The sequence below is a fragment of the Medicago sativa genome, chromosome 4 (genome assembly GCF_051527215.1).
Source record: "Medicago sativa cultivar Bolivia chromosome 4, Bolivia_mono, whole genome shotgun sequence".
NCBI classification, from domain to species: Eukaryota; Viridiplantae; Streptophyta; class Magnoliopsida; order Fabales; family Fabaceae; genus Medicago; species Medicago sativa.
The window spans coordinates 73,548,652-73,618,448 of record NC_140752.1 but is presented as its reverse complement, the minus strand read 5'-3'; the positions used below and the strand labels follow the sequence as shown (position 1 = coordinate 73,618,448).

Here is a 69,797-nt window from a genome sequence, read left to right as displayed (position 1 = left end):
ATATCTTGAGTCACCACCACTACCAGCAACCAACATTTTTGTCACAATGCGGGTTTGGTTCAATGGATCAAACGACACCATGATGTTCTATCAAAAACCAATTATATTAAAATTTCTTGAGTCAACAAGGAATGAAAAAGATAGCATCGTAAAAACCATCTATTGTTTAGTATCATTCTGATTCCTATCTGAAAATTGGAATGAATTAACTCCATGCTAAACAAAGTAACTGTTCTCCATACATTTCCACACCCATAAATGTGTTCAATAGATATAGATATTAAGAGGCATTTGATGGTATAACTGTTGTGAGTAAATCTACACATTCACAACATATGAAGTGTCATACATTGATGATTATGTGAATTAAATCTGGTTTTGTACATTTCATTTCCATTTCTACTAAATACTGAATTTGTATGTATTTTCCTTTCCTCACAGAGTATCATTATGTAAAGAAAGACTAATAAACGCATGGATCTAACGATAAGTCAATTGAAGTAAAAGTAAAATTTGGTTCTGTTAATTTTACTCCTTTGTTCCAATGGTCTCAAATATCAATATTACTTAAAAGGGCTAACCAATCAAATCTAATTATAATACAGAAAATAAATTGGGACAACATTCTTATATATTACATATAGGAGCAAAACATAGAGAACACAGAGAAAAACATAACTATCTTCATTGTAAATCTCAGTGCTTGTTACTTGTTAGGCTTGAAAGGGATTAGGATTAAGTTGGATAAGTGACTATCTTTACTTAAACTCAAAATTCAATATATGAAAATAAGAATAGACATAATAAGTTTTTCTTATTCATTAATCCAAACACAATAATCAAGTAACAAACTCTCGAAAACACCTGACACTTCTGATCGAAAGTGTGTCAGATTACATTCAATTACTTCATTTTCTCAAATTATTACTCATGTAATGTGTTAGTGTCGTGTCCGTGTACATACACAATCATCATCATAACTAGCAAGTATACATGTCCCACAAGCAATTCATCAATCAATCAATCAATCAATCCATAATAATTCCAACAAAACAGCACCAATTCAAACACACCCAGATGGAAAATTATAGAATGTTACAAAAAAAGTAAAAACCTTTGAAGGAGAAGATTGTTCAGGTGGCTGAATCATCCTTTCAAAATGAGGAACAAAATCTTTGTTCCACAAATAATCATCAGAAGCTAAAGGGTCAGGGTCTCCACCACCCCAATACTTACGAAGCTTGGTGGTTGTTGGAGGACCACCGTAGTCACCAGGAGCCATACCAGTAGACCATTTCATGGGTTTTTTATTGGGAAGAATAACCTTTGTTTGTCTTGGGTTTGGTGGTAATGATGATGATGATGAATCTTGTGACATTGGTGTTGCTGCACATGTTACACAATTGTAGTAGTTCATAATTCCCATTTTGTTTCTCACTATCTTATGTTCTGGTTCCTGTGTTGTGGCTATGTATTGAAGACACAGAACCAGTAATCTATAGATAGATATGATTCATATGAATGGTATATATATTGGTATTGTGTGAATAGAAAGTGTGTCTATTAAAAGGGGTGTTTGCAAAATATCTACTACCCACTTTCTAATGATAAGTGTATCTTTGGTTTCATGAGTGAGCCAAAATTTATTATTTGATTTTCATAAATTTGTTTGATCTCAAAATTATTTTGTTGTATGTAGAATTTATTCAAATCTGAAGTTCGAATTTAAGATTTTGATTATGGAATTTATTGTTTGGGGATTAAGAAAAGAGAGAAACTTTGGGCTTTGCCCTCTCTTGTACTAAAAAAAAAAAAAAAAAAAAGAGAGAAACTATCTATTGTCCCGTAATTGAGAGAAACAAAATTTACCATAACAATTGAAATACTAACATTTATTGTTAAAAAAAAAAAAGCAAACAACTAATTTTTGGACAAAAATTACCCTTGAAAATCCATTTCATTTTCAAATTTCAATCTAAAACTAAATCTATGCTTAGATTATACTAAATTTGAAAACTAACTATCTTTCAATTGAATTTGTTTTTGGCAAAAATACACTTTTGACCCCAACTTTTAAAATCTAGGGATTTTGGCCCTCTTGTTTTAAAAATCGCACTTCCCCCCCTCAACTTTAGCCCCTTTTACAAAAGCTCCCATTAATTTTAACATGGTCAATACTAATGTGTACATTTTTTAAACACATGTAAATGTACATGTTGAAATTAATTTAAAAAAGGAAAAAAAAATTCAAAAACTCATCTAAGGGAAAACGTGGGAGTTATAATGATGTTAACGTGGCCGCTCATGTAATCATTTTGTTGTAATTTTCTCTTGTTTCGATGTGAACGACGAAGGACTTCTTTTCTTTAAATGTCTCTTGTTCCTCAAGTTTCGTTTTACTCTCACCTTGTGCAATTTTTCTATCTCAATTCTTTCATTATACTTTAAATTGTGCTCTTTGGGCGAATTCACTTATCTGGGCGAAGCCCTCGAGTTTTTGCTCTTCGGCAGAGTTCGTTATTGGATGAAGCCTTCGTGTTTTTGCTCTTTTGGTGAGGGCGCATGTCCAATATTTATTTTGGACTTGTGAATATGAATTTTTGCGCAATACATATCATCAACCTTCAAAGCATGAGGTCCTTTTGGGATCGAAGTGCTTGGAGAAAATCTCCCTTATCTATGAGTGTAATGTCATTTAAGTCAGAGCTCTCAAAGGGGTTGACTTGGCCTTTAAGTTCAAAGCTCTTACAAGGGTTGATTTGTATTTAAGTTTAGAGCCCTTGTAAGGGTTGAATTACGTTTAAGTTCAAAGCCTACAAAGGGGTTTGCTTGCGTTTATATTTAGAGCCTCATAAAGGTTAGAAAATTGCCCTTCTCCCATAAAAAATTGCTCACTTCCAACTGAACTTCCGAAAATACTCTCCACGTGACTTAAGTCATGCAGGTGTTAAACCCAACGTGACTTAAGTCACGTTCGCTACATTGATACATCTCACTTGATTAACTCACGTAGGTTATAACCCAGCGTGAGTTAACTCATGTAGGTTATACTTCAGCTGATCGAAAGCGAGTTAATTCACGTGGGGGGTATTTTGGTTAGTTTGTATGGAGTGAGTGTTTTTTGTTGGGAGAAGAGCAATTTTCTAAAGGTTAACTTGATTTTTAAGTTCTGATCCCCCACATGAGTTAACTTGGCCTTCAAGTTCAAAGTCCACACAAAGGCTTACTTGTGTTTAAGTTCATTGCCCTCATAAGGGTTGATTTGGTCTTTAAGTTCAAAACCCGCATAGATAGAGGGTTACTTGTGTTTAAGTTCAAAGCCCTCGTAAGAATTGACTTGGTTTTTAAGTTTAGAACCTACATATTAATTGATTTAGTCTTTACAATATAGTATTTTTTGTTAAAATAAATCTTAATAAAACATATAATTTGTTTATTATTTTACAATAAGACTTTACAGTACAAAATATTTAAATAAAATTAGTTTATAATTATTTATATTACATTACAATACAAAAGATTTTGCAAAACAAATAATAGAATATTATTTCATGAACAAAACACAAAAAGAAAAGTATTTTCTTTTGAAGAACAGAAAAATACTTCTGTAAAACGAAACCCTAAAGATTTGGGTACAATATCTTATTTACTAAAGCTTAACCCCTGAAGCTAACCCTAACCCTAATATTTCCCCCCCATTTTCCCTCCACTTTTCTGAGCCATTGGATCTTGCACATTTAGGCGCCATTCAATTTTAGCCATTGATCATATTTCATACCCCTGAAGCCAACCCTAACCCTAATATCCCCCCCCCCCCCCCCCCCCCCCATTTTTCCCTCCACTTTTCTGAGCCATTGGATCTTGCACATTTAGGCGCCATTCAATTTTAGCCATTGATCATATTTCATATTTATCTCTTCTATTTTCCGAAACAACTATTTCATATTTATCTCTTTTGTTTTCCGAAACAACTATTTCATATTTATCTATAGCCCTATTTTTCCGAAACAACTATTTCATATTTATCTCTTCTGTTTTCCGAAACAACTATTTCATATATATCTCTACTTCAACTTATCCCCCCAAGCTGCTAACCCTAACCCTAATATTTCCCCCATTTTTCCCTCTACTTTTCTAAGCCATTGGATCTTGCACATTTAGGCGTCATTCAATTTTAGCCATTGATCATATTTCATATTTATCTCTTCTATTTTCCGAAACAACTATTTCATATTTATATCTTCTATTTTCCGAAACAACTATTTCATATTTATCTCTACTTCCGAAACAAATTGGCCCTATTATCTCTTCTGTTTTACGCAAAAACTCTTTCATATTAATTTGTGTCATGTGTTTCATCCTTATCAATGTGTCAATCTTTAGTTAACAGAATGTCCTATTTTTCCATGCTTATCAGTATGTCAATCTTTAGTAAACAAAATCACCTATTTTTTATGCAGAGAAGTCAACACAATGTGCATAACAAATTATGCTATTTCCTAAAAATAGCGAGTATTTCAATCATTCATGCTTATCAAGATGTCAATCCTTAGTAAACACACTATGTCAATATTAATTTCAGGCTGATTCATATTAATCCTTATCCTAAAATGTTGGCCATTTCCTAATTTTGTTCCACTATTTTGTGCTTAACGTGATAAGTAATACTCTTTATTGCTCAACCATCATATCCTACTCACACGTATTGCACCTTTTTCTATAAATACATCATAACCTATTAGCCAGACCTTCTCAATCTAAGCAAGCATTCTCTTTCTTGGAAAGGAAAAAACCGGCCAATGATGTCTGCCAAATACACTCCAATCTCAGTTGTTTCTGGAGGAAGAAAGAACCTCAAAATGTGTGTGCGAGTTGCTCACATTTGGTTGATTTGAGAGAAGAAGGTCCCCACTAGCATCATTTTCATGAACATGTTACTGGTCGATGAAAAGGTTTTTACATGTTTGCACTCTTAGCTTTAAAATTAAACTAATGTCATCGTTGTTTTTTAGTTATGTAATTTAACCAGCTGTTTACTGATGTTGTTGTCGTCAATAGGGTGGACGTATTCACGCCACAACTAGAAAAGATTTGGTGGCAAGGTTCAGGTCCATGGTTGAAGAAGGGGGTACATATCAGCTTGAAAATGCAATTGTAGGTTTTAATGAAGGTCCTTATAAGGTAACTTCACACAAACATAAGCTTAGTATGATGCACAATTCAACTTTTACCAAAGCACACTCGCCTGCTATCCCTATGAACGTTTTTGAGTTCAAGCCATTCAATGAAATTCTCTCTTCAACTGTCGAGGAAGTGTCTAGGGGTAAGACTTCAAAGACTTCAATTCTGAATGTGTGTTGTACATTATTACTACCTATAAGCATTCCTTTAGGAATTTCATACAAACGTTATTTGTTTTTGCTTTTGTATACGTAATTTCAGATGTTATTGGTCATGTAATTGAAAGAGGTGATATAAGGGAAACTGAAAAGGATGGAAGGAAAAGCAGGGTTATTGATCTCACTTTAGAGGATCTTGAGTAAGCTTTGTCTGTTTCTTTGTATCTGGTTCATGTAATATAATTTTAATATACCTTATGTTCCTGAATTGATATTTTGGTAATATTTTATTACAGAAACAACCACTTGCATTGCTCTCTTTGGGGTGATCATGCTGACAAAATTGTGACCTTTTTTGGCAACCATGACAACCACACACCTACTATATTGATATTGCAGTTCTGCAAGACACGCATGTATTTAGGTATGTCATGTGTTTAAGTTTGTGCTTTCTGCTGATATCAAGAATGAAATGTGAAATTATGTTCACTTGCTGTTGAATTTTTGAAAAATTAGGTGCTATGGGAGTTGCTAATGCCTTTAATGGGACTAATCTGATACTTAATGGCGATTTGTCTGAAGTCGCTGCGTACATGACAGGGTAACCATTTACATTTTTATATGTTATAGAATAAAGACAAGTTTTTTTGGTCGTAATTAAGTTGTCTGGAGGTCCTCCCATCTTTTATGGGTAGCTTATTTGGCATACAACCCAAAAGATATCCACTAACAATAGTTTTCTGATGGCATGTTAGAATTTGTAATAAGTAAGAAAGTTTGAGAAGATGTGCACACAGAAAAGGGCAACACAATATTAATAGTAACACTATCAAATATTATTGTCCAATTATTATTAATAGGTTACATGAGTCATATGTTATTGTCCCTTACCTTGCTACTTGAGTCTCGCTACTCTTCTATTGACATTGGTGCCCTTTTGTTAGAACGAAAAATGCATCAATACAGTTAACCCGAAGTGTCAGCCAGATTTCAACGAACAGCTCCGCGTCTTTATCAGATGACTTGCTCAACACCAACCAAATGACAATTGAAAGCATGATTGAGTCAACTGAGGTGGCTATCTTTTTAATGAAATTTTTAGATGTATTTTTGGATTCATCTTTGTTATTTTTGTTCAATATTTTTATGCAAAAGGCTACGAAATATTTACAGATCTGTCAAGGTTCGGTGCTTGCCACTATATGTGAGATCGAAACTGGGGTTGATTGGTACTTTCTGTCATGCACCCAGTGTGCTTCATTGGCCACCGTTGACAACGGAGTGCTCTGTTGTCGCAAGTGTAAAACTTGCAAGGGTGCAGTCCCAAGGCAAACAAATTTTATCCGAATATAATTTTTGTTTTTATCATGCGTGGAATTGTATTGATATAGTTGATTATTTGATAGGTTCAAGCTGCATGTCATCGTGATGGACGACACAGGGTTCACTACTTTTGTTCTTTTTGATCGCCAGGTGACCTAGTTTATTGGGCGTAATGTGCAAGACTTGATCAATGAACGTGATGAGGTAGTCGTGTATTATATAATTGTATAAATGTGTGGTCTATATATGAGGTATATCTACCGACGAAAATTTGTACTAACATTTTATTATTTTTGAGCAGGGAGCAGTAGGCAATGATTATCTTGCTGATTTTAATGTGCTGATTGACAAGCAAATTCTTTTCAAGGTTGAGGTTGGTGAAGGAAATGTCGTAAAGAAGTATCAGAATTATGCCGTAAAGAAGGCATCTGATGATGTTGGTGTCATTGAGCAATTTATGTTTAAGTATAATTTGAAGGTAGAACATAACTGATATTACGGTTTTATAATTGTTATAGAATAATGCACATAAAGGAAGAATCGTGTTGCTAATTGCTTCCCTTTATTGATGTATACGTGATAGAAACCCGACGATGGATCTGTTGTTGAGCTTAGTGTGGATGGTGCTGCGCCAAACAATTCAAATGTTCAGATGGTAATTATTACATTAATCTTTCATGAGTCTGTAAAGGTTTAATCCGTAACACAATTGATCAAATTGTTTGTCGCCAATGTATGCAGGATGTACCAGAGGTTGAGGACTCATGCAGCAATACATGTGTGATTGACACACCAACCACCAAAATAGGTGCTAAGAGGTCCTCTAATAGCATTGACTATGTGGTTGTTGATGACGATGAAGCTGGCCAGACGTCGGTCACAAAACCTACCAGAGTTGTTCTTGTCAAAATTGAGCACAAGGACGACAAAGATGTTTAGCTTGCTCGAATGCTGGAGCCGTTTGCTTTGTTATCGAATTCCTTCAATCTGCATAAATCAGACATTAAATAATCTGTGGTTTTTCCTTTTGTTTTTTACAGTTTGGTTTTTAAATTTCTTCAAGTTGCTGTGTCGGCTATATTTAATTAGCTAAGGAAACTTTTTCCAGTCCACCTAAATAAATTTATTCATTGGCATAAGTATTATTTCAAAAATTTATTATCATTGTCTTTTATTAGCGCTTCGACCTCTAAATGTATGGAATTTATTTTTAGATCTACCTCCGGAAGGTGTTAATATTTTTCTGAATGTTAGATAGTCATTCACCAAGTTGGTATGCTTGATGAAGAAAACTCAATAGTGATTTGACTTGAGTAACTAGATCCCGCACATTCACAGGTTAAATTAAAAGTACAGATTGACAAAACCAAGTTAGTATGCTTGCCTTTGCTTAGTATGTGTTTAAGCGAAGGAACATTTTATAATGTTTTAAACAAGTATGTAAAAAATCATTAAAAAATTTAAAATTTTAAGCATAATTAAACAAATTTTAATTTAATAGGGATTAAAACTACGTGCTGAAATTTTTTATAGGAACCAAGATCTATCAAAAAAATTTATGAGGACTAAAAACGAAATTTGATATATTTATAGGGACTAAAAACTTAATTAATTCTTCGTTTTATTATGTATCAAATTATTCCGGCCCGTGAGACCCGTGCGATGCACGGGTCGGCGTTCTAGTATTATATCAAATTAACCTCAAAGCAGTTCATGTGCTTGTTTAATGGGGATATATCTTAGAGTACATGATAACAAATTAACCTATTTATTAGCACAAAAGGTTTTGTTTTTCTCGCAAGTTACAAGTTATACCTAACCAGGCACTGGTATTGAGCAATTAATTAACGGTATTATAACCCATCAATACTTAACTAAATTAAAGAACAACAAAGAGATCGATGCAAACACAAATAATTGGAGGACAAATTACTGTACAAAATTAACCAAAGAATATAAAAGACTGAACTTTATTGCCAATAAACAATTCAAAATACATAAAACAGGACCAATGTTTACAATTTGTAAATGCAATATAATCGATCTACAGGCTTACGTATCATAATTTGAGCGAAAGAACAAAAGTCTTGATTAACAATCATGATTGTGATATGAATTATGCTTCTAAGATCCACTCTCCATCAAACCACTCATGATGAACTCTAATCCGATCACAAGGGTAGCAACTCGTCTCATAGATAGTGTCAAAATACACCTTATAGTACTGACCTTCTTCCATGATGATCTTCTCACTAGTGATTTGCCCTAACCACCAACCATCGTTGTCAAAAGCATCAACTTTTTGATTGAGTTGAAACTCACAAGGACTACGAACACGTGGCGGTAATGGACGAACCTCGTATGGATAAACGGTCTCTAAAAGAAGTCTAGACTTATCATCTTGCAAAAGGTTCTTGTAACGAACCAAATATTGTCCATTGAAGAGACATGAAACAATTGTAGCTTCAAAGTATGAACCTTCAAATCCTTCTTCTTTGCTGCATACTTCTACTTTGTGTCCGTAGTTGTAATTCCTTTTCTTCATTGTCGAACGCATGATTTCACAAATCAATAACCTACTCGAAGAAATAATGAGCAACTAAAGTTTTGTTGTAATGAATTAAGTAACACACTATGAGTTGTTATATAGTTGAAGGGACACGGTGTTTGTATTTGAGATTGACATGGACGGTTTAGGTTTTTATGGAAGGAAACTTGTCCAACTAGTTTTCATAAGATTTCGGAAGGTTACTTAGTAGTAGTTGTTAGCGTTACTAGACGGTTAAAAATTTTGTATAAAAAAGATTCGTTTGTTGCCAATGATTTCAAAGCTTGGGGTGTGTTTGTTTCAAGTTTTAATTGTAGATTCCTGTGAATAAAATCATAAAAAAGCATATGCATATGTTTGTTACAAGTTTATTAAATTTTATTCCCGGGTATGAAATGTTCCTGGTAATAAAAAAAATTTCCCAAAAAATATGGTGGAATAAAATTCTCATTGAGAATAGGATTCTATCTTTATATTCCAAGGAATGTTATTTCTAAGAATAAACTTGTTACACTCGAAACAAACACACCCTTGAGAATAGGATTTTTTCGCTGAACTTTGTGGATAGATTAGGATTGTTTTACTAAATTTTGTCGAGTTTGTGAACAAGTATGTTTTCTTAGTCAATTTTTTTTAAAACTGCAGTCAAATATGTGAGATTGTTTGTTTTCTTAGTCTGTTTTTTTTTTTAAAAACTACAGTCAAACATAATTAATAATTTGGTTTCTTTTTTTATAAGACTATTAATTTGATTTTTGAATAACATCATTTTTTTGTCATATAATTTAATTAATGGTAATCTTTTATAAGGTTGTCTATTTCATTATATAATTAATTTCATTTTTTAGTATATCTTATCATTTTTTTGGATAAGTTTAGTAAAACATTATAATATATTAATGCTATTATTAATATTCAATTTTTTTCCTTTAGTCTAAAGGGATTTGGCAAATTCTTTACAATTTTTTACATGATTATCAATCTTAATTAACTTACCTTATTTAAATATTTTAGAATAATTAAAACTTTGACTTTTCTTCTTCAATTTTTTATAACCTTATTCAAAATGAGCTCCATCATCCACCATTGTCCATCATCTACTATGGACTTAATAAAAAAACTATCAAAATGACAAAAATAATTTCATTTAATTTTTTGGCACATGTCATTTTATTTGTGTAAACAAAATCAAATTTTTTGTATAAAAAACACATAAACATTTGTATTCATTATAAAAAAAATGACTAGTTGTCAATTATTAACTTCATATTATTTTTTTTGGTATATCACTTTATTGTTTACACATTATTTTTTATCAAGAAAGATTGTATTATTTTATTTGATCATTAATATAAAAAAAGATGCATTTTTTCCCCAAGAAAAAAAAAAGACGGGATATACTAAATTGTAAACGAATAATTACATCAAATGAACGCCTTATTGGTGCTCAAAGAAGTTCAACGTACTTGTTTAATGGGGATAGATTACAGTAGATAATACTACCAATTAACCTCTTTATTAGCACAAAGGGTTTTATTTTCCTTGCAAGTTATCAACAAACACCCCAACCCAGTCAGCCCCTGGTATTGATCAATTAATTAACGGTATTATAACCCACCCATAGTAAACTAATTTAAAGAACAAGAAAAAGATCGATGCAAACACAATTAAATGAAGGAAAAAAAAATACTGTACAAAATTAACCAAAGAAATTAAAAGACTGAATTTTATTGCCAATAACCAATTCAAAATACATAAAACAAGACGAATGTTCACAATCATGAATTATGATATGAATTATGCATCCAAGATCCACTCTCCAGCAAACCACTCATGATGAACTCTGATCTGATCATAGGGGTAGCAATTAGTTTCTACGCTAGTGCTGAAATATACATTATAGTAATGACCCTCTTCATTGATGATCTTCTCAGTGATTTGCCCTACCCACCAACCATCATTATGGAAGGCATCCACTTTCTGATTGAGTTGAAACTCATGAGGATTACGAACACGTGGTGGTGTTGGACGAAGCTCGTATGGATAAACAGTCTCTACAAGAGGTCCAGACTTGTCATCAAGCAAAAGATTCTTGTATTGAACCATGTATTGTCCATTTTCGAGGCATGAAACAACTTTGGCTTTGTAGTACGAACCGAAAAACCCCTCTTCTCTACTGCATACTTCTACTTTATCTCCTATTTTGTAATCCACTCTCCTCATTGGTGGGCGCATGGTTGAACAATATCAAGAATCTACACGAAGAAAACTTGAGAGGGATGGAAGTTGTTTTTTGAGTTTGAAGTAACACACACCTTGTGTTGTTATATGGCTGAGGAGATGGGTTGTTTGTGTGACATTGTGATTTTTTGGACGGTCTAGATTTTTCAAAGGTAACTTTAGTGTGATTGGACGGTTGAGATTTTTTCTTCTAGAAAAGTTCATTGTTTTGCCTTTTTTGTTGATTTTTTTGGATTTTATAACCAAATATGTGAGATAATTCTGATTTTATTGTCAAATGTATTTAATAAATTTCTATCCAAAAAATATATTTAACAATTTAGTTTTTGAATAACAGCTGTTTTTTTTACGCACAGCTGTTTTTTTTATAAAATTAATTAAAGGTAATCTTTTATATATAGTTAAATTTTTAATAAATAAATAATTTTAATTTTAGTATATCCTATCCTATCATTTTTTTGATAATTTTAATATATCTATTCTATTTAGTATACTATACTATGTATATAGGAAAAAAAGGGAAGAAAATATAAACTTTTGACATGACTTTTCTTTTCCAATTTATTTTTTCGAAACAACCAATTTTACTCTTTATATAATTATTAATTTACCTGTAAAAAAAAACTATTTCTTTTGACAATTTTAATATATCTAATCTTTTGAATAAGTTTTGCTCTTTCTTAGGTCTAAAAGTTAGCCTTAACTTAATAAATCAATGGTTTATGCTTCCAAAGCGGTGTATAGGGAAACAGAAGTGAATCTAGAACAGCATGCGGGAATTAAAGTCACAATAGGCTGGATAAGTATTTGGAGTTGCACTATAAAAGAAGACTTTCTTTAGATTTATGATAATGTATCAACAAAGTTGGCAGCCTGGAAAAGAAGTTCTTAATAAATAAGGTAGAGTAACGATTGCTAATGCGGTTCTTACCTCCCTTCCACCTTACAATATGCATATTAAATGGTTTCTTCAGTATGCTTGTGAGACCTTAGATTGTTTAGTTATAAAAAATAAAAAAAAATTGGCAAGTTGGAAGAAGATTACTCCACCCAGGAAGATCGGTGACTTGGATATTCGCACGACACAGTTTCAAAAATGTGGCTTTACTGGGTAAGTTGGTTTGGAGCCTTTTACAAGATTATAATATACCATGGGTCGAAGTTTTGGCAAACAAGTATATGAACGAAGTTGCTCTCTTTCTTGATAAACCAGTTATGGGTTCTTCGACTTGGAAAGCCATTTTGAATGATATGAACTTCATAAACGACGATTTTATTTTCAAGATAGAAGATGGGGATAATAATGTATGGTTTAAACCATGGATTATTAAGAAACCTTTGTGTGATATGGTTTATGATATAGCCTTGGGTGATAATGTTCTCAACACTATAACCGATGAAAATAAGCCTAATACTTAACTAAAAAGACTATAAAAATAGTATCTTACAAAAAAATATCAATAACGCATTAGAATGCTTTATTAAATCATGATAACCTTTTAATGAATACCGATGTTTGCAAAAGTTGGGAAGTTTGATAGAGAAATTGAATACCTAGGTTGGTTACCATGAAAGACATGTTCTTCAGCTGGCTAAGCTAAAAAAGGTTGAATACTTGGCTAATTGGTATAAAGATCACAAGCAGCTTATGACAAAGATCACCAAAAGATGAATGGATGCCTTCAAATGGCTTACTCCAGAAGAAACAAAAATGGTTAAGAAACATGATCTTCCCCGTCCTCCGACTTATCTAGTGTACGAAAAATAGAAGTCAAGTCACCTCCTCCAACTAAAGCATATGCTTCTACTCAATTGCAAACATAAGAACAAGAACTTATTCGCCCTCCATCTTGCACTTCGATCATTGCGTCTGTTGCAGTCTTGCAGACATCACAACATCATCGTCTCCTCAACCTAAACATGCCATCACAATAGAAGAATTCGGAAAACTTCGGCATTTTCAGAATGTTTTCGAGAACTTCATGATCTCAATTAAAGGCAAGACAGAACAAACATGAAGAAAAAGCAACCAGAAAACAGCATTGACAACCTTATCATACTGCTCCCTGTATTGAGCAGCCAATACTTCGTGATTTTCACAAGACTTCCTTGATTCCCTAAACATCACATGCTATAGGAAGTTAATATTAACAATCGTCAAGTTAACATTTTAGGTTCAAAAGTAAACTACGGGCTGAGCCCTATGTTCTACTAGTCCTAGGCTATACACATATTAAGCTGGAAATATATCCAGTTAGTAAAAAAAATAGAAACAAATCACGGATTTAAAGTGATATATAGAAAAGTTACTTATGCTGCAGCTCTATTCCATCTGTCTTGCTCGTGGTGTGTCGGTGCTAATGTCCATCTTACCTCTTGCTTTCACTTTCAGTCGCCTGGTCGACATTAAATTTGTAGAAAGATAAATGAACCTTGTGGTAAAACAACATATCAAACCATGCACTTGTTTTGTTTTTCAAATAGAATTCGATATTAAATAGATAAAGAGAATTAAATACTGACGATCATAACTCATAAATTCCAAAAGATATATTAATTAATCAGGGAAAAATCAAAAGAAGATACACTTCTTTTACAATAGTTGGTGTCTCTATTTGCTACAGGAGCTGAGAGTTCTTTGCTCAAATCAACTTCCATAATATAGTTCATAATTCAAATGAGTTAATAGATAAAGAGAGAACAAAAGAATGAAAAAGAACAGCAAAAGCACTATTGAATACTTGAATTTGAATATTGTAGAGTGAGACCTGTCGTGGCTCGTGATTCTGTTTAAGCTTAGAAACCCAGAAGGCACTTCCTGTTCAACAAAAAATATTTATGTCATTCACCAAGATATCTTGAGTCACTATGTGGCTTTGGTTCTATGGATCAAACAACACCATGATGTTCTAGCAAAAAGCAATTCAAAATTAAAATTTCACAAGATAACAAGGAACGGAAAATATAGCATCTTAAAAACAAAATATTGTTGAGTCATCCTGATTCCTATGTGAAAATTGGTAAGAGGTATCTGCATGCTTTTACAGGATCACACCTATAAATGTCGTTAATAGAAATTAAGAAGCATTTGATGGCATTACTGTTGTGAGTAAATCTACACATTCAACAATATTATTAAGTACCACATCTTGATGAATAAGTGAATTTAATATGGTTTTTCCTTAAAAAAAAGTGAATTAAATATGGTTTTGTCAATTTAGTTTCCATTTTTATTAAAAACTAAATCATGAATTGTATACCCATTTTCCTTTCCTCATAAAATCTCATTATGTAAATAAATAAATAAAACACTAACAAACGCATGCCATGGACATAATGATAAGTAAACAGAAGTAAAACGTGGTATAGTTAATTATTTCATTCCTTTGCTCCAATGATCTCAAAACATATGAAAAAATACCAGTGTCAATGCACAAACCATATGTGTTGGAAGAAAACCCTTTCAAGGAATAGCAGCCTTGAATCTCGGATTCTCATTATGACCGATAGATTTAGAAATTTTGTTTACATCGAGCTTTATTCAATTAGTAGGGAAGTAGTTTTGTAGTATATAGACTAATTTTGGCATAGAATTGAATTACTACTTACCATGCATGAAAATATTATTTTGCTACTACATATGCTGGAATTAGCAGTGATTGGATTGTAAACATTCATGGTTAGAAGATGGTGTTTCAACAGCATTTGTTATTGTACAATAATCTTTACACTACTATATGGTTTATCGGTAATCTGAGTTTGATTATAATTTAGTTCATTATCTACCTTTCCATTGTTTTTGTTCTGGTTGATTGGCCACAATTCCTAGCGGGGAAAAGAAACTTCATTTCAACCCTATTCGTTTCTGGCCTATTTAATCCCTAAGCTTTACCTCCTGTTTGTGGAAAATTGTGTTAAGGAGCATTGTTTTGTGTATTTCTTCTTCTTTCATTGAATACTGATGCAACTTCAAATGGTGGCACTGCTATTTTGAAGTTTAATTCTTGCATAGTATTTTGAATTTGAATCCTTAGCAATTATGTTGCCACAAAATATGAACTATAAGGCAGAAGCTAATGTTGCTGTTCTGAGGTCCTGATAGTTTAGTTACTCAGTTTCTTCTATGGTTAAATTGGGAAAATACAGATTATTATTGAATTTACATGCCTGGTTAAATACTTCAGTCCAACATGGAGAACCTGTTAGTTCTAATTCTATTTTTAGCAAGGGATGATTCTTTTGGCAAAAATCCATGAGTAAGCATACAACAAACAGGACTATAAGGGAAAAGATTCAAAGTAAAACCCCTAAACATTTATTTACCTCAAATATTGAAAGTCATAGAGAATAGTATCATGATTCTCTAACTCACCAAACATGTATAATACTGATATAACATGAAGAATCATATTAACTCAATTTACATCTTCATAATCCACTTCTAACATTGATTAAATGGAACAACATGCATATACTATAACTGATAGAGCGAAAAAAGCAATAGAATAGTAGAGTCATTTGTTCAGCACGAAGCGAGCGAAGCAGAATCAACAATTGACGCAGAAGAGTGAAGAGATTGAATACTGCTTCTCTTACGCCTTGGCACCAATTTTGTAGCTTCTAGCTTACGCTTAAAAGTTTCAGGAATGAGACTACGGCTCTGTGAATGCAACTGATTCGCGACTCCATGATTCTGATCCACTGAAGCAGGAAACGATCTCCGATCCTCGCAGCAACCGAATTTCTGGATAGAAGTGACACAACACTCTTGCCAGTTCAGATCGACGAGATCGGCAACGGCTTCCTCCACAGTCAGCACCGCGAACGCGGAAATGCTCTCGGAAAGCGTGGATCGTGGAAGATCCACCAGATCGATCGCGTCCACAGCATCAGTCAACACTTTCTGCAAATTAGATTCAAAATCGGTTTCACAAATTTCATAAAACGAAATTATTCATCAACAATCTCTCGTTCTATGATAATTAGCAGATCAACAGCAACATTAAAATAAATCAATAAAAACTAGTTCAACTAACTATTACTACAACAGATCTTCTGAATTCAATTAAAAATCTACATGATAGAAAATAAGAAAGGAAAAACAGAGAGAAATTGTACGAACCTTAGGAGCATGATGAATTTTCTTGAAGCCGTGAATGCGAATGACCTGAGAAGAAGAAGAAAATGATGAGAAAATTGAAATTGAAGTTGAAAATTAGGTTTGGTGAATGAATAAGAAGGAATGGAATAGAATGGAACCTGATTGAGTTGATTCATGGTGAGATCAACGGTGTTGCGAGAGTGAAGAAGATGAATGTAATCTTCGAGGCAGAGCTTTTCGTTCTTTGCTGAACGCTTCTTCGAGGAGATTGCGTGTGGTACCATTGCCATTCCCGTTGAGAATTCTTCTGCCATTGAAATTTCAATTTCAAACTGAAAATGAAGGAGGGAAGGGCCAAGTTTTATACCCCTCCTCGCGCGCTTTTTCACGAGTTTGTTACTAATCTGTTACCGTTTCTTCTAGATCTTTCTTACACTTAGCGTAGTTTATAATATTTTTTGGTTGATATAAAGCATAGTTTTATCATTAAAATTCACAAAATTAAATAATCTAATTAAATGGAAATTTTCATCATGTTAATTAAGTCTATAAGATTTTTTTTTTTATCATATTGTACTAAATTACCACCGTCATTTATTGATTACTAATCTTTGTAGAAGAACCTATAAAATACACAAGGTGTTTCTTCCATTTATATTTGATTTTTTTTCCTGTGCAAAAGTCAAATATCAAATCCACAACCAGGCAATTGTGATTATGTGATTAATGAGCTTAAACAAGAATAAATTGTTTAGGGAAACTTGAGTTCGACTCTTAGATCGGACAATTTTTTTGTTGGACTCTACTTACATTTCGACCAACTTTCAGATTAACATGATCATTTTCACGAGGGTTAAAAAAAGAATCAAATCCATCACATTTCTTACCATTTAAATCAACTCATTGTTGGTTAAGTCTATAGATAATCTCTACTTTCAATCAAAATAAATAAATAAATTACGTTTTACACATGTTATCAACAAATCTAACTACAAATGCATTATACATACGTGTGTATCAAGTATCAACAGAAACAACTACTAGAAAAAACAAAATTAACGACGAAAGTTAGTGACGAAAAATAAAACCTCTCACTAACTTTTTGGTCGCAAAATTTAGTGGCAAAAATAGAGAAGGATTTCGCGTTTTCCCTCTCGAAATTTGTCTCCCTATTTTTATTTTTTAGTAGTGAGAGACATAGAAGAATCCTATTCATTCGTATGATTAACATTGGATTAATAGGACTCGAAGGAGTCGGTGTTGCTTATTGCCTCGCTATAGGGAGTAGTTGGTTTTTGGATTTTTTTTTGTGTTGACGGTTGGTTCATACACCAGATAGCGACCTTTGTTTATTTAGGATTAATAATTGAAGGTTGGATCATATGTGTAGCTTAAAATATTTGTAATGCTCGTTTGGGTTGTCCTGCACATTTGTGTGTTTTTATTGGGTTAGGTTTATTTCCTCCAGTTTTTTTTTGTATTTTTTCTACTTTTTTTAATAATATTTAAGAGCACTTGACACAAGATTAAAGTATGTATAGTTAAGAAATCATTTGTTCTCTTTCTTGATGTTATTATGCGTTGACCTTATAAAAAAAACATAGTAGAAAAATATAGAAAAAATAAAATAACATAATAATAAAGAAAAAGAAGGGTTAACAACAATATTTACTTTTCATTCCTTAATTGTATCAATAAATACACAAGCATAATCACAATTTACATAATTTAGCATAATTTACGGGGAATATATGTATCATGTTTGACATTTAAGCCGTAGGATAAGATGCCTGCATTGCAATGCCACAAAGTCCTTCTGCAGCATCTACACCCCTTTGCATCCTAATGTATCCTTCCTCGCCCCAGTCGGTTCCCCATGAGTTTTTAACCAACCAATATTTGGTTCCATCATTGTTAATGCCATATCCCACAGCAGTAACACCATGATCCAACTCAGTACCACATGAACCAGTGAAGACACCACTTTTGTAAAACTGAAAGTCGGATCCACTAGCATCAATGGCTACAGAAATTGGTTGATTAGCCACTGCTTTTTGCAGTGCGTTCTCATTGTTGGCAGGGACATCCTCATACCCAGTAATGGTAGCAGCAGGAGCTGAACCTTTATTAGCATTGCATGTTCCGTCCACACCTTGATAGGGGTATTCGGCCTCAGTACTGATTCCATGATTTTGATTGATGAATTTGAAAGCATCATCCATAAGACCACCCTCACAACCTTGGTCTACACCTTTTGTGTCACAATCAACAAGTTCTTGTTCGGATAAAGACACCAATTTTCCAGTACTTAACTTATGAATCCCTTCAGTTGCCGCAATAGCTGAAAACGCCCAACAACATCCTATGAAGGCATATTTAAAATAATTAGAGTCAGATGACAATTCAAACTTGACCATATATCTATAAGAAATTCAATGAATTAATTATTCGATAAACACTTACCACATTGACCTTGATTTTTCACGGGTGTCACCGCTCCTTTCTTCCTCCAATCCATTGTGGATGGAACACTCGCATTTTCATATTTAAAAGTAGTTGTCCTGGTGATTGAAGAGCACATGTGCCCCTTGAATCTATTTTTGGATGATATGAACTCCTCATTGGTGAGGTCTGCAAATTGATTAATGCCAAGTTTGTATGATTTGTTATTGTCAGCATTGTTGGAAGCTTCAATGTAATTCACATTTTCTTTGAATATCTTTAAACGATTCTTTCTTTCTTGAAGATCCTTATACACTTTGCCATGGTGAGCCATCCATTGCTCGTGTTTCTCATACATAGGGTCATCTTGTAGAGTGCGAGAGGTGATTTGAATTGCCCACAATCCCAAGCATAAAAGCAATGCCAATGAAATATGATATAATTGATTATTGGCAGCCATGTTAATTAGTGAAAGATGTGAGTAATTGGAACCAAAAACTACTTCAGGTTGGTTAATTATCGGTTAAAGGTGAGAAAGAAGAGTTGTGCTTTTACCCATATTTTTTTTTTTTTTTGTATTTATAGGCAAGTTAATGACGAATTGTGTTGTAGTTCGTATATTGATATTACATTAGTGCTTAAAACAATTTTCTATTCAACGTAACTGTGAGAATTTTCTGAATGAGACCCAATGTAAGATGAGTTGTGCTTTTACCCATATTTTTTTGGTATTTATAGGCAAGTTAATGATGAATTGTGTTGTAGTTCGTATATTGATATTACATTAGTGCTTAAAACAATTTTCTATTCAACGGCCAAATTCTTTGTCAAGTGAACGCATTTTTCTTACAAAGAAAGCATGTCACAATCAAAACACATTTTGGATCACGTTAACTAACGTGTGCGCTTTTTTAAGTTTATTGTGATACGTACCTTTTTATATTATGATATCATACTCTCGTCGAAATCATTTTCCTTGGGTAATATATAGATTACATTATTTTTTAACGCGAGAGAGAAAAGAAAAAAACTTTAGTTATAAGTTATTCCTCTTTGTGGACCAATGCCTTTTGTTGTCACCTAAAGTTCAACTTAGTCCAAGTTGAGAAGTTTTTGAGAAAAAATCTAAAGAATCACTTTTATTATTTTAATAGTATTTGTTTCATATATTGAAAGAAAAAAAAATCATTTTTAACATTAAAATGAAAAGTTAAACCTAGTAGTTTTTCCAAAATAAAAAATGCTTAAGTGTAAGAGCTTCATATTTAAAAAAAATGATTTTTATTATAGTACTTAAATAAAAAATTAGTTTCAACGTTTTTAAAGCAAAATCATTTTTTTCAAGTTAAAACAAACACGGCCTAAATCAAATGCTCCATGTCAAAGATCTGTGTGATTTTTTCAATGAAAAATGTCAATATGTTAAAATTAGTAAGATTGAAATCAATTTTCTCACCAATCTATTATTTAACTCTTGAGTAATTGAGTTTAATAAAAAGAGACTTGCTATCTAGACAAAAAAAAAAAAGAGACTTGCTATATTCTTCAAAAAAGAAAAGAAAAGAGACTTGCTATAGTGTGAATACAAAACACATGTCATATAGGCGGTAACTGTTTTTTTTAACCGGTTTAATTCCACTCTTCACTTGCCTGATGCTCATTTAAAGACAAAAGAAAGATCATGATGTATGCCTATTATATAACTGGTTTTAAAAATTAAAACAACTACCAAATGCTTAGTTCTTTTTTTTAACATTTCTAAAACTAGTTTACATTGACGGTGTCTAAATTGACACGCTTTTCTTGTAACTTTTATACTACAACCATCGAACATGCTTATAAATTCCATGTTCCGTGTGATTTGCAACCCAATAACACAACTTATTCGATCTTCTTCAGCAACGTTATTATCTAATGCAATATCCACAACTAAATCTAAACGATCAAAGATGAAATCAACAAAGTTACGTTGAGTTTAATCTCTAATGGGGACCATATGTATTAAGTTTTGATACAACTTAATTCGAAAAAAACTACTCCCTCCGTCCCATATTACTTGACCTATTTAGAATATTTGCACTATTCATGTATCATGCTTTGACTCTATTTTTCAACTAATATATAAAAACAAAATATAACATATAAGATGTTGTTAGATTCGTCTCGATTAATATTTTCAAAATATCAAATTTTCGTAATTTTTTCTACTAGATTATTAAAGAAATTTAAGTTTAAAATTGTGCATTGGCATACGTGACAGAGTCAACTAGGTCAACTAATATGGGAAGGAGGGAGTATCAAGTTGTAATCTAAAAGTAATTATATTTTTTTTTCTTGGAATACAAAAAGACCGAAGCTTAGAAAAGAGACTATAACAAAAATAAACGCAAAGTCGAAACTCCAACAATATTAGCAGTGTAAAACTTTTTATATGATCATCACAAATTGAGAACTTTCCTTCCGCGTCAATCCCCAAATTAGCAAGTCCATCATCACAAAAGTTTGCTTCGCGTACACAGGACTGATTTTAACTTTCCATTCTAGCTTCAACATTTGTCGGATTTTTTGAACCAGCTTGTACCCCAATGCATTATCAACTCCTCTATTCTTTATGCTCGCTATAACGGCTTCATAATTCACAACAACTCGATAAAATTAAATCCTCTATCTCTTGAAAGTCGTAATCCTTCCAAAATCCTCCACAATTCGGCCACAAATTGATTACATCTACCATTTTTTAGAGAACCATCCTAGCCATTCACCTTTCATTCTCCATATGATCCCTCCATAACCAGATACACTGTTACGTTTACTCGCATCATTTGTGTTCAACTTGACCTATCCCGTCGACGAAGGAATCAAACACACTAATATCTGCACTTTATTTATGCTCTACATCATGTCCTAGCAACTCACGATCTACATATAATCTAATGCTAATTTTAAAAATCCCATGGCAAGCTACATAAGGTCTTCAAAAATATTCTCATCATGACATTCTTTATTCGTCCACATCCATAATAGTGACAATACAAAACCGATAAATCATTCCACTTAATTTTACTATCAACTTCTATAGAAGGATCCTCGTTTCTCTCTCTAAAAACATAATATACACGTTCTCTAAAGCACCCACCACACCTTCCTCATCCCTAGACATGGCATAGGGGTGGCAACAAGTTTTACTTTCTCTGTCCCTATATCTGATGAGGTGTCGGTATCATGTATCGGTATCTGATTCCAACAAGGGTGAAAAATAAAAACTCGATCATGTATCCAATCGAATTCTTGGATCATATATTCACAATTTTTGTAAACTATTCCTATAAAAAGGGACGGATGAAGTGTATTATTTTTAAAATAAAAAAAAATATTGTAGATAAAAATGAACACTTTACTCTCACGAACTTGGATCACCGGTTGTAACTGCTTACACAATTTCACGCAGTGATCGATCTTGCCTATAGAAGTGTGATCCAAAGGTGTGGATTTATTTAGCTAGTATTCACACAATTTCATCTCAACCACTCATCTTTAATCGGATGGTCAATAACAGTTACCACATGAAACAGTAAATGTGCAGGATCCGTTTCCCTACTCTTACATCACAAGTCCACGTACGGTCATTAACCCATACGAGCATCAATTACTCGGACAGATGAATCCAAGTAACTTATTATGTTGCCTAGCAAACATGTGAGCCTATTAAACGTAAGTGAATAGACCACAAACAATTTCTCTTAGGACAATTTTACTTTCTTAGTTGATATGATTCGATACATTTGGCAAAATTATCACTTTTCTTTTGGCACATGTTTTCATTTGTTGCAACGTACAACCACAATTGTCTTCATTGTATCGAATTTTTAAAATAGTTTTGATTGTAAACTCTATTAATCAAAGGGTTAATATGTCTTTACTCCCCTGTAATATAGGTCATTTCCGATTTCCCCCTGTAATTTTTTTTATTTACCTCCCTGTAAAAAAAAATTGTTTTGATTTACCCTCTAATAGGCCAAACAAAAACGAAAATTTCTTTAAAAAAAATAAAATTGGTTTTTGTTTGGCCTACTAGGGGGTAAATCAAAACAAAAAAAAAAATTATAGGGGGGTAAATCAAAAAAAAAATTACAGGGAGAAAACCGGAAATGACCTATATTACAGGGGGTAAAGACCTATTAACCCTTAATCAAAATAGTCGATGTCAGAGATTATTATGAATAACAAAGTGCATAATCTAAGACTATTTTAAAATTTTGATATGTTGAATAACTATTATAACTACTAGTTAAATATGCAGAAACAAAGATGATTATTAGCCTTTTTTTTAATCAAAGTTCACCTTCGGTAAATCACCATCTATAAAGTAGTGGGTGACGCTCATTCTCACAAGTCCATTGTCCACATACAACCATCAACCAAAACCAAAAATCCAAAGAGTTATTCATCAATGGTGAATCCAATGAGTGATTCAGTTGAGTGTTTTATATATGTCAATGCACAAATTTAAATTTTAAAATATGTAACTATCTATTATCAAACATTATAAAAATTTAATATTTTAAAAATATTCATCTTGACAAATCGATATCTTATATTTTTTTTTTTTGAAATGGCAAATATTATTAACCAACAAGCCCCTGCAAGAAGCACTAAAAAGCTCAGGTGGAGAAAAAAATACAAACAATGGGAAATCGGTTACCACAAAAACCCCGGCTCAAACAAAAACCCCTTAAAAAACCACCCAAAACAAAGGACCTAACCAAGATAGTTGTGACGCAGGCATATACTAATGACGAAACACAAACATACCCGTGCGTCACCACCAAGACCACCTAACCCACCAAGGCACCACCACTAAACCACCTGCACGGTTGCAACACAGCCCAGAAAAGACACAAGCTGCTGCACAACACTGCAGAAGCCAAAAAAGGTCGTTGTCAATCCAAAGAAACAACCAGCAACAGCCGCAGACTGCAACAGCTGCAAAACAAAACCAGACAACCATAACAGCAGGCCAAACAGCAGCGCCAGAAGCCCAAAACAGACACCAAAGAACTACCTCCTCATGGCTTCCCTAGCTAGGCACAATTGTGGGTTCCAACACCACTCATAAAAGAGGCATGACGACGTGCTCATTCGACTCAACATCCATCTCCAAGACAACACCTTGATCTTCTCAACAATCTCATCAACCTCCAAAATGGTATCTTTGAAAATCCTCTCTTTCCGGACTTTCCACAACACCCAAATCGTTGTTTGCCAAATCAACCGAAGACCTTGTATAACATTTTTATTTCTTACCCCCCCCCCCCCCCCCCCCACACCAACCTTCAAAGTGAACAAAAAGATTTGGAAGAGTAATGAAAACACGGTCTAGCCACCACATCAAAATTAACCAAAGCTTACTAGCCAAATCTAAATGGAGGAAAAGGTGAGTAGTTGTTTCCTCAACCCTTCCACACAAAGGACACATATGCAAAATCTCCGGACCAATAGCATGTCTCAAAACAAGATTGGAGATAGTTGGAATGCGGTTTAATAGAGTCCTCCAAGCGAAAGCCACCACTTTAGAAGGAGCCGGTCTCTTCCACAAATTAGCGAACACCCCTTTTTCCTCCTCCCTCCACACATCCTCATATAAAACTAAACCCTCCAATTTTGCATATGCCGATTTCACCGAGAAGGCACCCGAGTCTTCCAACTTCCACCTCCACTCATCTTCATTAGAGGACAACCTCGAAACTTCCAAATCCTCCCTAAGACTTAAAAGCACCTCCTCTTCCCGTATGAAGAGATGTCTTCTCCATGTAAGGGCCCAATCAATACCTTGGTCCGAAGCCACCCCTACTTCTCCCACTTTGGCCTCCTTTTGGGTTGAAATCGAGAAAAGTCTAGGATATCTTTTGTAACAGCCCGATTTTTCGCTAGATTTATTTTATTATTTATTTATGTGTGTTATATGTGCTCTTATGTGATTATTTGCCTCTGTGTGTATTTTTGGTCGGGAATTGTAGAATTCGGTGTTAGAAGGGTATTTTAGTCATTTTTTACTTAAGGGTATTTTGGTCATTTTGAGAGTAGGGGTAATTTAGTAATTTTGTTGAGGATTATTTTTAGTGCATAGTGAGAGTGGTTATTTTACTAAGTCACTAGAGGGAGTGTAGTAATTATTTTATTACCGGTAGGTGACCGTTAGTATTACATTTTACCGTTAAGTGGGTAGTAACATTTTGGGTTAGAATAGAAATGGGTTAGGCCCATTAAGGCATTGTGAGTTGAGCCCAATTAGATAGAACCTATATAAACTCTAGTTGGTAGAGAGAATAGGGTTTTTACCAACATTTTTTCACAATTGAGAAGAGATAGAGATAGAGAGAAGATAAGGGTTTGAAGAGAAAGATCTAGAGGGAGCTAGAGATTCAAGCTTTGGGAGCTAAAGTGAAGCCTTAGAGTTGATTTTGAAGAATTAAGGTAAGGGGGTTAGTCTTTAATCATAATCTAGTAGTTTAATTTCTACCCTAATTCTTTGCATAATTGTGGTTAAGTGGTTAATTTGATTTTAGATGTAAAAATTCGTGCTTAATTATGATGTTATGATTATGTACATGAATTGAATGATAATTGTGTTGTTGTTCTATGATGTTTGAGTGTTCTATAATGTATATGACATGTAAACATCTTTGGGATTAAGTTTTGGGGTTTGGAATGATCAAAATTGGGATTTTGGGTGAAAATGGGATGGAACCCGTAACATTTTTGCTGCAGAACCATGAAGGTTCGCTTAAGCGAACGCGTAAGCGAACCAACATGTGGGTTCTGACTTGAGTTCGCTCAAGCGAACAAGAGCTTCGCTTAAGCGAATCTGCACAGGTTCAGCCCAACTTGATTTTTCGTTTTGTGCACTTGGGGACCAATCCGAGCTTTCTAAAATGTTTCTTTTGACTTGTTAAACCTCTGTTTACACACTTAAACCTACTGAAACATTGTATGAGTTGAATTGGACTTGGTTTTGTGAATTTTCACTTAACTTTCGAAAAATGGTCTGAAACGCTAATTTTCCGAAAACTCGTTTTTCTCATGGAATTGAAGTAGGATTAAGGTTGTATAATTTTTATATGATTTCTAAAATGATTGTGATTGGTTTCATCAAGTCTTAACATGTTTTGCTTTGAAAATTGCATTCTTTTGTAAAAATGATAAAGTGAGACGAACTTTGTGATTTTCATGAATTAGTCGCATCTAGCCGGTGAAACGTAATAGCATGCCCTACTGCATTCATATGTAACTTGGAGGAATGCTTGGTTGAGGCATTTGACCTTGTTTACTTGGTTTTAGTTCAAATTGCCAATTATTTCTAAGTTGTGACTTTGAGAGACGAACTTGATTGAAAATGATTTTAAGAGTCGATTGCCTTATGAATCCTTTATGGATAGTTGATATAACTTATGTGAAGTTGATTGATGATGTATATATGTGATAACTATGTGTTGATTGAATGGTGAAAATTGTTGATGATTGTATATATGTTAAGTGGTGGCGAATTGTTGTCGATTGCATATATACTAAATGTTGGTGATGATCATTTGATGAATGATGGTGGTGAACATGTGTATGTTATGTTGTTTGTTGAACATGTTAAATGTTGGTTGTTGGTGGTGAATTCATACATGCTAATTTTGATGGTGATATTGTTGGTGAATGCATGTATGCAAAATGATGGTGATGATGTGGTGAATTGTTTGTGTGAACATATGCATTGAGTCGAGTCATATGTTCATGCATTCATGACTGATGGTGGCAGATTTTATATCCAATTGAGGTGAATTGTAAGAGAGGATGTGTTCTCTTACATACGATGTTTTTGTTGCATCGAAGGTGACGACCTTGAGGTGATCTGGTACCACATGCATCTAGAAGAGTCTATAACATTGCATGCATTTGAATGGTTGTTGAGTTGTGCCATAATTGAATATGTGACTTAATGAATTTGTGTATTGGTGAGATTTGGTAAATGTTGTGATTGTGTGGATTGGTGTATATGTACATTGGTGGATTTTGTTGATGGTTGTGAATAATTGAATTATGCTCTAATTGCATGTCTTGCTTGTTGTGCTTATACACATGAAGAATCTCTTGATGATAATTAATTTGATAATAATGATGACGTGAGAATTGTATATGTATATACATAAGATGTGGTGATTCTTTGATAATGATGATTGCTTGCTTATAACTTGGAAATGATGAATTATACTTGTTGAGTTAAGCATGCTAGATGAGTAATGAGGTGAGTAATATTTTCATTGATTGATGTTGATAAATGATGAACTCTTGTCGATGCCTTGAGTAGAGATTGATTATGCATGCTATACTATGTTAGTAATGTGATAACTTGAGATGCTAGTAATGGGGGATATTAATCATGTGATGCTAGTATTCTAGGAGAGATGGTTATGTACATGTGATATGTATGAATCCTTGAATGCTATGGTTATTATTTGTTGATTATGATTAATGTAATGCTTACCCCCAGTGGTTTTTGCCGCCTACTTGTCTGTATGGATGGGTAGACGCTAGGGGTGTTCAAAACCGAACCAATCCAATAGAAAAACCGCAAACCGAACCAATCCAAACCAAAACCGCAAAAAACCGCATTTGGTTCGGATGTATTCGGATCAATTTTTTCTCAACCGCATGGTTTGGTTCGGTTTGCGGTTTTGATTTTACCAACCGAACCAAATCAAACCAAACCGCAATATAAGAAAAACGCTAATTAAATATATATCACTTGGACGAATACTCATAGGAACTCAATGAAACTTTAATAAAATGACATATTTTTTTCTCTTGTTAAGTTTCTTCTTTGCCTTTTCTTTCATAAATGTATTTAAGTACTAATTGAACTATTAGAGAATGATAAAAGACTTTAGTCTTTTGTATTTCTCACAAAATATGATTACTTTTTGTTCGCGTTTAAATTTGGTCTACGTAGTTGGGAACATTGTTGGATGAAAATAAAATTGTAATGTTGGATGACATTTAAAACATTGCTGAAAATATGTTGTGTTTTAACTTTATCAATTTGATTTTAATGTTGGAAACAAAAAAAAAATATTGTCCAAAAAAACCACATCAACCAATCCAATCCAAACCGCAATGGTTTGCTTTGGTTTGATTCGGATTTTATTTTAAAAGTCAACCGAACCAAACCAAACCGCATACTTATTTATCATGCAGTTCAGATGACTTTTAACCTCAAAACCGAACCAAACCGCACCATGAACACCCCTAGTAGACACTGTGCAGGAGTAGTCCGCTTTGGTGAGTGTTTGGATAGCGGAAGCTAGCCTCCGTTATCATTTTGGCGTCGTAGTCTAGGGCTCTGATTAGGTTGTGTCAGTGTCCTTAGTTATGTTGGATTATTTTATTTGGAGATGTACTCATTGTTGAGATTTGGAGAATTTTATGTTGATGTTTATTGACCATGGCATGTATATGTTGGAGATATATGTTTTGCATCCGCTGTGACTGTCCAAATATTTTATATATGCATGACTGTTGTTATTTTGATGAGACGTATGTTATACCCTAATTTTGGACCTAAAAATACTTATTCAATTCTTCTTTTCTTGCATTATAAATCATTTGATATATCTCTGATCAATTACATCTTTCCTTGCATTTTATTTCAGTGTTATTTGCAAAGTTCATATAAAAGGGTATTTTAGTCATTTCCTGCATTCAACTCATTTTAATCCTTGAAAATTGTTTGAGTCTTTTAAATTGGTTTGTATAAGTCCTTGTTTCAATCTCATGTCAAAATTCATTTCAAAAATATCAGTTGAGTCATTTTTTTAGTCAGTTTAGCCCCTAGGGGCATTTTAGTCATTTCCCATGATAAATCTCTTTCAATCTTTAAAAATTTGTTTGAGTCCTTTCAAATAGTTTGAATAAGTCTTCATTTCAATTTTATGTCAAAATCCATTTCAAAAATTGCATTTGAAGTCATTTTGAGTCAGTTTTGCCCCTAGGGGCATTTTAGTCTTTTCATGTGTTAAAACCCTGTTTAAATTCTAAAAATTGTCTCTGAGTCTTTTAATTCGCTTGTATAAATTTTTGCTTTAATCCCCTGTTAAAAATCCATTTTAAAATTTCATCTGAGTCATTCTGAGTCGTTTTAGTCCCCAGGGGCGTTTTGGTCATTTCACATAATATTTCTGATTCATTTTAATCTGCTTTGTTGTTTTTAATCGTCTCGCTTTACGTTAATTTTCGATTTACTTTTTCAGTTTAATTTTAGTTTTAATTTTCATTTTGGTCCTCGTATTTTTGTTATTTTCATATTAATCCTTTTTTGAGTTTGTTATGGTCAAGGTCAAAGTTGGTCAAAGTTTGTTACTACTTAGTCCATGTGGCATTTCCTCATTGGTCCAAGCATTCCCACATCACCTATAAATTCAACTCACCTCACAATTTCTCATTCAACCATTAATCATTTTTTTACAAATTCCAAAAAAAATCACAAACTTTTTCTCATTTTTCCCTCCTTTCTTCTCTCACGTAACAACCTTCTCCTCCACCATAACCACTTCTCTCCACCACTCTCACCACCCTAACAACCTTCTCTAACCACCCTAACAACCTTCTCTCTCCACCATAACTAACCACTCAACCACCACAATCCACCATAAAAACCACCACAACAACAACCACTAGCCGCCACTTCCACCACCTCAACCAATTCAATTCTTCACAAAAACAATCAGAATTCAATCACCATCACTGCAAAATCGTCGAATCAAAGCAAGCTTCCATACAACGCCCAAATTCACATTGAATCCGTGAAAGAACAAGAAAGAAGTAGAAAGGAAGAACAGTTCAGCGCAAGCACCTAGCATCAAACTCAATTGGCTCGGACTCAACGAAATCAAGAGCAAAGGGCAGTGACGAAGGTGGTACGAACGGAATCGGAGAATTCGAACGGAAAGAGGAGCAGATCGGAGCAATCCAGCCGTCCACCGCGACCTGCAGCTGAAGCCGATTGGAACGATTCAAAGGTAAATCATCGCATCTTCCCACTCGTTTCTGTTTGTTTCGTTTAGACTTCGTCTTCGCTTGCGATTAGACTGTAGCTTTGGATTTTTGATTCGAAATTGCTTACGGTTTGGAACGAGGAAGAACAGAGAGGCGTCGTTTTTTTTCGTTTCTTGATGTTGATTTGTTAGATCCTTTGGAATTTGGGACTTTAATTTTGAAAGTATAATTAAGAGAATGAAGAAAGGAGAAGAAATAAGGAGTGGATTGTGTGTTGCTTATCTGGAACGAAGAAGAAGATAAGAAGAAGAAGGAGTTGTGTTTGGTTCACGCATTCTCTGTGTTAAAGCTTATATTCCATTTTAATCCCATGCGCTCATGCCTACGACCTTACCATGTGCCTTCACGTGTTTTGATAGTTGGATCTTGGATCTGATCCAACTGGATCGATCCAACGACCCCTGTGCTTCCTGCCAACCCGTTTCTCAACATTAGACTGGGCCTGGGCTTAATTTGGCTGTATATTTCATTTTCTTGCAATTTTCTTGCTATTTTAACACTACTTAATGCTGTTTACACCTTTGTTCTTACTAAAATCCTTTCAAAAATTCCCAAAAAATTTACTCAATATCTTCTTGATGTTTTCAATGGATTTTAATGTGTTTTGCATGTTAATCTTGATGGAAAACACAGGGAAATATTTGTCTCCTTGTTAATTCATTTTTTCCCACTTTTTATTAAAAATCTTGTTAAAGAATTTCTAAAAAAATTGTGAACTCTCTTGCAATTATTTTTGATGCTTGAAATTGGTTTCTCATGATATTTTGGTATGTTGAAAATTGATAAAAAATATATGGGGAGATTTCTTGTGGCTTTGTGTTACTTTTTGATAATTTCTTGTGAAAATTTCGCATGTTCGTGATCCCAAAGTCTTGCTATGGTATATTGATCCTTAGTGTGAGAGTTTGCAATGTGTATGCCTCTGATTTGGTGCTATTCTTTACTGTTTTGGAGTTTGATTTGTTAGTTTCTTGTTTTACAAGTCATGTAAATAATTGTTTGTGGAAATAAAGTGTGAAATATGCTTAAATTGTGTCATAATTCTTGGTTTAATATTGTCTTATAATTTTCATGTCATAGCTGAAATAAAACTCTTTGAAGGTTGTCATGGCATGAAAATTATAGGCCTTATGTTTGTGGGAATTTTATGACAAAGTTTAGGCATGTTTTACCACTTTTGAGTGTTAGGATTTTTACCCCTTTTTTTTAAGTTTCATTACTTTACTTGCATCCATTTCAATCCTTATTATTCCTTGTGCCACTAACCATTTTGTTTCATGTTTCATGCATCTCTACAAGCATACTTCATTCTCCCATTATAGTTCCATTTCTTGCACTTTAATTCCCATATTAATACTTAGAATGTAACACCTAGGAAATCTTGTACTTTACTTTTATGCCATTTTTGATTCTTGCAAGACCATAGAATGTAAACTAGGGCATGATGTAATAAGGACAATGGACTCTAATAATGTACACCGACACAAGCACCGACGCATGCACACACACCACTTTAGGTATATAGTTAGAATATGCATGTTTAGATGTATGTTTAGGATTGTATGTTTAGATGAATGTTTAGGCTTTATACTTAGAAAAATCATTTTCCCAAAAAAATGTGAACAACATCACTCAAACCATTTTCTAAATAAACCTTGGGATCAAAATCCCATTGTATTTTCCCTCTTTCATTTTCTTAATCAAAAATTCAATGAAAATAATCATATTTGACTTCTTTTTGCAAATCACTAATCAAACCCCACTTCTTCTAAATCTCATGCCCTTGAGGCCTCTTTCTATTCTTCAAAATTCCATTTTCAAACTTAAAATCAACCAACAAAAACAAAAACATTTTTGGAAGAGAACTACGATGGATTTGATCCCTTAAACGGGTACGTAGGCAAGGAATCAAAATTCCTTCAATTCAACTAAAATAAAAATCCAAAAACATTCTTCTCCCTCCAATTCTTCACTTAGAAACTTTTAGGCTTAATAACATCTTTCAAAATAGCATTTGAAAATAAAGCGCGCGCGTAGAAATTAAAGACGGTTCCTATAGGATACTATAGTCGTTATGGGTGCCTAACACCTTCCCGTAGCGAAAACAACTCCCGGACCTCGATTCTCAAGGGTTTTGCCTACTTTTTCCCTTCCCAAGAAAAAATAAGATATCACCGGTTAAAAAGGTTCAAACGTAATCAATGTTTGACACCCGAAAACCAAGATAAAACAACGTAGCGTCTATTTCTTGAATATTTGTTATATTCGCGTGTTTTATCGCTTTAATAGGAATAGGGCGTTACATCTTTCCCGGAGACATCTACCCCTATTTCACAGATCATTCCAAAAGCTTGAATTCAACCCGTTCCCTACTTTCCACTCCACTGCCAAGTTAAACCAATTCACACTCCCAAAATTATCAAGATTAGTCAACTCCTTCCACCAAAGAGAAGAGAGATTCGGCCAAGCTCTACTCCCCCTCCAACAATTTGCCAACGCAATTACCATACTTTTCTTGTAACACGTCCTTCCACAACGCGGGCTTCACGTCTATCAACCTCCACCGCCATTTTGCCAAAAAACTCACATTCATAACCCGGATGTCCTTAACCCCCAATCCTCCGTTACACTTATGTTGACACACCGACTTCCATCTCACCCAACTAATCTTCCGCCCTCCACCGACACCACCCCAAAGAAATTCTCTTTGGATCCGGACAATCCTCCGCCAAACTTGCACCGGCATTTTCAACAAAGACATGTAAAAAATGGGAATAGAATTTAGGACCGAATTAAGAAGCACAATTCTACCTCCAAAGCTAATATATTTATGCCTTCAATTATTCAACCTCCCACTAAGATTCTCCACCATAGGATCCCAAGTTGCCATACTCCTCGAATTTGCACCCACCGGGAGGCTCAAATACTTAAACGGAACACTCCCCTTACTACAATTCAAAAAGTTACATGCCATATCCATAAACACCAAGTCGACATTCACCCCTATCAAAGAGCTCTTGTAGAAATTAATCTTCAACCGATATCTTATATGTTATAATTTATCTTTATATATTAGTTGAAAAATATAATCAAAACATCTTATATTAATAATGCATAGAAAAATTGAGTCACTCATTATAAGACAAAGTTAGTACATAAAAAAAAGTTTTAGAGTAAATGTATCTATATCTTAAAAATTATGGAAACAAAATAAAATCCTGATATGACACAGTTAGAGACAAACTCATGATCTATTTCTAAGTTAGAGTTATATCATTTAGAGCCTAAAGATGAGATTTGACTCAATAATCAGATTTATAACCTTGAGCAGCAGTCTAATTTTATGTGCTTGGGCCTTTCATAATTTTTTATTTGTAGCAATCTATTATCACAAAATAAAATCCCTTTTGCTTTTGAAAAAAAAAATCATCATAATAAAATAGTTTGTACAAGGATCGTTGTAATCAAATTACATTTTTCTTTATCTTGGTGATTGTCCTATTCCGCAGATTAAAGTGTAATTGTTTCTTGGGTAAAATATGCTTTTCGTCCCTGCAATTATAGGTCATTTGAATTTTCGTCCCTGAGCTTACTAATCCTCTCATTTCGTCCCTGTAAAAGTTAATCACTTGAAATTTCGTCCCTCTCCCCTTTTAATCACTGCCACGTTAGCAAATTACCAAAATGGCATGGGAATTGACGAAAATACCCCTGGCTTATTTTTTTTTGTTTTTTTTCCTTCAAAATTTTTTTTCCTAGTTTTTTCCCGAATTTTTTTTTACGATTTTTTCTCCGAAAAATTTCAGTTTTTTCAGTTTTAATTTTAACATTTTTTTTCCGAAATTTTTTATGATTTTTAATTATTTTTTCAGATTTTTTTAATTTAAAAAAAGAATTTTCAAAAAAAATAAGTCAGGGGTATTTTCGTCAATTCCCATGCCATTTTGGTAATTTGCTGACGTGGCAGTGATTAAAAGGGGAGAGGGACGAAATTTCAAGTGATTAACTTTTACAGGGACGAAATGGGAGGATTAGTAAACTCAGGGACGAAAATTCAAATGGCCTATAATTGTAGGGACGAAAAACATATTTTACCCTTGTTTCTTTGACTTCCATGTTAGGAGAATAATATCCAATCAAAGTCACAAGCCCTATCACAAACCTTTAACCTTATGTCATTGGGAGGGGTCCTCAATCACTATCACAGTAGGTCTTCAAGACAATTACGTTGTTGAAGGGGTAAAATATTCGAGTTAAGATCCTCTTTATTTGGTATTCTCTCCATTTCATCCATTTGGAGAGATATAGACACACAAAAATCTCGAAAAACTAAAAAGTAATTAATGATGGTGGGATCCACTTAATAGTGGGACCCACTATCTATTTTATGTGTCTATCTCTCTCCAAATTGCATACTTCATTTATTATACAAAATGGAGAGGATCTTTACCCAAAATATTCCATGGGTTAGATCATCACTCAAATATTTAACCACCGCTCAATTTATTTCCTTGTTCATGAATCCTCGCGGCATCTCCAAGGCTAGTCTCTTAAGTGGTTCCCATATGCTCTATCTCACTTTAGTAATACTTGATTAATTTACTCAGATGATTGATTCCTCAAAATGAATTTTAAATGGGAGAAATAGTCACTTTGGTCCTTGAATGAGTGATAAGTAGTCATAATAGTCCCTCAATGTATCGAAATAGCAAAATAGTCTCTGATTGTGCACTTTGTTAGTCAAAATAGTCCTTGATATTAAAATATTTCGTTAATATTGTCATATTAGTGTTTCAATAGACTTACTTATTGTCATATTAGTCCTTATACGTACTTACTTATTGTCATTTTAGTCCTTATATCAAAAGAGTTATTGTGAGTATTAAGGGGTTATTTAAGCTTTAGGGACTATTTTGACTAATAAAGTGGACAATCAGGGACTATTTTGGAATTTTGATACATTGAAGGACTATTGTGACTACTTGCTACACATTGAGGGACCAAAGTGACTATTACCCCATTTTAAATGACTTCACATGTCAGACTAAATAGGAAAAGCCACTAAATAGTGGTTTTCATTCAAGTTTTTTTTTTTTTTTTACAAATATATATCATTAGAGTTGCTCCAATACTTTTTATATATCATCCCCGTCTCTCTCCCTTCACTTTCATCATACTCGTTATATAATCTTTATCATCTTTGTATCAAGTATCAACAATGTAACGTCTCAATCTCTCCATCTCTCTATTATGAATCCGTCATTCATCTCTCTCACTTCACTTTCAAGTTTCAACATAGTACTCTTTTTATAGTACCAATTATTTTAATGATTGGAGATAGGTGGCGTACGATGATCATGTCGAAATCCAATAATTTGGTAGAAGGAATCCAATATTTTGGAATTGCCTTTAAAAAAAATCATTTTTTTTAAGATTCAAAAAACAAATTTCTTCTAAGTGTATGTTTAGGTTCTACTGCAACAATAATTAATTTGAATGAATTGATTTTGTAAAATTGATTTAGATTAAAAGTGAGTTGAAGGTAAAATGAGTTATGTTTGAATAAACATGAGTTAAACTATAAATTTATGTATAAAAATCAATTCTATTATCAAAATTTACAAATCCTAGTTGCAAGTAGAATTAACTCTAAAGACAAAATCAATTCTACCCGAAAGAAACCAAACATATAAGAATCAATTCTACACTTTCACTACTCGAAGGAAACCAAACATATAAGAATCAATTCTACACTTTCATAATCAATTTTGTCACCTCTCAAGATAGAACCAAATACACACTAATTTACTTTTACGCAAATCGTGTCTACATGTGAATGGTGGCCACCCTTTTTCAAGGACACAAAGTATGTTTAGTTTTGTGATGACAAAAAATAATTTTTAATGAATTAATTATAGAAAGTTATTCTTTTTTTTTTGGTACAAAAGAGGGCCAAAGGCCCAAAAGAAAACTAAGAAGCTAGGCGAACATTCCTAAGCATAGAAGCGCCAGAGATGTCATCAAAAAGAAGTATATGGAGCTCACTGGATGGATTCTTCACTATGATACAATTAAAAGAGTCTAGAGAAAAGCTAAAGTTAGCCAACCAATCAGCACATTGATTACCCTCCCTCCAAGTATGACGAAATCAGACTCGCCAATCCAAAGCCATTGTTGCGGATTCGATGAGAAAACACACCAATAACAAACTTGATGTGTGGAGCAAGGGATAATTAAGCAACCAATATCAAAGTGAATTGCAATTAAACAAGCAAAAGTAGAAAAACAGCGAGAGAAAAGCAGAGAGAACACAAAAGAATCTGTTTACCCAGTTCGGTCCAAATTGACCTAGTCTGGGGGAGAGAGCAGCCCTCCGTTCCACTATATGATGAGTAACGTTACAAAAGAGATTTCAATGGGTTACAAGAATAAGTCTCCCGCCTAATTCTACCCAAATCCCAGCCTCTTCCCGTAACCAAGAGACTCAATCCTAATAGTGTTTCCCAAGGTGAATCAACCTTCAAACCCTAGTTTGTTGCCAAGAGACAAACTCTATACAAACCCTAGTTTGATTTCTAAACCCTTGTTTCAGCCCCCTCTATCTCTCAAAATAGTCTGATACAAGGCCTATATTTATAGTAAAAGAAACTCCCATAAAATTGTAACAAATCTGGCCCAAAAAATACGTTTCTGAAAAATAACAGCACGCGAAATCGGCCACCGATTTTCCAAATCGGCCACCGATTTTTCCCGAACAGAAAGCCTCCCAAAAGGCAGCCAAAATCGGCCACCGATTTTCCAAATCGGCCACCGATTTGTACTTTCAGCAAACATCAATTTTGGCCTCCAAACTCCAATTTTGAGTCACTTTCACAACAATCTCCACCTTGACTCCAAATTAGTGATGATGCCCATTTAACATCAACACCTTGCTGCTCTTTCCCTTGCTTCCCACTACACCAAGTAGCTCCACAAGTTTACACCTTAATCTCTTCAATCATCGGAATGCCTTCCGCCCCTTTGAAGATCCTTGTGTCCAAACTACTCAAGGAATTTTAGGTAGTTCCACAAGTACACACCTTAACCTCTTCAGCCATCGGAATGTCTTCCGCCTTCTCGAAGATCCTTGTATCCAAACTACACTAGGAATTTCAGGTAGTTCTACAAGACTACACCATACCTCTTCAATACGAGACATCTCCCGCTTCCTTGAAGATCTACTTGTTCCCAATCACCCTTGGCTTTTAGAGTAATTCACAAGTATACACCTCAACCCTTTCAGCCCTTGGAATGTCTTCCGTCTTCTCGAAAGGTCCTTGCAGTCCAACTACACTAGGAGTTTTAGGTAGTTCCACAAGCATTCACCATACCTCTTCAATACGAGACATCTCCCGCTTCCTTGAAGATCACCTTGCATCCAATCACCCTTGGACTTTTAGGGTAATTCCACAAGCCGTGCTATACATTCTTCAACCTCCGGAATGCCTTCCGTCTTCATGAAGAAAACCCTTGCTCACCACTAGAGCATAGCACCCAAGGTCCTCCATAGTCGTACCACTCCCGGTGTGTTCAACTCCACCTAAAGCTGAGCTTCCAACCTCTCAACTAGCAAATGAGTACATCCCACTATGTCTTCCTTGAACCTCCACCTCAACCGGTAGATCATGAGTATTCTTACCACCGCCTCTCCAGGCTGATGTTGAGTGTTTAACGTCTCTCCAGACGACCACCGCTCCACTAGGCATCAATACCAAGGTGACCAACATCACCTTCATCCTCCAAACAACACCACACCATCAGAGCACCCGCATCCCCAAGACGCACCTCAATGTTCTCCAAATCACCAATGATTTTGTTGAACTCCACAAGTAGCTCCATGACGGCCTTTAACTTTACCATCCTGAATAAGTAAAGTTGTTGCTTTAGGAATTGTCGACGAGCCAAAGACTTTGTCATATACAAAGATTCCAACTTTGCCCACATCGATGTCGCGGTTGGTTCCTTTGCTACTTCTCTCAAAACTTTATCTCCGAGGCACAAGACAATGGCACTCCTGGCCTTGTCCACCATCTCGGTCTTCTCCGCTCGTGTCATGGTGACTGGTAACGAACCTTCACCCTTCAAAGCTTTCTCACACTTTTGCTGTATTAACACCGCTTCCATCTTTACCTTCCATAACCCAAAATCGTTATCTCCGGTAAACTTCTCAATATCCCACTTCGAACCCATGATACTTGATTATCCTTTGACCTTTGCCCCACGGTGGGCGCCAATTGTTGCGGATTCGATGAGAAAACACACCAATAACAAACTTGATGTGTGGAGCAAGGGATAATTAAGCAACCAATATCAAAGTGAATTGCAATTAAACAAGCAAAAGTAGAAAAACAGCGAGAGAAAAGCAGAGAGAACACAAAAGAATCTGTTTACCCAGTTCGGTCCAAATTGACCTAGTCTGGGGGAGAGAGCAGCCCTCCGTTCCACTATATGATGAGTAACGTTACAAAAGAGATTTCAATGGGTTACAAGAATAAGTCTCCCGCCTAATTCTACCCAAATCCCAGCCTCTTCCCGTAACCAAGAGACTCAATCCTAATAGTGTTTCCCAAGGTGAATCAACCTTCAAACCCTAGTTTGTTGCCAAGAGACAAACTCTATACAAACCCTAGTTTGATTTCTAAACCCTTGTTTCAGCCCCCTCTATCTCTCAAAATAGTCTGATACAAGGCCTATATTTATAGTAAAAGAAACTCCCATAAAATTGTAACAAATCTGGCCCAAAAAATACGTTTCTGAAAAATAACAGCACGCGAAATCGGCCACCGATTTTCCAAATCGGCCACCGATTTTTCCCGAACAGAAAGCCTCCCAAAAGGCAGCCAAAATCGGCCACCGATTTTCCAAATCGGCCACCGATTTGTACTTTCAGCAAACATCAATTTTGGCCTCCAAACTCCAATTTTGAGTCACTTTCACAACAGCCATGAGTTTTCGAATGCATTGTACCAATATGAGAACTGAGCCACTAAACTTGCAGTTTTATGTAACCATGCCAATCAAGATTTTAGAATCACTTTCAACAATGAGTTGCGGAATGTGCTCTCGCCCAGCCATCTCCAAACCAAGATACATGCCCCACGTTTCAGCATGAAGTGCATCACAAACTCCAATCTATCAAATGTAGCCTTTTAGCCATCTCCCTTTAGTGTCGCGAAAGAGGCCACCACAACCTGAATATTTTCCACTTCCTTTGCAAGCACCATCACTATTGAGTTTAATCCAACCTTGAGAGGGTTTCTTCCAACCTATGTAGATTGTCTCATTCATTGGAAAATTGCGATGAAGTTGTTGATTTGAACACAAGTCTATCTTTTGAACAAAATTTTGGATCACCAAGACAGGGTTATTCGGTTGTTGAAAATTCTCTTCAAAAATAGCTTTGTTAAAAGTTATTCTAATTTAAAGTGAGTTGAAATGTAAAGTATAATAACGTTTGAATAGATTAATGTAAAAGTGAGTTGAATAGTAAAAGTGAGTTGAATAATAAATTTGAATGTTAAAATCAATTTTAGAATAAAAAGCTCAAATTAGAATCAATTTTGGAGGTAAATTCAATTATATTAAAGAGCAATCAAACATGACAAAATCAATTCTACACATCGAGAATTTATTTTGATGCTCTCTTTGAGACAAGAGACACAAATTTTATAAGTAAGTTAGTTTTTAATAGGGTAAAATTTCATACCAGTCCTTCAATATACTTAATAACTGTCATATCAGTTCATATAAGTATTGGCTATCGTATTAATCTCTATAAAAAAGAATTTTTCTCGGTATGTTAGGACTATTTTAACATCATAGACTATTTTGATTAATGGAACACACAATCAGATGCTAGTTTGAAATTTCGATACATTGATAAATTATTGTGCATATTCGTTACACATTCAAAAACAAAAATGACTAATTTCTCTTCCATTATAAAAACTAGCACATATGACTCATGTAGTATTGATGACTTAACTACAACAAATGCAATTACTAACAAAGAATGCGTTGCAACCTAACATCAATTATTCCAAGTTCCAACTCATGAATCCAACTAACTTCATGTTGCCTAGCAAACATGAGAGGCTAGTAAGGTAACTGAATAGACCACAAACAATTTCAGTTAAGACAAATCACTCTGTTACTTGATATGATTCGATATATTTGGCAAAATTGTTCATCACTTTTCTTTTGGCACATGTTTTCATTTTTTTTAACTTATACATTCCATTTTATTAAGGATAAATAGTCATTTTTGTCATTTGAATGTGTAACGAATAGTCACAGTAGTCTTTCAATACATCAAAATTTTAAAATAATTTTTTATTATGCGTTTTGTTAGTCAAAATAGTCTATAACGTTAAAATAATCTTATAATTAGTCTTATAATATGTAGATGTTTATATTTGTTGAAACAAACATTTTTTTAAAAAATATCCTTATAATTGTTTCGGGGGAAATGCTTAGTGTACATAACATTAATTAGTTTATTGAAAAAGATAAGAGTAATTGAGAAATGATATAATTGACAAATCGTATCCTTAAAATATCAAAACGACAGTTAAATGAGAACGTTAAATTCGTAGTCAAACGATGCTTAAAAAGGAACGGAGAGAGTAATTTAATATTTTGGAGATAAATTTCTCTACAATTGTTCATTTGCTTTTGTGACCATAGAAGAATGCATCTCCTATAGAGCTCTACTAGTGGACAAGTATTCAAGCAATCACCTTCTTAACATGTAGGAACGAACTCAAATCAACAAAACCCACCCTTTCTGAAGCTCTTGCCATTCATTTGTGTCTCCATCTTGCCAAAGATAAAAAACTTCGTTGACCAATCTAACACGTTGGTTGTTATTGAATGCATTATAAATTCTACTAATTTGATTGTATCTATTGACCCAATTGTTGCATTATGAACGGAACTGTAAACTAGTTCCGTTTAAGCTGGACCCACAATTGTATTGGTCCATAATAGACAAAAAATTCTAACCATTGGATTAATAGGTAAGCACAATAAGCTTCTTTAATGCATAAAATATGCAAGGTTCGGGGTTCAAACCCCGACCACTACAAAAATAAAAAGCTTCTTAAAAAAATAGGTAAGTGCAATAGCACAAGAAAAATGCTAGTTATCGCGAAACACTGGAAAGGATCCTCTCCAGTGGAGTTTCTCCAGTTTTAATCACAGTCATTAATAGCTATCTCTCTCTTCTTTTTAAACATTAAATACTCTCACTTAATTAATTTTTAATGGACAAGATTTCATTGCATGGTGCAGTCACCGGAGGGGATCCAAACTCATTTCACGACAGTCTCACGAATTAATAGACACACTGCAACTTGCATATTTATTTGCTTCTCTCTCTTGCATTTCACTTTTCAATTGGTTTTAGGCTCTTAGTTATCTTGTTTCTTCCTCCAAAATGACGTTCACCTTTCATATGGTGGTAGCAGTAACACAGAAATTACATGAACATATAAAACAATGAGAAGGATAAAATTAAAGTAAAGTAAATTCATGATAATATATATCTTTGATTGATTTTGTGAGGTGAATGAGCTTTCTTTAGGCATGTGTTTTTCTTCCTTCCTGAACATTCACACACGAAGTCTGAAGATACTAGATGATGAGAAGGAAAGTTTATACAAATGCAAATGCATTCCTCTTCAAAAGAAGATGACAATTTCACTGGCGGTGGTAAAGCGGTTACTCATTACCCAATACCGTGTGTTTTTTGGTTTACCAAGTTAAGAACTTCCTCCGTTTTAAAATGAGTGTCGATTTAGTCAATTGCACACAGATTAAGGAATGTAATAATGTAGTTAAATGTCATAGCAATTTTACCAAATTATCCTAATCAACCATTGGTTTGTTTTTCATTAAAGAAAAAATAATACTTTGGAAGTTGTGTAACATAGTATTAATTGAAGGGTACAATTGAAAAAAAAAAGTTATTATTGCATTTGAAACTGAAAGTGACATTCATTTTGAAACAATTTTTTTTTGGCTAAAACGACACTCATTTTAAAACGAAGGGAATATGTGATAATATTATTATGTTATGTTATAAATAAAAAATATAATTTCATTTACTCACTCCTAATAACACAATACATCTTATACATGTGATTATTTCATTTACTCACTCCTAAATTTTCTCCTGTGTTCTCTCTCTTTCCTAGGAGTCAAACCATTCAACTCTTACATTTGAAAATCAACGGGTAGCACTTGGGTTTGTTCCCTCTCTCTCTTTCATAAGGATTGTGACATTGTGATTGGTCAATGACACCAATTATATATCACCTAAGTGCTATCCATTTTCAACCTGAATTCACAGCTAGAGAAGATATCAGTAAATAACAACATCAGTGGAGATCAACTTAAACCTATGTACAACCCACCAACCTCAAACCCAAAGACTACACTCACATCACTGAATAAGCTACATATCCTAGATCCGACCCATATTATGCCACTGCCACCTCAACGCAGCGGTGCAACCGCCACCCATGCTGACTCCATCATGTCCATGCGGTTTAAACAATATGTCACTCTGGTTCCGAGATCCTTGTCTGCAAAGATTCTTCTTTTAGAAGTTGTAGCAACTTATAGCATAACAAGATTTTATTCAAACTTCTATTAATAATCAACCAAATCTCTATCAATCTCTATTTTAGCAATTTCAACATTCAACAAAAATCATCCAATTTCATGAAAGGAAGTAAAATAAATCAATGAAAGAGAGGTTATTTACTTAGAACTTAACTTACCAAACAGTGTTGTTTACTTGGTTTGGAAAAGGAGAATCAGCGATTTGGTGTGAAGGAAGAAGAAGAAGGAAAGCCTTGATGATGGATTGATGGTGAATCAGTGATGATGCCGAAATCGGTGATGTTGCTTGATGTGGAATGGAGGAAGTGAAACGCGTGAAAGTTGAAACGTGAAAGTTGAAACGTGAAAGAAGAATGGAGAACGCGTTTAAGTCTAATTTTTTTTTATTGGAGTGCATACTGCATAGTGGGTATTAAATTTTTTTTTGAGGCCCATGGGTGGGGGAGGCCCAGCTATGTTGAGCTGTTTGCACCCCCATGGCCGGCCCTGATTCAAACAATTGATGATTCAACAATTTGCTCTGATCTAGCTCTCAAGATTTCATTAGTATACATTTTATTCCTGAATATAATGTTCAATTTGACAAAATTCCAGTAACACAAATCCATAACATGGATGACCCTATGATACCAAAATTATTCATTACAAGAAACTGTACTATTTTTCTCCAAGTTTTTAATTTTTGGATCAAGCTTTGGTTAACCACTAACAATGAACCATTAGGTTCGGAGGAAAAAATTAAAAGAAAAGTTGTATTAGTTTTTGAGAAATGTTATTTGTACACCCATTTTTTTGTACAACTTTCTCTCTCATACTTACATTATCTTCTTACTCTCTCTCTTTCCTTTTCTCTCTTCATTATTTTTGACCAATGAAAAAAGAGAACAACAAGGTTGTACAAAAAATTGTACCAAAATAGTTGTTCAAATATCATTACTCTTAGTTTTTTGCATACTCAAAAGAGAGGAACAGAATAGAGAGAATGCAATGAGATAGAGATGAGGTTAGATTTGGTGTGAGTGGATCATGATAAAACTTGACAAATGATTTAATCAAGGCTTAATAGCGGTTTTTGCCCCCTAACTTTCACGAAGTTGCGATTTTGGCCCCCTAAAAAAAACTACAAAACCGTCCCCTAAGTTTTGTAACTGTAGCAGTTTTGGCCCCCAAGGCAAAAACATAAAATAAAAAAATAACACGTGGCACCTCACTTAGGGTGCCACGTCAGCGTAGATCGAGTCAAAATTGGCCTTGGGGGCCAAAACTGCCACAAGTGCAAAACTTAGAGGGCGGTTTTATAGTTTTTTTTCTTAGGAGGCCAAAATCGCAACTTTGGGAAAGTTAGAGGGCTAAAACTGCTATTAAACCTTTAATCAAATGATAGAAAAAATTGGTCAATAATGAACTGATATTTTTACTTGTCTATTCTATATGGCCCCGTAAACTCTTTACGAGTGCATTTAGAAAAATGTCCACTACTTTCATTAGTACTATAAATCTAAATGTTTTAGCTTATAGACTTGTTAATTACGCTATGCAAGTTGGTTGTTAGTTGGTGTATGCTTGTCCTTCCTCTTTAGTTTGTTTAATAAAGATGTTGAAGTTATAAAAGAAAGAGTAATAGATATTTCGATAACCATTTTGTGACAACCTTTGGAACAATATATTTTTTTTCTTTTTTATTGGTCAAAAACAATACATAGAAAAAAAAAGGAAGGAGAAAGAACAAGAACATAATGTAAGTATTAGAGATAAAATTGTTCAAAAGTTAACACAAAATAATTATACAAATATTAGAACTCGCAATGGGCATACATCTTGAAGCGTAAATTAGCATGGAAGCTTATATCCACAGACTCGCAATGGGCATACATCATGAAGCGTAGATTTTTTTCCAATGGTAAACCTCTTAACCATTATTTTAAATCTTCTGTTTGGTCTGGTATTAAAACTCACATAGGTACGGTGCTTGATAACTCTTTGTGGATTGTGGGCACGGGTGAGAATATTTCTCTATGGAATGACAATTGGCTTGGTACCTCTCTTGTTGTTTTATTTAATGTTGATCCGTTTTTTCATGCTGGTTTCACTGGTAAAGTGTCGGATATTATTGTTGATGGAGGGTGGAATTTGCCACCATCTCTTATGACTGCGGTTGTGACTGACAAGCTTCCTTCAATTCCTTTACCTTGTGATCCTCTACCGGACACTTTTGTTTGGTCACACTCCGCTGATGGTAAATTGTCTTTGAAATTGGCGATTGATTTTCTGAAGCCGACAGCTCCAAAGTTGCCTTGGGCGGATCTGATTTGGAAGGGGTGCATTCCCCCCTTCTCACTCCTTTACTTTTTGGCGATTATTGCATGGTAAAATGCCTACGGATGAAAATCTTAGAGTGCGGAGCTGTGTAATTGTTTCAGCTTGTTGCTTTTGCTTGAAAATGGATGAAACGTCTGAACATCTATTTCTTCAGTGCCCTTTTGCAACTGATCTCTGGTCTTGGCTTGGTGGTAAACTTAATTGTTCCATAGACTGAACTTCAGCTCTCTCTCTTCTCTCTTGCCTTCCTGCTCATTGTTCTTCGCAGACAGCTGATATTTTCCTAGCATCAGTTATACATACGGTGCATACTATTTGGCTTGCTAGAAACATCATGCGGTTCTCTTCGCAAGTTACAACCTTTTATTCTGCAATGGTTCGCATTCATTCCTGGGTGGCTTTATCTGGTAATACCTCAACTGGGAAATGTTTGCCATCTGACTCTCAACTTTTGGATGTTTTTTCGGTTGATGCTCATTGTCGTACCGTAAAAGAAATCATCCCGGTGTTGTGGAAAGCTCCCTCTTCTCCTTGGCTGAAGGTTAACACTGATGGTTCCGTCATTGCTGGGCATGCAGCTTGTGGAGGTCTTTTTCGGGACTCTAGGGGCTCTTTTCTTGGCGCCTTCTGTTGCAACATTGGGGAGGCATCGGTTTATTATTTCGAAGTTCTTGCTATCATTTTAGCCATGGAGCATGCTTCTGCTCATGGGTGGCGACAGTTATGGTTGGAGAGTGATTCCACTAGTGCTTTGCTAATTTTTTCTAATCCTTCATTAGTGCCAGTTATGCTTCGAAACAGATGGCATAATGCCATAGTTTGGGTATTCAGGTTATTTCTTCTCACATATTTCGTGAAGGTAATTGTTGTGCGGATAGGTTAGCAAATATGGGTCATTCTTTGCAGGGATCTGTTTGGTTAGATGTATTACCTGCTGCGTTGTATCTTGATTTCTTTCGGGAAAGGGTAGGCTTACCTAATTACAGATTTCCTTAGGGACTTGTAGTCTGCTGTTTGTATTGTTTCTTTATTTTCTGAGGGTTTTGGCCTAGTCCCCCCTCTTCTTGTACAATTTTTCCCCTTTTTTTTAATAAAATGTTAGAGTTTGGCGGCATAGGATGGAGGTTTCCCGGGGTGCCAACCTAGTTGGGATGTCGGTGTTTCTTCTTGATGCTTGTCTAATCTCCTCGCTTAGCAAACAAAAAAAAATTATACAAATATTATTTCTCAAAAACAAAAACCACAATGCCATAATTCCTTTGTTACCATAGAGGTCATACTTTTTTTTAATAGATAGTCAAGTAAGCAAAAATCGGATTATCATGTTAACTAATGTCCCCAAACATTAGTTAAGGAAATAAAAAAGATAAATTTTTCATTTAAAATAACATTTAATACACTTTTAAATACTTGATTACATAAGTTCCAAAATGTACTTGTTTCCTTAACTAATGCCCAAACTTTTTTCTAAATTTTTTTATCTCTTAAAGTAAATAAATGAAGAATCCAGAGTTAAAATCTTGATCTTACATATCAAAATAAAATAGAAGTCATATTTTTTTTATCGATAAACAAAATAACAAAACCATTATAAACTCACACATAAATGAAATTGTTTAGAATTCAAACTCTAATCATTTTTGACAAAAATAAATGATATTCATTTATTCAAAATGATAAAGTACATCAATACAATGCAAATTCGCTAAAAACAAAAAGGATGAATGTACGAACAAACTCACATCATCTATGTTAATAACATAAAACGACAAAGTACAAAAGCCTACACATATGACTATATTCAAATCTCTGCAATACTCACATCTCCGGATCTTCAACTTAGACGATGCCAAAATCATTGATTGAATCTACACTCGATCGAAGTTGATCTGACAATCGAACCGAACAAATACATGAACAAAACAAGGAAACGCCGCACAAAGACAACGAACAAACCAAGGTCGCACTAAAACAACGAAATCACAAAATAAAAAACGAAATAGATTTGAAAACCACTTATTTCAATAAAAGAGAAAGAGAAAAACAAGTTAAAGTGGTAGTCTTGGGTCAAAAATTGACCTTAAATCACTCCTCTTTAGTAAAAGAGAAGAAACTATGATCTTTGTGACGGCTCGCGAGAGAAAAAAATCAAACTCCAATCATAACTTCATATCTAACAATTTTTCATTCTTTTTACCAAGTAAGGTAGACCTCTTGGACGAGGTGATACTCTACGACCTAAAACTATGCATCAAACATTTATCACCACATGTGTCTCGCAAGCTTATTGTATATGCAAACTCAAAAAAACAGAAATAATGAAGTAGGTAGAAAAACAAAACAAGTGGTGCACAAACAAAACTAGAAGATTAGAGACAAACATACACGAGGCGCAGTACCAACGCAGCGCACGTTAGCAAACACTCTTCAGTACCTATACTATAAAAACCGCTTGTAAAATTTCCTCATTTCTCTTTCACTTCACTCCTCACTCTACAAAAATGGCGGCCGTAACTTCCTCATGCTCCACCGCGATCTCCGCCTCTTCCAAAACCCTAGCGAAGCCAACCACCACAAGCTTCGCCGCATCTAATCTCTCATTTTCGAAGCTTTATCCTCAGTCAGTTAAGTCTCGCAGATGTATTGCTGTCGGTGGCGCAGTCGGTGCTCGTATGGTGTCGGCTCCTCCTGCTACTCTTCCGGCGAAACTTGATTTCGAAACTTCTATTTTCAAGAAGGAGAGGGTTAACCTCGCTGGACACGAAGAGGTTTGGGTCTCTCAGAAATTGACCATTTTTATTTGTATTATTTATTTTTGTGTAATGATAAAAAAATGATTTTTTGTTGTTGATTTGTTGTGTAGTTCATCGTGAAAGGTGGAAGGGATTTGTTTCATTTGTTGCCTGATTCTTTCAAGGGAATTAAGCAGATTGGTGTCATTGGATGGGGTTCACAGGTGAAAATCTCAACTTAATTTTTTATTGAAGCTAATTAAGTGAGTTTTTGGTTCAAGTTAATGGTTATACAACAAGAATTAATGATTTGTATTACTTACTTGTACTTATAATGGATTAGTGCATTGTAGTTGCACTCTTGTTAGGTATCACAGAAGAATATCCTTGTTTTTTTGTTAGTTGACTGATCCACGTGAAATGTTTGTACTTTTTTTTTTTTTTTGAGGAAATTTTATATAGTGTCGTTGGATGCTAACTTTATAGTTTGGTGTTTAAACGTGTAGTCACCCTTTGATCCCTTTTGTAGATTAATTTAATGTATGACTGAAAGTGATATGCTCCAACATTCATGCCTTTTGTGTTTGAAGACATCTTTTTTCCAGTTATAATATTATTTTTTTAAAAGGAATATTCTGATACTGACACAATTCGTAATTTTAATTGGATTCCTTTCATTGTTCTATATGCATCAGGGACCTGCTCAAGCACAGAATCTACGTGACTCACTTGCTGAAGCTAAGTCTGATATTGTTGTTAAGGTGATTCTTGAATTATTGTTGTTTTAGTTCATTATCTTGTATTGATATATAATTTTTTATGTCAGTAAGCTGTAAAATAATTTGTTAATTGTTAAGAGCATTTGATTGATGGGTCTATTTTCATGTCCTGCTATAGTAATCATTTACCTTTCGACGTGACAGATTGGACTAAGGAAAGGTTCTCGATCCTTTAATGAGGCTCGGGAAGCTGGATTTACTGAGGAGAGTGGAACTCTAGGTGACATATGGGAAACCATATCAGGCAGTGATCTTGTGTTGTTGTTAATTTCTGACTCTGCACAGGTTAGTATATTAATGTCAGTGCTCCAGAGGTTTCTGTACTTTTTATGTACTGTCTATATTGCTCTCTAATATTGATTTTTATTACTCCCTCCGTCCCAATTTAATTGACACAATTTTGTTTTTCACACATATTAAGAAAAATGTATAAATAAAGGGGAAAGTGGAATATACACCCTCCGGTCACTATTATAAGCAAAAATTAACATTTTGGATTCATTCATTTAATGATGTATGTGGTCTATAATAAAGACCACATACATCATTAAATGAATGAACCTACAATATTGTTTTTTGCTTATAATAGTGACCGGAGGGTGTATTGTATTGAGAATGATAAAAGTAGTATTATTTAGTGTTATATTGTATTGGGAATGATGAAAGTTGTATTGAAAATTGAAATGGGTCAGTTATTTTGGGACACTTTTTTTTAGAAAATGGGTCAGTTATTCCGGGACGGAGGGAGTATTCTGTTTCACTGCCTTTTGTTTTTCTAATAAAGTTGTTGATTATTCACTAATGTTTCTAGTCATTTTTTATTGTCTTCGTTTGCCCAAGTATGATCATGTCTGTTACTTTTTACTTATTATCAAACATATAGATAAAAGGCTGTTAAAAGAATGAAACCAAGAAATATGTATTGCTTTTATGTGTCATGTTGTGAAATGTTGGGTCATGCTGCTCTGATTTTAAAATTTTCTAATATATTGGGTCTCTTCTCAGTTTTCACCTGCCAAGTTCAGAACCAAGTTAATATTTTTCTTTATCATGCAGGCTGATAATTATGAAAAAATATTTTCCCACATGAAGCCGAACAGCATACTTGGGCTGTCCCATGGTTTTCTTCTTGGACATTTACAGTCAGTTGGACTTGATTTTCCACAACACTTCAGTGTAATTGCCGTTTGTCCAAAGGGGATGGGTCCATCAGTGAGGAGGTTGTATGTACAAGGCAAAGAGATAAATGGTGCTGGAATTAATTCCAGTTTTGCTGTCCACCAGGTAATACTCCCTCTATCTTAATCTTTATTCCTTCTCTCACCAGGGCGTCCTTAGTTTATGTAATTTTTTTTATTTTACTGGGGCTAAGCTTAATATCATTGTATGCAGGATGTGGATGGCAGGGCTACTGATGTTGCTTTGGGATGGTCTGTTGCCCTTGGTTCTCCTTTCACATTTGCCACTACATTAGAGCAGGAATACAAAAGTGACATCTTTGGGGAGAGAGGTATGAGTTTATTTCTTGCATTTCCTTGATATTGTCCTTTGAAGACTTATTGCATTGCCTAACTGTGCTTTATGGCTTACAGGCATTTTACTCGGTGCTGTTCATGGAATTGTTGAATCCTTGTTTAGGAGGTACACTGAAAATGGAATGAGTGAAGATCTGGCTTATAAGAACACTGTCGAGTCCATTACAGGAGTTATTTCTAAAACCATCTCAACTAAGGTGGTGATCTCATACTCAAATCTTCTAAATTCTTGTCTCTTGGATTTTTTTTCTCATTATTACAATGTAATGTGAATGTGGGCTTGTGAATTGTGACGCAAGTGTTCTTCTTTTTGGTTGGATAGGGTATGTTGGCTGTATACAATGCTTTATCTGAAGATGGAAAGAGGGAATTTGAGAAAGCATACAGTGCTTCCTTTTATCCCTGCATGGACATTTTGTATGAGTGCTATGAAGATGTAGCCAGTGGTAGTGAGATTCGTAGTGTTGTTTTGGCTGGTCGTCGCTTTTACGTAAGTGCATATCTATTTCCCATTTAGAGTTGGCCTTTATGTGGATGACTTCAAATTATTCCCGTGTTTTACAGGAGAAAGAGGGTCTGCCTGCATTTCCCATGGGCAAAATTGATCAGACCCGGATGTGGAAGGTCGGTGAAGCTGTTCGCTCTACAAGGCCAGCAGGTGATCTAGGTCCTCTATATCCATTTACTGCTGGTGTCTTTGTGGCGTTGATGATGGCCCAGGTATATTTCTTATTCTGTTATCAATGTTTTTTGCGCATTTATTGGTAGTTGATATATAATGTTATTACTTATATTTCTTACTCCAAGTGGTCCTTAATTTACTGCTAATATTTAGTAACATTTAAATTGAGATTACCTTGTATGTGAGGGTAGCAGTGTATTCACCCTTAATTTTTTTATGGGTGTTGTACTTGTAATTAAATCAAAGACAAGTACACATTTAGTCGCTCACTTTAGAAATTAGCTTAGCTTTGTCCCATGATTTGCTACTGAATAGTTAGTTAGTTAGTCATCCACTAACGACAAAGCATGATTTTTATTTTAAAGAATTCTGATCTTTGTATTCAATTTTCTTGCTTATCTTTTGTGGTAGAATTAGCACATAAAATTGACCCTTTGTTTTGTTTTGTTTTGTTTTTTTTTAATGTTTTTAACAATTTTCAGATTGAGATCTTGAGGAAGAAAGGACATTCTTACTCCGAAATCATTAATGAGAGTGTGATCGAATCAGTTGATTCTTTGAATCCATTCATGCATGCTCGGGGTGTTTCTTTCATGGTTGACAACTGCTCAACCACAGCAAGGTTAGGTTCAAGGAAATGGGCCCCCAGATTTGATTACATCCTAACTCAGCAGGCTTTGGTGGCAGTGGACAATGGAGCTCCTATCAACCAGGACTTAATCAGCAACTTCATGTCAGACCCTGTGCACGGAGCCATTGAAGTTTGTGCTGAACTGAGACCCACATTAGACATTTCAGTGCCAGCAGATGCAGACTTTGTCCGTCCTGAGTTGCGCCAGTCTAATTAGAACATGAACCAATTATTGCTTTTCTTGAGTTGATTTCCTTTCAGTAATCGCTCAAAGTAGCAGCTATCGTGAGTGAGTTTTAAAATGGTTGAGCGCTTGTATTGAAGTTTTGTATGACCACTTTGTAGTACCAAGATTTATTTTACGAATGAGGAATGTTGCTTGATGACATATTAGAAATGAGGTAATAAATTATGTTCACAAATTTTTGGGTTGTCTGTTTACATTCATTTTCTGTTTGGGTTTCTTTTAAGTAGAGGCAAGGGATCAAGGATTTTACTTATATCATATTAATATTATCACGTAACATTGAACTCAAGATCAATATATACCGCAAAACAATATTCACCTGCTGAAGAGATGTTAGTCAGTTTTATTAGAAGTGCAGATTGATGTTCTCATTTACTTTTCAAACCATAAGTTAACTAAATGCATGTTTGGGTCTGAGTCATGAAAATGGAGATGCAATACTTGTTAGTTTGAGGCAAGCTTTTACATCTAGGTGTTAAATGCCAAATCTTTTTGAAATTTTGATGTCAAAGTGGATGGAATTTTTCAGCCATCTCTCCATTAACTGGGGAATATAGAAGCTCCACAGTCTATCATGAGTTTGGTAGTCATCATTCTCCGTGAATTGATGCTTGAAAGAATTTATTCAAGTTTATATCGCTGTTTGAACATTTTTATGAAAAATAACTTGTGTCTATACATTTCATTTAATTAATTTCAATTTGCTCATTGAAATAACTTACAAATATCTAATAATCTTACCAAAGCAATTTGTGAAATAAGTATTCAATTAACCAAAATGTGTTTTAAAGTTTGAATTTTCAGTAATTTAACATTCCTCTTATGTTTGTTTGACTTGCATTATATTTCAAAACCTAAACCAATGTTACTTAAATGAGAAGTTTTGATTGTGGCAAAAGTAAAGTTTCCGAGAGAAACAATAATATAACTAAAGAAAGAGAAGAACGAACAATAGGATTTACTCTTAATATCTTCTTTGTATTGATAAATGCACAAGTACATATACACTATACACAAATAGTCATAGAAACCATGATGAATGTAGCTAATACATGATAAATGCACAATCAATCACAGTTTTGCTCGAATTACAAAGTTTAGGTAACTTAAGCTTTAAGTTTGACACTTAAGCAGTAGGGTAAGATGCTTCCATTGCAATGCCACAAAGTCCTTCAGCAGCATCGACTCCCCTTTGCATCCTAATGTATCCTTCTTCACCCCAATCAGTTCCCCATGAATTCTTAACCAACCAATACTTGGTCCCATCATTACCGACACCGTAACCTACAGCAGTGACACCATGGTCCAACTCAGTTCCACATGAACCAGTAAAGACACCACTTTTGTAGAACTGAAAGTCAGACCCACTAGCATCAATAGCTACGGAAATTGGTTGATTTGCCACAGCTTTCTGCAGTGCCTGCTCATTGTTGGCAGGGACATCTTCATACCCGGTAATGGTAACTGCATGGATGGATGCTTTGTTTGCACTGCAAGTTCCGTCAACACCTTGATAGGGGTATTGAGCTTCAGTGTTGAGTCCATGATTTTGAATGATGAATTTGAAAGCATCATCCATAAGGCCACCCTCACAACCTTGGTCTACACCTTTTGTGTCACAATCAACAAGTTCTTGTTCTGATAAAGAGACCAACTTCCCAGTACTCAACTTATGGATTCCTTCGGTTGCCGCAACAGCAGAAAATGCCCAGCAACATCCTACAAAAGGTAAATTAAAATTAACTAGAGTTTAATGACAATTCATTTTTTTATCACATAATATGTAATTGAATGCATTACATATTAGATAGACACTTACCACATTGACCTTGGTTCTTCACTGGTGTTACTGCTCCTTTCTTTCTCCAATCCACTGCTGATGGAACACTTGCATTTTCATACATAAAAGTAGTTGTCTTTGTGATTGAGGAGCACATATGACCCTTGAATTTGTTTCTAGATGCTATGAACTCCTCATTGGTGAGGTCTGCAAATTGATTAATGCCTAATTTGTATAACTTGTTATTGCCAGCATTGTTGGAAGCTTCAATGTAATTCACATTTTCAGTGAATATCCTAAGACGGTTCTCCCTTTCTTGAGAATCCTTATAGACTTTGCCATAGTGACTCATCCATTGCTCGTGTCTCTCGTACATGGAGTCATCTTGGAGAGTACGAGAAGTGACTTGAATAGCCAACAATCCCAAGCATAAAACCAATGCCAATGAAATGCTATGATTTAATTGATTATTGGCAGCCATGGTAGCTAGTGAAGGGTGACAAAGAACTGTTTTCAGGTTGATTAGTTAACAAGTTAAATGTGAGAAAGGTTTGTTGTGCTTGTAATCAAGAGTTTCTGTGGTATTTATAATAGGCAATGTAATGATGATTTGAATGTTAACATTTTTGTAGTTTTTAAGTTGATGCATAAAACAAATTTATCTTCTATTCGTTGTTACGCACCCGGGAGAATTTTTTGAATGAGACCCTTGTGTGATTAGCTATGTGCTATGGACAAATTTTCTGTCAAGGGGGTTTTAACTACAAGAAGTTAAAATACTAATGAAAAGGATGCCTTTTTTTTTTTTTTTTTTTTTTTTTTTTGAGGGATAATGAAAAGGATGCCTTGTGTTGGAAATGTTTTGGATTATAAATTATAAAAGTGAAGGTTTGACAAGACAATTAACTTTATTATGTGTTTGTAAATTGCTAATTAGCGTGTGATCAAATTGGCAGCGAAAATATTTGATGTGAAATCCATTATTCGAATTCGAGTCATCATATTTTTCCTCTTCTTTATTTAAGTATGTGTTGATCACAGAATCAATAGCAAAATGAAATAAAAATGGAATCTTTCCAAATCAATACTACTAGTATAACATATCTACTTCTTTCAAAAAAAAAGTATAACATATCTACTTGGAGTAGGTAATTAACTAACTATATCACCGTTTTTTGGGTTACAAGTTACAACTTACAAAGAACATGGAGTACTTTATTGCAAAAGTCCAAGTATAGACGTGAATTTGGAGACAATCTTGAAAATCGTGTTAGCCCCCCAGTGAAAAGTTGAGGACCACTAGAAAAATTAATTTAAACATAAGAAACTTTCATTGACATTAAGAAAAAAGGTGTGTGAATCTGATTGGAAATGTTCCCTTGAAGAGCTCTTTTGTGTCTCTATCAATTGTGGACAATTGCTACATTTTTTAATTCATATTGCATTTAAAAAGAATTTTAGTGTAAATTGATTGCATGGATTTCTTTTTATAAGAGATTACATGGATATTTAACCTTGTAAAAAATGATTTATGTACAACAGCAAAATTGCTGACCAAGTGTGTGTATGATTATACCGTGATACACATTAATTTTGTTTGAATTGATTATGTGAAATTAACTTTGATTAAATGTGAGTTGAATCTAAAATGATTTATTTTGTTTAAATTCATGTAATGGTAAGTTGAACGATATAAATTAATGTAAAGGCTTGTCGAATAATAAATTTATATTTAAAATCAATCTTATTTGAGAACAATTAAACATAATCAATTATATTCGAGAACCACTGTACATGTTAAAATCAATTTTACACCTCTAAATATATTTTTCTTATAAAAACCTCTAAAATCAATTTTGTCTCCTTCAAAAATGAAACCAAACATACACATTTTTCATAAATTCATTTTAATGTATTTAGTTTGTAAATAGACGTTCTTAATATACTAGTTTTTTTTTTTTTTTTTTGTAATAAATGTCTATGATAATCACGAGTATGTTTGAAAAAAAAAATCTAATTATTTATTTTTTATCAATGGATGTCTAATTATTTAAAATGAAACTTATAATTAAAGTAAGAAAAAATAGAGATAGAGTTTAGAAATCTCCAACAATGCATTACTCCAAAATAAAATTCAAGCATAGTATGCTTTACACTTTGCAGACGTGGAAGAGACGGAAAAGCAAATTGTGACAATAATAAAACCAATTGAGAGATCACAAGAGATCTAATTTGCTGCTAATGTTGTTGTATAATATTGTTACTATTGATTTAATGACACATAGTGGATTTTGTACCTCTTATATACTCTGCTCTCATGACTCAATAAGATTCCCTTCAAAATTTGCTAAAATCAGCATTTGTCATTATTCAATATATCCTTCTTGTTGGTTGGTGAGAGACTCAAGACTTCTTGTTGCTTTGCATTCACAATGGAAAAATGTTGTTCGGCTTCAAAAATTCATTTTGTTATTTTTCTGATTTGGTTTTGCCTTTTTGTTTCTTTTCCCACTAGTATCAATAAAAAAAGTCATCCACTTGTGTAACCTAAATTGTGCTAAAGATCCAAAAAAATTGGGTAACCTAAATATGAACTTGGATGAAAAAAAATAGTTTATGACTAAAATTGGGTAACTACAAAATTAAAAAACAAATTTATGACTAGAAGTTTGCATTTAAAATAGCACTCTAATAGTTGAGAAATATTGATCAGGTTTGTAAAGAATGAACTTGTGCATCGCAAGAACGTAAGTTCAACTTTCGTTGTCGGTGTAAAAACTTTATTGATAGATAATTGTAAATATCTTTATTAATGTTTTTTGAGCCTCCAAGCATTTCTTGATCTCGATGAACCTATGACCCAACTCGTTTTTTGTCATATAATAAAATACAATACTTTTAATAGAGAAGTTTAAGGATAATTTAAATGATTTTAGTATGTATACGATACTCTCCCTTAGATTTATAGTGGATTGTGTGACGATTTGATTGAACCAAACTTACAAAAAAAAATTATTGATATTTGATTCTATATGATTCTAGCATGCATAAACTATTGAAATCAAACAAATTTTTCAACATTCTACAAGTAAAGAAAGTACCAAGGCCACACCTTACATCTTATTGGTACAAGAACTTCACCAATATAAAAAGAGGAATGATATTTTGACAACCACTTTTTGATAACTTTTGGACAACTTTCTCTTTCATACTCACATGATATTGTTATCCTCTCTCTTCCTTTTTCTCTCTCCATTGTTTTTGACCAATAAGAAGTGAGAAAAACAAGGTTGTCAACAAAGTTGTCATCAAATGGATGTCAAAATATCATTACTCATATAAAAAGGTGTGTATTCCATAGTAGTTCTTTCACTCTTTCCCTTCACTTCCTTAGCCATCATCATCATCATCATCTACTGTCTCTTGTTCACTGACACTGTCATTTTCATCACTATCACACTCCAAAACAACTCTGACACAGAACAAACATCTCTCCTTATTCCATTGTTTCCAAGGTTGTCTTCTGTGTGTTTGGTCCCCACAACTCTCTTTTTTCATTTCTCTTTTCGCTTTTTACTTGGCTATGGAAATGGAAGGTTATGATTGGGGTTATGATATATTTGGAGATGCTACTGAGAGAATTGGTAAAAATGGTTTTGAAGTAAACAATGAGGTAATTGGAAGTGGTTATGGTTCAACTTTCTCTTTGGTTTTGGATAGGGAGAGAGGGGAGCTTGTAGAGGCACCTGTTAAAATGGAAGGAAAGGGTGTGTCAACTACTGAGAGAAGTGTTGAAGCTTTGAAGAATCATAGTGAGGCAGAGAGGAGGAGAAGAGCTAGGATTAATGCACATCTTGATACACTTCGTTGTGTCATTCCAGGTGCTTTGAAGGTTAGTTCAACATAATGCTTTTTCATCATCCTTTCTTTAATCATTGAGAAAAGTCATTTACTCCATGTTTGGATAGAACCTAAATTAAGCACTTATAAGATAAGTACTTATAACATTAGTGCTTAATTATTTCTTAATAACCAATTATATTGGTGTGAAGTATCCACCGCGTTGTTGCCGATGACTAATATCCACTATGAAATCTAACTAGTCACCTTTAGTGGGCTCACCCCTCCTAATCAAAGTTTTTCCCGAGACTTTGCTTAAAGGATCCGAGTCTGATATCATATAGGTGCTTATGTATAACTATCTCTCTAATAAAAAGGAAATAATGTCAAACTGTTTTCGTATATGATAGAAAACATTTTCATAATCTATCCTAAAATGCTTATGAAAATAAGTTTATGAAAACATGTCATAAGCTCATATGTGTTTCCATAAGTTCCACCAAACAGTTTCACAAATATTTATGTTAGTAGATAAGTTCAAATAATTTGATCTACACGAACCTAAATAAATTGTGACAACCTAAGCTAGTTATTTGGTTGATTAGGGTGATGAAAAGAAGGGTAGGTCAAATCAAACTTCAAATGGTGTAACATGGTACTATTTTATTGGGTATTGCCTTGTAAGCATAGCTTCACAAGTCACAGTTTGATGTATTTGGTACTTACCATGTATGCCTGCATCTTCTCCAAAGCCTTAATTTGAAGACATATTTCTTGAGCAATTAAAATTCATGAGCATTTTCCATTATCCATCTCATCTTGTATTGAAGAAGTGTTGGGAGCTTGAAAATTTGGAGTATAAACCATGCTAGTTGGTAGTAACTGGTAAATGATCATATGTAAGGGGATCCATTAATAAAACCATTTAGATCATAGAAATTTGATCTTAACTATCCAACATAGTTATGTATTGGGGAGTCCGGGAGAGTGTCAGAAACTACAATAGACCGATGATTAGGACCATTAAGAGACATCAACACCACATCTATACGCTAAACTTAAAACATTTAGTATATGAGAAACCTCTCGTATATATCTTTCATATCAGGTAATTAACAGTCGATGTGAGACTAACCACTTAACACTTAAATTCAACAATATGCTTATAATTTGAATTATAAAGCACAAATACTTGTAGAAATAAAATGCTAAATCATTCATTCATCACTTAAAATCTGATTACTATTATTTCCTTTTTATGACACAGATGGACAAAGCATCATTACTTGGTGAGGTTATTATACATTTGAAAGAGCTAAAAAGGAATGAAGCACAAGCATGTGAAGGTTTAATGATACCAAAGGACAATGATGAAATAAGCGTTGAAGAACAAGAGGGAGGTTGGAATGGTTTTCCTTTTTCAATTAAAGCATCACTATGTTGTGAATATCAACCAGGTTTATTGTCTAATATAAGACAAGCACTAGATGCTCTTCATCTCATCATCATGAAAGCAGATATTGCAACTTTTGGAGGCAGAATGAAGAATGTCTTTGTTGTAATAAGCTGTGAAGAACAAAACTTTGATGTTGCTGAATACAGACAGTTTCTTGCTGGTTCTGTTCACCAAGCTCTTAAGTCTGTACTTGGTAGATTTTCTGTTTCACAGGATATGCTAAGAGCAAGAAAAAGAAGGAGGTTTTCTATATTCAGTTCTTCATCTTTAGAAGATTTCTTATAAGTTCCCTTGTCAAGTAATTTGAATTTCTTTATATTCGTACCATGTTTAAATGTGATGAGGAAGTGAGTGATGATAATAGTAATTTCTTGTACCATGTAAACTCATGTATACATGCTCCAATGTTTTTCTTCCAATCTTTTTCATGTTCTTGAATTTTGAGTTTTTGTTATACTTAATTTTCTAAAATTGTGAATATGATCACTATATACCACTCAATTCCATTTGATTTAGTTTATTACATCAATCCAAACAAAATCTTGCCGAAGTAACTTTAGGTGTGAGGGAAAAATGTGATCTTCTTAGAGATCAATACGAAGTGATACCTGAAAATTGTTCAAAACACCATAGGTAAATACAAGGGTCAGGGGTGGCCTTGATGAGCATATGAGCGAGAGGAGCGGCCGCTCATGGCATTATTTTTTTGGGGCATCAAAATTATTATTTTTTATGAGCAATTCTAATTTGGGCACAATCCCAAATCAAATTTATTTGGACATACACTCACAAATGAATAAAATTAAAAGAGAAAAAAAATTATATGATGTGACTTAAATCATTTCTCTTTTAATATTTTACGTTTGTGTGTGCCTGCCAAAATAAATTTGATTTGGAGTTGTGATCAAGCAAGAATTGCTCAATTTTAACTTACTTTAATTAATTTTAATGAAAATATATTTTTAGAGAACTTTGATTTTGAATAAATCTTTTGTTCCAAACAATGCAAGAAGTATGACATTCAAATAACTAAAAGGACACAACTTTATTGATTCGTCCAAGACTCTAAATTTTTTAGGACCGGACATGGGTAAATGACATCGCTCACTAAAGTAGAAATTTACGGTCCCCTTTATCCTCACAACTAAGACATTGACATAACGACACAATTGACAAAAATGATGTGATCCTAATATGATCACCCTTTAGAAGAATTATTTGAATAGTCGAACAAATAAAACTAAATTTATTTTGGCTCAAAGTGTTGGTTTTCGTAGGTTGAAGTTACCTTTGTCTTGTTTTTGGCAATATCTTGAGCTCTGGATGCCCAATTGATATGATATTTAATTCGTTGGAAAGTTTAGAAAATTTCTTACATTTCGTCTTTTAAACTCGAGCGAATTCGACATCTTTCTTTGTGGAAAATGGGTTTGAAGTGGATGACATGATTTTGATGAGTGAGTTGATGCAAAAGAAGAAATGATGCATTATAGAAAGCACAATGAAGGCTATAATAAAATCTTACATGTAACACATTTTTGTATTGGTAAAAAAATATGATCAAAATATATCATATAAATAGTACACATGATCAAATTGGCACGTGTATTTAATGGATGAAGTATTTATTTTCATTTTACCATTTTATTCCTGAATAATTTGTGTCCTTTTATCAAAACAAAAATGATTAAATTTTGGGGCACATGCATGTGTTTCGTCGTATTTTTCCCAAATTAACACTAAAAAATGGAAAATAATTAGAGACAACATGGGAGATGTAGTCTAGATACTAGATAGATATTACACTTTATTTCCAAGGTCCACATGGCTTTATATTATTGGTAAGTTAGATTTAGTGTCGATGACTTACAACCATTAGATCCTCTCACAAGGGATGTGTTTACCTTTGTTACCACAATTTGCACTTCCAGTTTCACACACACACACACACACACACACACAATGGCTCTGTCTTCACAACTTCAGAACCTCTCATCATTAATCTCCCCGCATGGCATCACCACCACTACCACAAAGGCACCAACACGGCGTCACGTGGTGGTTCACGCTGCGGCTTCCGACACAACAACCTCCCTTCAAGCTAGTAGCTATGAAGAAGGAAAGCTGGTAAGACCAAAATGGACTGGAGAGACTCCTCTCTCTCGCATGGTTCGAGCTCTCATATCTTTCAAGCCTTTATACTCTATCCTCAAGCTTGGTGCTAGACAAGTTCTTATAAGGTTGGTTAACCATTGCTTCTACTCACTTTGCTTCACATTTTGCACAACAAGTTTCAATATGGTTGATCAGTGTGTTTTTTTGGATGTGTTTGTAAATGCAGTACAGCTGAGAAAAACAACATACCTTGGAGGGAAATGACAAAAGAGATTTTGGAGTCAGAAGTTTATAAGGAGTTGGATAGCATTCAAAACCAGTCTTTAGTATACCCTGATTGTAATTTCATCTTTACCTTTCACTTTTTGGTCTTTTCTTTGCACTTGCATGTTTCAACTGTATTGATGGAAGGACTGTTTGATTTACTATACAGATTATTTGAATCCATTTCATGCATATGATGAAGGGAATCTTACATGGCTGGTAATTAAGTGCTAATTCTTAACTTTACTTTTTCTCAATGTTAATGAATGCTTTCATTTGTTCACTCCTTTCTTGATAATCAGTTACCATAGATATGTTCCTCTTTGGTAGTTGAATATGTTGTGTTGTCTATGAAGCATTGACACAAACACCGGACACGACATTGGTAATTATTTAGGAAATTGAAGTAATTGAATGTTATTTAACCACATGTGTCGGTGTCGTGTGGACACTGACACATGTTGGACACACCATCAATCTAAAGTGTCGGTGCTACATAACCGTTGTTCTTCCCAACACATTTTTGGTTTTGTTTTGATATGCTTATTATGCAAAGTTACTGCTAACTTTCACTAGTTCCAATTTATTACTTTTAAAGATTTGTGTTTGTCAAAGGTTACACATTATAGTTGTAAAAATGTGCCTTGGCTTCCATCCAAGATATGAATGATAACAGACAGTCAAAAGACGTTTTTGCTGGACCTTTTATGTTTGGGTTTAATCATGTGTACATTACTATCTGTTTATGCACATTTACAAATTATGAGATTTTCCAATGTAATATGTGGTTTTTTGTTTCTTTTGTTCTTTGGCAACCATTTGAATCATAGGTGCATTTTTTACTTGCTCTTCGTTAAACAAACTATTATGTGGATGGAAATGATAATCAATTTTTTGCTTCCTTGCTGAAATTCCATAGAAAATATCATAAGATCTGTATTATATGATGATAGGCAGCAGCAGAAGCCGAGGCTGCTACTAAGTCAATGGCAAGACGAGCGATTCCTACCGCTTCATCAGTAGAAGAAGCGACGCAGATAATGCGTGACAATTGGCTTAATGCAATTGAACAACATCATCTACAGCATTCACAAACATCTATGATTGGTGACATTCTAGACATTGGATGTTCTGTGGGAGTAAGCTCAAGATTTCTTGCGGACAAGTTCCCTACGGCCAATGTCATTGTGAGTTTTAACGAATGCAATTGAAATTGTTCTGTCAACACTATGTAAAAGAAGCCTTGTGTATGGTATGTACATGATTTTTGATTGATATGTTTGTTCCAGGGGCTAGATATGTCACCCTATTTTCTAGCTGTGGCTCAGCATAAGGAAAAGAGCGGAACGCCTAGAAAAAATCCTATAAAATGGATACATGCAAATGGGGAAGACACGGGCTTGCCTTCTAAATCATTTGATCTTGTGTCTATTTCTTATGTGGTATGCATTTTTCTCCCCTTAGTCCTCCGTTAAATTCGTAGAATGCTGCAATGCACTTTTTTCTTATGTTCAAAACCACTGTTTAGAGACTAATATTTTTCAGTGTTCTTGCATTAAAACAATTGTGCATATTCAAGCTTGCAACACAATATACATGAAAATCATTTTTATAGAGAACAAGCAATTTGCAAATGTGTATTTTACTTCCTAGGAAACGAATCTTGCAATTGAAATCTAGGTGCTATCTTTCCTGCAAGTCACAAGTCCTAAACAACATACAGCTGAACGATGGCATCTTTTGAATGTATTTTCCATGTGAATTAATTGATACATAGATTTGATTGCTCTAACAGTATTTTTAACAAAATATTCAGTAGATTTGATTTTCTTGACTCCTCAATTTATGCAGTTTCATGAATGTCCTGCAAGAGCCATAGTGAATGTAGTAAAGGAAGCATTCCGTCTCCTTCGGCCTGGAGGCACGTTTGCTATGACAGATAATTCGGTAAATAAAATCATGATCACATTTTTTTCTTTCTTTTTATGCTCCTATCACAAACACTAATGTCATTAATATTGCCTTCTGCAGCCAAAGTCAAAGGTCCTACAGGTATTTTTCCATCTTTTCTTCTTGATCATATTTTTATAATCAATGCATTGAGTTTGTTTAGATAGCTTTTCCCTATATTGTGGTTAACAGTAAATATTAACATAATATGTATAAGTTAGCTCAAGAGCTAACTACATTTGACTCGTTTTTGATCTGCATAACTACATTTCAATGATAATATGAACCAATACATTAAATCATATATCCTACTAGACGCATAGTCGTTGTCACGTTGAAAATCACTTAGCCTGTAACATAACTCTTAATACTGGAGATTCTTTTCATTTTGAATATATCATAATGAATTGAGATTTTATGGATCCAAAACTGATTAAAGATCTTTCATGTAGTTTATGGTATAAATTGTTGTCTAGTAGGAACATCATCAAACTTGTTCATTTGTTTTCTTCATGTCTTGTAGGAGTTGTCTCCTGTCCTGTTTACATTGATGAAGAGCACAGAACCCTTTCTTGACGAGTACTACTTGACTGATATGGACCAAACACTGAAGGAAGCTGGTTTCGTGAACATAAAATCAATTCTTACCAACCCTAGGCACGTGACTTTAACGGCTACTGTGCCTCAATGAAACATCTTGGGATTTTGTTTCTTTTGAATCTTTTTGGAACATAAACAACATTTGAGTTTAATGAAAGGTTTTACTTGTTAGGAAGCTTTATTTGGTTGTTTTTTGCTTTGTTCTTTGGTTACTTGAATGGTGTATAATCAAGAATAGGAAATTAGGAATGACGTTTAAGAAGGATAAGCAAACGTACATAATAAGATAATAGTGTACTTTCGAATGTTAGAATGGATGAGCAGCTTAAGGGGACAACAAAATATTCTTTGTTTGTCTTACGTTAAAGGCTTTAAAGCTATCTACTTCACGGTCTATCTGTGAACATTATCCAATCTTGGTTGTCAATACAAGGTCACGGTGTGACAAAAGTCACTATTGTTTGAAATTAAGACCTCGCCAAATGAGTAAGTCAAGATCATCTCCATACTTTTCGTCAAAAAAAAAAAAAAATCATCTCCATACTTTTCATTACCACAGTTTTGGAAATATAAAACATGATAATACTCCCTCCATCCTTGACAATATAGTTGACTCTGACGCATATGTCAATACATAGTTTTGAACTTAAATATCTTAGATGATATATTATAATTTTTTGATATTTTGAAAATATTTATCGAGACAAATCTAACATCTTATATGATGCCATTTTTCTTTGTATATTAATAAAAAAATATTATCAAACTAGGATGTCATTTAAAATGGAAAGGGGGGAGGGGAGGTATGATATTTGATGAAACCACTTATTTAATATACACTTCAAAACATTCTAAAACTACAGTAATAGAGAGGAAAAATGGAGTTTTGAAGAGTATATGAAAGAGAAATGTAACTGGTTTTTTTTTATTTGACGAATGTTAACACGTGCTTTTAAAGCATTTGTTAGTATAATAAAAATAGATATTACATATTGGAAATTGTGCCAATTTATTTTTCAAAAAGTTAAAAATTAATTTTCTTCGTTAAATACTTAATTTGCGGAATCCTTAACATGTATCATGACCCTATATTAAATAATCGACTAAATTGCTCTTTTAATCCTTTAACATTTTTTTTGGTATCACTTTGGTTTCATAATTAATTTTTGGTTTCTTTCACTCCCTTAAGTTCATCTCCAATATACATTTTAGTCCTTTTCGTTACATTTATTAAAAAAAAAGTTAAGTAAGTACACATGTCATTTTAACATTAGCTTTGACGTTAATTCATGTTCTTCTTCTTCTTTTTTTTTGAAGAAATGTTCTTCTTCTTCTTGATTAGTGAAGAAATTTTATGAACCTAAGTTTTATTTTTATTTTAATTCTAGGAAAAAACATAGCGCATTTTATTTGGTGTTTTTTTTATGATTCGCTACTCATGATTTTCACAAAGTTTGTTATAGCCACACAAAATGTATTTTTTTAGCTAAGAATCATATGAAAAACACATAATAAAATTCACATGAGTTTTGTCCTCAATTCTAACTATTTATTTGTTTTCTGTTTTGCTCTTCATTAAGTTTCATTTTAAACTATAGTCAATTTAGCATAGTTTTTGTTAAATTTATTAGATAATTCATTTATTTTTTAAATAATAATATGATAGAGAAAATTTTAAATAATTATTTGATCCCTAAAAAAAATTATTTGATTAAATTATTTATTTTAACCAATTTTAAATATTTATAAGGAAAAAAAATATTTATAAGGAAATAATTTTGGTTCCTAACATATATTCACTATTTTCATTCTAAATACACATTCTTGATAATTTTTCAATTTAGATAGCTAACACTCTTGATCTTAAATATCTTTGATAATATATTAGAAAAATATCAAATTTTTATAATAGTGAATAAAAAAAAACAATTTGGTAATATTAACACACAAAATAGACACCTTAATTGCATTAACAACTTTTCTTAAAAAATGTGAAAGAAAAAAAAAAGGACCTATATTTAGGAATGAATGGAGTATTATATTATGTTACATATATTTCTTGATCCAAGTACTATTTTTATAGTCTTTCAAAAAAGTAAAAGGTTTATTTTCACCGGATGTAATGTCGAGTAACTTATCATCGTAGGCTATATCATGAACCATATCACACAATTCTTAACAAATCCATGGCTTAAACCATACACATATGTTATTAGTCATTTTACTCAAAATGGCTTTCCAAGTGTGGAGTAACATTTTGCCATTTTTTTAATATGATTATAATATTATATTCTCTTATACTATACTTAAATACTATACTTAAAACCGTTTAGATAAAATGCCATCACTCTCTTCTAACTTAATCAGTGTTCTTAGTTTGAATCTAGTTATGAGCACGCAGCAACAACATTAAAGGATCCACAAGACTTGAGGGATTAATCTCCGCAATTTCGCGCCTAGAGGATACCCCGTAAATTTCTTAAACGGTAGCCACTAATCAACTATCAATAAGTTTACATCATTACATTTCAATTTTTTAATATTATAAAAGTGTAGGTTCATAAGACCTAAAATTATCTTAAATTGATTACCTAATAGGCATCAGGTCTTAAATGTTTAAGAGCTCATGTAGAAGATAGTTATAATAACTTTTTAAAAAGAGGTGGGGAGGCTTGGAAGTGGAGGAGGAGGTTATGGGCGTGGGAGGAGGCCTTGGTAGCGGAGTGTAGGATTTTATTACTCATTGTGGTGTTGCAGGTGGATATTGATGATGTGTGGATCTGGTCACATGATCCAGTTGGTGGGTACTCTGTTAGTGGAGCTTACCGTTTACTTAGAGATAGGAGGCCTACTCCTTAGTTTGTTCCTATTGATCTTCTTTGGAGGCGAGAGGTTCCTTTGAAGGTTTCGGTTTTCACTTGGCGTCTTTTTCGGAGTCGTTTGCCAACCAAAGTGAATTTATTCCGAAGAAGGATCATTTCTTACGAGGCTCTCTTTTTCGTAAGTGAAAAGATTATAATATTGTTTCCAAAACAGCTTTTTCGTAAGTGGAAAGATTATAATGTTGTTTCCAAAACAGAGTCAATTTTTCACGCTTTCTTTGTTTGTTGTTCATAAATACCTAGGATTCAAGGAAGGGGAGTATATATTTTAACTTAAGAGAGGAGGGTAGTGTAATTCAAACTTCTTTTAGAGGAGGGAAATGTAATTTACTCTAAAAAAATAGAAAAGTTGGAATATAAAATAAAATAAGAAAAAGAATAAGTAAAATGCTCATTTTAGCATGAAAGATGATGAAATGAAGAGTACACGTGTGAAAAACCTAGCGCCATAATAGAAGCAGCTAAAACTTCAAGGTGCACATTTCCTTGTTTTCTTCGGGTAGCACTTTGGTGACATTATGGTTGGTGATATTGTGACATTGACCAACCACAATGTTACAAGTGTCCTTCTTCTTTCTCTTTTACAATATTTTTTTGTTTCTTTGTACACATGTGACATTGTGATTGGCCAATATCACTAATGTCACCAACCACAATGTCACCCAAGTATTATCCGTTTTGTTCCTATTTCTCTTCCTCGTACCCTTCTTTTCAAGTCACAACTCTTCTCAAGCGTTCTCTTCTTTTCTTCCTTCGTGCGGTTGAAAGGGTATTTCTCCTTCATGGGTTTTTTGTTTTATGATAAAAAAACTTTTATCTTTTATTCTAAATTTCCATATTTATCTATTTCATTTTTCATGTTATATTCAGGTTTAAACATCCAGAGAAAAACGCATAGTCCGTGCGTTTTGGACACACGACTGTGTGCTTTTCACACGCAGAAAACAGAAGAAAACGCATGGTCGGTACGTTTTGCACACACGACCGTGCGTTTTACCCAAATGAGTAAAACATCAATTTTCCTCGTTTTTGAAGTGGAAAAACCTCTTTCGACACCATTATCCGACCCCAAACACACAAAACTCGACCCAAATCATCATACTAATGTTTTCTAATCAATTATACATTAATTTCCTCTAAACCAACTTAATTCTACTCATTTTAACATGATTAACATAATTTTCATTGTCTCATAATATTTCACTTCTTCACAAACTACACATGTTAATTCTAACCCCAAACATGGTAACAACAACAACATCATCTCTTCCTCAATTCATCACAACAATCACATTTCACTAAATTAAATTATAACAACATCACAACAACAATCTAGCAACAATCTTTCATGAATTTCACCAATTTCACATATAACTCAAGAACATCACAACAACACATTCAAACATAGAGTTAACATGGTAACTTCGTGAATTCACAAATAATCATATACCCATAATCACAACAACATGATAGATCATAATTTCAACACCAATTCATCATAAATTTATCATAAAGCATGAAAATAGCAAGAATCACACAAAACTCTTTCTCTACCCATTTGTTCATAAAATTCCAATGGTGAATAAAACTCCCCCTTACCTCTTCAAAGCTAGCCCCCTCAAGCTTGGGTCTCCCTCTCCTCATTGATTATTTGAGCTCTCCTCTTTTCTTCACCTCTTTCGTCTTTTCTCTACCATTGCCTCTATTCGCTGCTCTTGCTTCTTTCTCAAAACGATACAAATGATTTTCTAACCCCAATTCACAGAGACTACCACTTATTTATATTCACTTGTTCTGAGCTTAGTTCTCATAACTCTTAAAGGGTTTAGTCTCTACTCATCTATACTGTATATAAAGAAAATAGCCTTTTTTAAGTTGACTTTTCTCATTCCAAAATTACCATCAATTTTCAATACAGCACATATAACAAATATATAAGATCTTTCAAAAAAAAATAACAAATAGATGAGAGTAAATTCAAATATTAAAATAAAATGTAACAAATTGTATATATCTGATTTTTTTTCTTCGTAATTTTAAAAAAAGATCATGGTTGAGTGTGAATTCAATTATTAAAAAAAGTGTAACAAACACAATATTTATTTTTTGGTTCCAACACAAAATATATTGTGTAACAAACATCATATGAGTATATGTCCAGTTTTCTTTTCTTTTATCCTTAAAAAAAAGCGTCACAAAATAGATCAAGTATATCTATATACTATATATAAAGAAAATATGAGATATTATGTTGGCTTTTTCATTATCCAAATTATACCCTTAAAAAACTTTTCCTATAATAATGATTGTTGTTGGTTTCATTTAAATGACAATAATTTATATTACATTTTTTTGCTATATTGTTGGTGTCATTGAAATAGATAAATATAGTTAGTTTGATTTGTTATAATTTGAAAGTGACATACATTATATTTATATTTTTAATCAAAATCAAAATTTCATAAAAAAGAACGGAAAGACAGGTGTTAGAGCAATAAAAAGAGCGAAAAACGGGACTTGAGTGCCCGTCTTTTCGCTAGTTCTTCAAAAAGAAAACACTACACAATTATTTCATTTAAACCTCAATTTTACTCATACACTCTTATTCCTCAAAAACTCTTATTTTCTAATAACTTCTCGAAAATGCCCTTCAATACTAAATTGTCCAAAACACCCTTTACTCCATAATTTCTAATAAAAATCTATTAACCCCTCAAACCAACGACATCAAATAAACAATTAAATTATAAATAATTAAATAAAATAATAATAAACTAAAAATCAGGATGTTACACTTATATGCTCTATAATCCTATGAATCACTCAATTATGATTATCAGAGATGTCATGTGTGTGAAGCAGAAGTTTGGGATTAAGAAGGAGAGGAGTTCTAATCCAGTTGTTCCTGCAATATTTGACGAAGAACAAGTCCAACAAGAAGTTGATACTCAAGAGGAGCCTCCTATAGCAGCTAATAAAAACATCAGAGTCTCACAAAGACAACAATTTGTGTATTTAAGATTAGCTGATCACGGAGTTATCCCAGATAATGAAGTAAATGAGGAAGGAGATTTTGTGCATTATCTATCTATCTATATATCTTTGAATTTGAAACTTGAGTTATTCTTATGCAAGAGTTTTGATGATGTGGCATGTCCAAATGAACTCTAATTTTTCATTCTCTATTGATACTTTGCCACTCTCTTTTAACTATTATTACTCTAATAA

The 69,797-nt window shown here is 33.8% G+C and overlaps 11 protein-coding genes and 1 pseudogene across 13 annotated transcripts in view; 5 read left to right on the top strand and 7 right to left on the bottom strand.

Moving 5' to 3' along the window:
* LOC146931717 (ATP synthase protein I-like protein) overlaps positions 1-1,500 on the bottom strand; it is a 4,232-nt gene extending 2,732 nt beyond the window's left edge. Inside the window, exon 1 of the mRNA XM_085703281.1 lies at positions 1,115-1,500. Within this exon, the coding sequence (XP_085559407.1) occupies positions 1,115-1,426 (312 nt within the window). The 5' untranslated portion in view covers positions 1,427-1,500. The remainder of the gene's footprint in view (positions 1-1,114) is intronic.
* Positions 1,501-4,296: 2,796 nt separating this feature from the next.
* On the top strand, positions 4,297-7,836 carry LOC146931716 (replication protein A 70 kDa DNA-binding subunit B-like; annotated as a pseudogene). The gene is made up of 11 exons (XR_015008382.1): positions 4,297-4,952; positions 5,059-5,323; positions 5,443-5,539; positions 5,636-5,763; positions 5,856-5,940; positions 6,284-6,413; positions 6,513-6,667; positions 6,746-6,866; positions 6,964-7,140; positions 7,246-7,317; positions 7,404-7,836. The product of XR_015008382.1 is annotated as a replication protein A 70 kDa DNA-binding subunit B-like (transcript).
* Positions 7,837-8,616: 780 nt separating this feature from the next.
* LOC146931715 (protein AGENET DOMAIN (AGD)-CONTAINING P1-like) lies at positions 8,617-9,280 on the bottom strand. Its single transcript, XM_085703282.1, has one exon. It carries the CDS (start codon positions 9,217-9,219, stop codon positions 8,779-8,781), a length of 441 nt encoding a protein of 146 aa, XP_085559408.1. The 5' UTR covers positions 9,220-9,280; the 3' UTR covers positions 8,617-8,778.
* Positions 9,281-10,909: 1,629 nt separating this feature from the next.
* On the bottom strand, positions 10,910-11,571 carry LOC146931714 (protein AGENET DOMAIN (AGD)-CONTAINING P1-like). Its single transcript, XM_085703283.1, has one exon. It carries the CDS (start codon positions 11,443-11,445, stop codon positions 11,008-11,010), a length of 438 nt encoding a protein of 145 aa, XP_085559409.1. The 5' UTR covers positions 11,446-11,571; the 3' UTR covers positions 10,910-11,007.
* A 4,172-nt stretch (positions 11,572-15,743) lies between these two features.
* Positions 15,744-16,967, bottom strand: LOC146931713 (uncharacterized). Its single transcript, XM_085703280.1, has 3 exons — positions 16,711-16,967; positions 16,574-16,618; positions 15,744-16,354 (listed from the first exon to the last, which is right to left on the bottom strand). Exons 1-3 carry the CDS (start codon positions 16,864-16,866, stop codon positions 15,974-15,976), a joined length of 582 nt encoding a protein of 193 aa, XP_085559406.1. The 5' UTR covers positions 16,867-16,967; the 3' UTR covers positions 15,744-15,973.
* Positions 16,968-18,207: 1,240 nt separating this feature from the next.
* Positions 18,208-19,565, bottom strand: LOC146931712 (senescence-specific cysteine protease SAG39-like). Its single transcript, XM_085703265.1, has 2 exons — positions 19,016-19,565; positions 18,208-18,914 (listed from the first exon to the last, which is right to left on the bottom strand). The coding sequence occupies exons 1-2, from the start codon at positions 19,452-19,454 to the stop codon at positions 18,322-18,324; spliced, it is 1,032 nt and encodes a 343-aa protein (XP_085559391.1). The 5' UTR covers positions 19,455-19,565; the 3' UTR covers positions 18,208-18,321.
* A 4,286-nt stretch (positions 19,566-23,851) lies between these two features.
* Positions 23,852-37,969, bottom strand: LOC146931711 (uncharacterized). The gene is made up of 4 exons (XM_085707683.1): positions 37,916-37,969; positions 24,326-24,863; positions 24,164-24,228; positions 23,852-23,977 (listed from the first exon to the last, which is right to left on the bottom strand). The coding sequence occupies exons 1-4, from the start codon at positions 37,967-37,969 to the stop codon at positions 23,852-23,854; spliced, it is 783 nt and encodes a 260-aa protein (XP_085563809.1).
* A 9,585-nt stretch (positions 37,970-47,554) lies between these two features.
* On the top strand, positions 47,555-51,870 carry LOC146931710 (ketol-acid reductoisomerase, chloroplastic). Its single transcript, XM_085703266.1, has 10 exons — positions 47,555-47,844; positions 47,940-48,032; positions 48,504-48,569; positions 48,732-48,872; positions 49,644-49,871; positions 49,980-50,097; positions 50,180-50,319; positions 50,445-50,612; positions 50,687-50,842; positions 51,287-51,870. The coding sequence occupies exons 1-10, from the start codon at positions 47,578-47,580 to the stop codon at positions 51,650-51,652; spliced, it is 1,743 nt and encodes a 580-aa protein (XP_085559392.1). The 5' UTR covers positions 47,555-47,577; the 3' UTR covers positions 51,653-51,870.
* Positions 51,871-52,639: 769 nt separating this feature from the next.
* LOC146931709 (senescence-specific cysteine protease SAG39-like) lies at positions 52,640-54,442 on the bottom strand. Its single transcript, XM_085703278.1, has 2 exons — positions 53,502-54,442; positions 52,640-53,401 (listed from the first exon to the last, which is right to left on the bottom strand). Exons 1-2 carry the CDS (start codon positions 53,941-53,943, stop codon positions 52,809-52,811), a joined length of 1,035 nt encoding a protein of 344 aa, XP_085559404.1. The 5' UTR covers positions 53,944-54,442; the 3' UTR covers positions 52,640-52,808.
* A 2,391-nt stretch (positions 54,443-56,833) lies between these two features.
* On the top strand, positions 56,834-59,177 carry LOC146931708 (transcription factor bHLH30-like). Its single transcript, XM_085703279.1, has 2 exons — positions 56,834-57,354; positions 58,570-59,177. Exons 1-2 carry the CDS (start codon positions 57,046-57,048, stop codon positions 59,041-59,043), a joined length of 783 nt encoding a protein of 260 aa, XP_085559405.1. The 5' UTR covers positions 56,834-57,045; the 3' UTR covers positions 59,044-59,177.
* Positions 59,178-60,666: 1,489 nt separating this feature from the next.
* On the top strand, positions 60,667-63,862 carry LOC146931707 (uncharacterized). Its single transcript, XM_085703276.1, has 8 exons — positions 60,667-60,998; positions 61,100-61,212; positions 61,307-61,356; positions 62,091-62,324; positions 62,427-62,579; positions 62,989-63,084; positions 63,169-63,189; positions 63,611-63,862. Exons 1-8 carry the CDS (start codon positions 60,721-60,723, stop codon positions 63,776-63,778), a joined length of 1,113 nt encoding a protein of 370 aa, XP_085559402.1. The 5' UTR covers positions 60,667-60,720; the 3' UTR covers positions 63,779-63,862.
* A 3,383-nt stretch (positions 63,863-67,245) lies between these two features.
* LOC146931706 (uncharacterized) overlaps positions 67,246-69,797 on the top strand; it is a 14,392-nt gene continuing 11,840 nt past the window's right edge. Inside the window, exon 1 of one of the 2 annotated variants that reach the window (XM_085703275.1) lies at positions 67,246-67,338. The gene's annotated coding sequence lies outside the window, so the exon portion shown is untranslated. The remainder of the gene's footprint in view (positions 67,339-69,797) is intronic. The other variant, XM_085703271.1, reaches the window with a different exon arrangement.

What these genes read in the sequence shown, in the direction of transcription:
- LOC146931715 (XM_085703282.1), bottom strand. Translation starts at nt 9,219, where the DNA reads ATGCGTTCGACAATGAAGAAAAGGAATTACAACTACGGACACAAAGTA.
- LOC146931714 (XM_085703283.1), bottom strand. Translation starts at nt 11,445, where the DNA reads ATGCGCCCACCAATGAGGAGAGTGGATTACAAAATAGGAGATAAAGTA.
- LOC146931713 (XM_085703280.1), bottom strand. Translation starts at nt 16,866, where the DNA reads ATGGCAGAAGAATTCTCAACGGGAATGGCAATGGTACCACACGCAATC. An exon ending in CCATGAATCAACTCAATCAG is followed by an intron (nt 16,619 to 16,710) that starts GTTCCATTCTAT and finishes TCTTCTTCTCAG; the next exon opens with GTCATTCGCATTCACGGCTT. An exon ending in AAATTCATCATGCTCCTAAG is followed by an intron (nt 16,355 to 16,573) that starts GTTCGTACAATT and finishes TCTAATTTGCAG; the next exon opens with AAAGTGTTGACTGATGCTGT.
- LOC146931712 (XM_085703265.1), bottom strand. Translation starts at nt 19,454, where the DNA reads ATGGCTGCCAATAATCAATTATATCATATTTCATTGGCATTGCTTTTA. An exon ending in GAAAAATCAAGGTCAATGTG is followed by an intron (nt 18,915 to 19,015) that starts GTAAGTGTTTAT and finishes ATGCCTTCATAG; the next exon opens with GATGTTGTTGGGCGTTTTCA.
- LOC146931711 (XM_085707683.1), bottom strand. Translation starts at nt 37,969, where the DNA reads ATGGAGCTACTTGTGGAGTTCAACAAAATCATTGGTGATTTGGAGAAC. An exon ending in GTGATTTGGAGAACATTGAG is followed by an intron (nt 24,864 to 37,915) that starts GTGCGTCTTGGG and finishes TCAACCCAAAAG; the next exon opens with GAGGCCAAAGTGGGAGAAGT. An exon ending in AGATTGTTGAGAAGATCAAG is followed by an intron (nt 23,978 to 24,163) that starts GTGTTGTCTTGG and finishes TTTGTTTTGCAG; the next exon opens with CTGTTGCAGTCTGCGGCTGT.
- LOC146931710 (XM_085703266.1), top strand. Translation starts at nt 47,578, where the DNA reads ATGGCGGCCGTAACTTCCTCATGCTCCACCGCGATCTCCGCCTCTTCC. An exon ending in TGACATCTTTGGGGAGAGAG is followed by an intron (nt 50,098 to 50,179) that starts GTATGAGTTTAT and finishes TATGGCTTACAG; the next exon opens with GCATTTTACTCGGTGCTGTT. An exon ending in TGGCTGGTCGTCGCTTTTAC is followed by an intron (nt 50,613 to 50,686) that starts GTAAGTGCATAT and finishes CGTGTTTTACAG; the next exon opens with GAGAAAGAGGGTCTGCCTGC.
- LOC146931709 (XM_085703278.1), bottom strand. Translation starts at nt 53,943, where the DNA reads ATGGCTGCCAATAATCAATTAAATCATAGCATTTCATTGGCATTGGTT. An exon ending in GAAGAACCAAGGTCAATGTG is followed by an intron (nt 53,402 to 53,501) that starts GTAAGTGTCTAT and finishes TACCTTTTGTAG; the next exon opens with GATGTTGCTGGGCATTTTCT.
- LOC146931708 (XM_085703279.1), top strand. Translation starts at nt 57,046, where the DNA reads ATGGAAATGGAAGGTTATGATTGGGGTTATGATATATTTGGAGATGCT. An exon ending in TCATTCCAGGTGCTTTGAAG is followed by an intron (nt 57,355 to 58,569) that starts GTTAGTTCAACA and finishes TTTATGACACAG; the next exon opens with ATGGACAAAGCATCATTACT.
- LOC146931707 (XM_085703276.1), top strand. Translation starts at nt 60,721, where the DNA reads ATGGCTCTGTCTTCACAACTTCAGAACCTCTCATCATTAATCTCCCCG. An exon ending in TTGCTATGACAGATAATTCG is followed by an intron (nt 63,085 to 63,168) that starts GTAAATAAAATC and finishes TGCCTTCTGCAG; the next exon opens with CCAAAGTCAAAGGTCCTACA. An exon ending in CAAAGTCAAAGGTCCTACAG is followed by an intron (nt 63,190 to 63,610) that starts GTATTTTTCCAT and finishes CATGTCTTGTAG; the next exon opens with GAGTTGTCTCCTGTCCTGTT.